The sequence below is a fragment of the Rattus norvegicus genome, chromosome 1 (assembly GCF_036323735.1).
Source record: "Rattus norvegicus strain BN/NHsdMcwi chromosome 1, GRCr8, whole genome shotgun sequence".
Taxonomy (NCBI): domain Eukaryota; kingdom Metazoa; phylum Chordata; class Mammalia; order Rodentia; family Muridae; genus Rattus; species Rattus norvegicus.
Window position 1 is genome coordinate 262,506,757 of NC_086019.1, and position 62,442 is coordinate 262,569,198.

Here is a 62,442-nt window from a genome sequence, read left to right on the forward strand (position 1 = left end):
ATCAAGTGTTCCCTGCATTTGGCATATACATCCTGTTGTTGTTTAAATCTCGGTCCTGCCCGGATAAAGCAATTCCTGATACCAACACATCCCCCGTGGCTTTCCTCTTTGTCTTAGAGATATTACGGCCCCGGGGGAGAGAAATTGTTATTAAGAGCTGCAACAAAGCCCTGAATGACCTAACAGTGACAGAACTCTTAGCTATATGCCCAAGGCTCCATGTTATATCTTTAAAAAAGCCCTCCTCCCCTGTCCCAAAGCTCAGTGACAACTACACCGTGACATTGCTATGGAGACAACAGAGCTCGGTGACAAACACCTGGTTCTAGAACCTCCCTTCAGTAGGTCTTGGATTTGAAGCCGATTACTTTGTTTCTCCGTGCCTCTGTTTTTCACAAAATGGGACTATTGTTTGTTTCATGATGTTGTAAGGACTAAATGAATTAATACTTCAGAAGCAGACCAGCAGGATGGCTCAGAAAGTAAAGGCTGTAATCCTGACAGCCTGGGGTGGATCGCTGGAACCAATACAAAGACGGAAAGAGAAACTGCCTCTGTCAGAGGATCGGGTGACTTCTATAATTGTGTGGAGGCACATGTAAACTCCCCTTGCTCTGTCACTCCCTTGCTCTCTCTCACTCTCTCTTACACACACACACACACACACACTCAGACACACACACTCAGATATACACACTCAGACACACACACTCAGACATACACAGTCAGATACACACACACTCAGACACACACTAGACACACACATATACACTCAGACACACACACACACTCAGACACACAGTCAGACATACACACACACACTCAGACATACACATACACATTCAGACACACACTCAGATATACACACACACTCAGATACACACTCGGATATACACATTCAGATACACACACACTCACATGCACTCAGACACACACATATACATTCAGACACTCACATACACACTCAGACACACTCAGACATACACACACACTCAGACATTCACACTCAGATACACAGACACTCACACACACACTCAGACACACACACATACATATTCAGACACTCACATACACACTCAAACACACACCTTCAAAACATTTGAAAAGCATACATCGTAAGCATTTTATTTACCAAATACTCAGCAAATGCCAGCAATGTACCAATCACTGATATAGGATACTGGGATTATATTGGTTTAAAATTTTGACAAAAATACTTGCCCTTGTACTATTGGTGCTTTGGCTTACAGTCTAATGACAGCAGTTACTTTAAGCAGACTTTTGCTATATAAGTAATGTTAGCTGTTAGTGGTTTAAGATTGCAGTTGGCCAGCCTGAGTGTCAAAGACCCTATCTCAAAAAACAAAATGAACAAAACAAAACGAAACACATATGGTTGAAAATGACCAGTCATCACTTGCTAAGTCTTCTTCTTGTTCTAAAGGGGCACAAAGCAGGGAGTATTCATCTCGGAATTGATCCAAAAGATACCGTCTGCAGTTTCAGAGGTACAGTGACCTTCTTTTGATACGCACTGGGTTTAGGACCAGCAGTGGATGCTAGTGACAGCCGTGGGATGGCAGAATGGGAGAAAAACCTGGAAGAGACTAAGACAACGTGGACTGGAGTCTGGGTCATCCGTACACCCTACGAGAAGATGTCATTTCTGCGATCTGGTTCAGGGAAGAGGCTGGCCCTGGGTAAGCAGCTGAAGTTCATAAGGAGAAAGTATAGCACGGCCCTGCCCCTGGAGCTGCAGAAGGCAGGGGAGCCAGCCACAGACCCACGGCATCTTCACTTCCTATTTTGGGAGCTCCCACCAAGACTTAGTTAGCATCCTGCTCCAAGCTGTGGGACATACTAGTTCAAGAGCAGATAACTTCTGTTGTTTTAATTTGGTGTTTCGAGACAGGCTGTCCTGTAGCCCAGGCTGACCTCAAACTGATAGCTGAGGGTGACCCTGAACTCCTGGTCCTTCTGCCTTGACCTTTCCAGTATTAAGATTGCAGGTGTGCACCACCGTGCCCTATCGGGTCAGACAGAGGCCCTTGTGCGTATTAGGAGAGAATTCTACCTGCTAGTTACACCCAGAGCCCTGATTTTTGACTTGTCATTTGCTATGCTTCCTGCCTGCTGTAGGGAATTTGGGGAGACCCGGAAGCCCCAGAGGAAGGATGAAGCTGTTGTGATATTGAAGGGAATAGAGAAAGAAAGGCAGGGGTTCTGCCAGGAAGACTGGGAGGGCCCAAGAGCAATTGCTGGACTCTAATGTTCGCACTGCCCCATGTAAAAATAGTCACCTGCTGAATGTAAGTAAGGCCATGTGTCTAGCAGGGTCACCTTTCCCACAATGCGTCCAAGTTTAGGGTCTCCTGGTACTGATTTCAGGATGTTTAGTGTTAATCACTGGGATCCAGGAAGTCTCCCAGGGACCACTTGTATCCAGGGACACACATTTAACCTTTCGTTGTCTTTGGGTCAGGGTGAATTCTCATCCAGCCTCGTAAGAGTCATCTGCCTGGACTCTAGTGTCTGTGTCTGCCTCTTTCTTGGTGTGTATATTTATAAGTACCTGTCTGAATGTCTGCTGCATGTGAGTCACACATCTGCGTACAGATGAACGCGGCTTGTGTATCTGTTGGGGTGGGCATTGGGTGGGGCAAGTCAGAAAATGTGACGTCTCGGCAGGCTTCTTGCAGAGGGCTCTGTTTGCTCTGTGAACCCCGGCCTCAGAATCTTATGGGCAGGCTGTACTTGCCGATATCGGGCTCTGAAAGAGCTGGTTTCTTGGAGCCTCAGCCTGGAGTTGAGAGAGGATCTGGGACTCAGGGAGCCTCAGCAGGAGGCAACTCATGACTAGCTAATTGGTCCCTTTGCACTGCTCTGGGGCACCGTCACCTTGGCACTGTGGTGACTGTTCCTTGTCATGCCCTCTTGGCTTATGTTGCAATGGGTACAGGAGTGTTCTGTCAAATCTGAAGGCCACCCTGTCTACCAACAGCCCAGTCAGTGGAGCCACATGCAGCAGTGCAGAAGGTTCTGTGGTGCTGGGCTCAGTCTGTGCGGTCAGTGTGGGGGCCATGAGCCACATGCAGCTACAGCTCCATGAAGTGCAGCCGAGGTGACTCCAGGACTGGGCTTCTCCAGGCTGCACTGAGGACACTATCGATGACGTCATCGTCGAGAGGCACTCACGTGACACGCACAGCTGATGATAAAGCCTGTAGGTGTCCGTGGGTCACTGGAACATCATAGCGGCTCTTCCAGGACAGGGCGGGAAAGGACTCCTGCACGACACAGAGGCAGGCCATCCAGGGCCTCCCAGACAGCAGGAAGAGGAGCTGAGACTGCAACCCAGGTCTTGAGACTTAGAAGCTGGGCTTGACCCCCATCCCTTTGCTCTGCCCTGTAGCCAGGGAGTTCAGCAAAAAGCAATGACTGAAGCTTGGATTTTAGGTCTACACCGGGGTGAGTCATTCATCGGAGGCTAGAGCTGCTCGCTCTGTGGAAGAATGTTGTCATGGAAGGATACATGCATTCTGGGCAGTGTGCTGGGTTTTTCACGAATGGGATTCTACTCATCTTCCTAAGGGCTGGGTGCTATTCTTCGGTTTGCTTTCCCAGACAGGGTCCTAGTAAATATAGGTTGGCCTTCATACACTCACTATGTAGCCCAAGCTGCCTTCAAACATGCCATCCTCCTGCCTCAGCTTCCACAACTCAGAGTGGTGGCTTGAGTGTCCAGGGTCACACAGCCAACAAGTGGCAGAACCAGGGTTTGAACCAGGCACTTTGGCTATTAGGCTCCCCACCTCCACCTGGCTTGGGATAAAGGCTGAGATAGGCAGCTGCAGCACCTATCAAACTCTAGCAGAAGCTGCACAGCAGCAGATGGGACTCGGATTCCTCAGCCTCAGCCCCAGGGACTCTGCTACTAGGGCCCTGGAAATAGACACATGTGGCTGAGGGGCAGTGAGGTGACTCAGCATGTAAAGGTGCTTGACACACAAGCTCGGTGATCTGAGTTCAATTCCTGGGACCTGCATACAAGTGGAAGGAGAAAACCAGCTCCACAAAGCTGTTCTCTAGCCTCTAGGGACACACTCTGACACAGTCCCCTCCACGACATGCACACACACACACACACACACACACACACACACACACACACACACACACTAATTTGGAAGGGTAATGAGATGGGCAAGGGTGATCCAGAGAGACCCCTAGGAAGGCTACCTTGACAAACAGAAAAGCATTCAGGACTGTGGTCTCGGTCTCTCTCTCTCTCTCTCTCTCTCTCTCTCTCTCTCTCTCTCTCTCTCTCTCTCTGACTTATTAATTTATAAGTAAACTATAAGAGGGCATCAGATCCCATTGATGTAATTGGATTTTAGGTCTACATTACAGATGGTTGTGAGCCACCATGTGGTTGCTGGGAATTGAACTCAGGACCTCTGGAAGAGCAGTCAGTGCTCTTAACCACTGAGCCATCTCTCCAGCTCTCTTATAGATGCTTTCATTCACTGCACATCTCCAAAGCCACTCTCCCTCAGTAAAGCACTCCCAAAAGTGTGGCTTCAAGCAAGCAAATATGTGTTCATGCTTCTGTCACATGCACAGCAGGCTCACCCCTGCTTCCCGAGCTGTCACCTGGGTAGTCTTCCAACTTCCTTTTCCTGGGACTTTCAAGTGGCTGCATGTGGCTAGCTGACAGTCTAGCTTGGACCAGAGCTCAGCTGGAACACAGAATGGACAGGCTTCTGTTCCTTTCCACCAAGGCCACACACTCTGAACATGGCTGTTTTTTAGCTGAGGAACTGGATAGCCTACCTAGACATTCTAGGCTCCTCAAGGACAGTGCAAGGTCTTTATGCTGGATAGCAGGAGCAGCGGTGCTGACATCACGGGATGCTTGGAAGGACAAAGCATGGATGGATGTATCTCTCAGGATCCAGCCATCCCTATGACCTCCTGCTAACCCCTCAGGCTACTGTATCTGAGACACCAGCCCTTGCTTCCCCTACCTGCAGTCTTAGCTTCTAGAGCTCTCTCCTTCCCGTATGAGGCTTCTTAGCCTCTAGAGCTCTCTCCTTCCCGTATGAGGCTTCTTAGCCTCTCTGAACTGGCTCCCAGACCCAGCTCATGCCTCTATGCCTTAGTCCCTTATCCAGAATGTCCTTCCTATGGACATTATAGCCAACATCTTCCACTTTCCCGACTCTCTCCCAGAGCTGATTTTCTCTGCCTTGCTCCTCAGCTCAACACACACTGACATGCATGGTGCAAGGAGACAGGACCCCAACCTGACAGGGTCTTTCTTGGAGTGAATAACATAGGAAGGATGTGTGACTATGACCATGGCAGGGGTACCTGTGTCCACACACAAGGGCTCTGGAAACAAGCTTTATGATTCCAACTCTATTTATGGCCTTACTTTTGGGCACCATGTTTTCTCTGCTGTAAGTTGCATGTTGTGAGCATCTTATGATAATATTACTTATAAAGCAACTGGTCACATTCATGCTCTTGCTGTCTCTTTGTGTTCCTAGTTGGGGATATAAGCCAGTGGTGGAGTATTTGCCTAGTGTATCGCAGCCCTAGATTCCATCTCCAGCACTGTCCTAGCACATGATCTTTATAAACTGAACCTATGGACATCTGATCCCTCTATCTGATGGTTTGGCAGGTGGGAGCCAGGGCAAGTACACCATGACCTTTAGCCCACACTTTTCTCCTGTTTCAGCTCTGTGCTCCAGCAGCCTCCAGGTCTCCACATGTTCCAGAGCATGTTGAAGAGCATGAAAGGCTGGAGGTGCAGAGGTGGTACCAAGGTCAGCCAGTAAGAAGAGGCTGGCCTGAGCCTTGCCTCAACCTCAACTCTAGCTTAATGCTCTCTCTCTCTCTCTCTCTCTCTCTCTCTCTCTCTCTCTCTCTCTCCCTCTCTCTCTCTCTGGGCTAGGAAATCTCACATTAATAAAGTGGAGCCAACAAGCCCTTTTCAAAGTCTACCGTGACCTCCCATGGAGCTCTGAAGACATGGCTGGTTTAGAGAGGCTAATCCTCCCTTACAGGGTAGACCAGATGTCCTTTTGGCTGTTCATGGCAAGCTAGCCATTTTAGTTAGGGTTTTAGGCTAACTAAGGTTTTAGTTAGACTGTGAAGAGACACCGAGACCAAAGCAACTCATAAAAGCAAATGTTTAGTTGGGGTTGGCTTACAGTTTCAGAGATTTAGTCCATTATCCTCATGGTAGGAAGCATGGCATCATGCAGGCAGACTTGGAGCTGGCGGAGCCAAGAGTTCTAAATCTGGATCTGAGGGCAGCCAGGGAGATTATGTCTTCTGTAGGCAACTAGGAGGAGACTCTCTTTCTATAGAGACCTCAAAGCTCATCTTCACAGTGACACACTGCCTCCAACAAGGCCACATCTACTCCAACAAGGCCATATCCCCTAATAGTGCCACTCCCTATAGGGCAAGAATTCAAACACATGAGTTTATTCAAACCACCATACTGACTCTCTGAACCTCAGTATGCTTATCTGCCAAGGGGGAGTGAAGTTGGAAGAGCCAAGAGATGGTACCTAAAAGGCCCAGTGTTATAGCTGATATTTGCCACCATGTTACAGATGACCTTCGTCCACTCTGGGCCATCTCTGCTGTCCCCTTTACACCCACCTGATCCAGCTGACATCTGATTCCTCTTTTTGACTTTGTAGGGCTGCACTTAGCTTTGCCAGCAATAGCCAGGCTGCCTTCTAGACCCAGAAAATGCTGAAGACCTTCACTATGACCGCATGCCCCAATGCTGGGGTCACACGAGTGCTGAGACCAGAGACAAAAGTGGAGGAGGGAGGGTAATCAGGCCTATATATCATCAGGGACCTGTCCAAGCCAGGGACAGATGGAATTAGTCTTGAAGTCTGGACTGCAAGCCAACACCATGGGTGAGGAATTCATGTGATGCTGTCATTTCCAGTTAGGGAACTCTGTCCTCTCCTTTCTACAGCTGGAAAAGGACAAGTGGCAAGTCACTCTGAGGAACAGCTATTGGCAGGGAGTTCTGTGGCATCTGTATAGAGCTGGCAGCCCCTCCCTCATGTGCAGGGTGAGGGCAGGAATCTGAGCGTCAGGGCTGAAGTGTAGGCAGCTCTTTTCATGTCCATGTTGCTGAACCTCTAAAGAGGACGATCTTTACAACAAAAAAACCTGAGGCTCAGAAGGAGGTAAGGAAGCTTACTACTGAGTCCCAGCTACTCCAGGGCATCAGATAGACCCAGAAAGAAGTGGGTTCCTCCTACCATTGTCAGCAAGTTTTGTCATGACAGTTCAAAAAGGTGTAAAGATGTGTTATCAGCACACAGAGCGATGGTCTGGAAGAGCCTTTTAAGGGTAGGAAGTGCTCATACATTTATAATGCTGACAAATGCATTAAGTATTTTCTGGAGAGCACTGTATAGGAGCCCTGAACAGAAGGGACCTGAAGAGGCTCAGGAGAGGAAGCAATGAGAGAGGCTTGCTTCCCATCATGCTCCTCCCATACACTTGAACTGTCTTCCTGATGCATTTGAGAAATGAAAATGGGGGCCTACCTGGTTGGGCCGTTTTATTTCTCTTCTTGAGATTACCAGCACAGCACATGGATGTCTCACGGAACCTGCTGCTCAACCATAGAGCTAGGCTGGGATGGCAGATATCAGCTACATACCTAGCTTTTACGTGGGTGTCGGAGATCCAAACTCAGGTCCCCACGCTTGACTGGTAAGAGATTTATCAACAAGCCAGATCCCAGTCCTAAAAGAAATGTATTTAAAAGAAAAACGACAAACCCTCTGAGGGACTGAGGAGCTGATTCAATCAGGAAGACGCTTGGGACACAGTGAGAAGACCTGAGTTGAATCCCCAGGGTCCCTGTAAAAGAGGTGTGATGCTCTGTCACCCCAGTACTGGGGAGATGGAGGCAGGAGAAACCCTGGACCACGCAACTAAGCCTAGTCTACCTAGCGAGCTCCAGGTCCCATTGAGGCACTGTCTCAAAACACAGGGTCAATGGCAGTTTAAGAAATGGTAGCTAAGCCTGGCTTCTAACCAATCACACATGCATACACATGCACATACAAGCACGTGTACACACATTTACACATGCACTTACATAAACACGCACATGTACATACATGTACATGCATGCACACACATGAGCACACATGTATGCAATGCACCCCCACATGTATACACATTTACATGCATGCATCCACAAGCACATGCATGAACATGCACACCCCCACACATGTACACATGTACATGCATGCACATGCATGCACATGTGCACACATGCACATGTATACCCACACACATGTACACACATTTACACATGCACTTACATGAACATGCACACCCCCAACATGTACGCGTATGTACATGCATGTACATGCATGAGCACACATGCACAAGCACCTACAAGAACTTGCACACACACACACACACACACACAAGTTTTGAGAAGATGATGAATGCTGTGGACCAATCCCAATAACTTTTCAGAAATACATTTACATAATTATAAATTATAATTTATATTATAAAACAAGAGATGCATGGCTGGCAGCAGGAGATAGCTCTGATACCTATATTGAGATGATGTTATCAATAATTTAAAAGAGAAAATGAAAACCTAGGTTAGTAAGGTTTCTGGAAGGGAGTATTTAATTTGGCTTTGAGCTCTGTGCCCTATATGGAGCCTTGATGACAGTAAATGCTCAAAATGGCCCCTGTGATAATGGACAATTTGGTTTCCTCAGTGGATCCTGAAGCAGGTGCCTGTCCACACTCAGTAACGGAAACCAGCAACCAAATGGTACTATCGCTAAACACCAGCTGCGAGTACAGGAAAGGGCGGGGACTGTTCGGTGAGACTGAGGTCCCCTGTCCTCCACAACAGAGTGAGAGTGACTGAGGACAACTGGCCATCGCTGCTGAGGGTCTGGAAGCAGCTACCACGGGGAGGGGCTTCCTCTCCTGCTTGCAGAGGGTGCAACTCTCTCCACCTGGCCTTCCTGCCCTCCTTAGGTACAGAAGCAAGCCGAGCCAGGGATGAAACTGTTCCAAACATCTCTTTAGGAGCCAGAGTTCACTCCCAGAGGATTTATTCCCTTAAACTCAGGATGTGAGACACCACCCAGAATATCAAGGGCACGTGCATGCCTGTGTGCGTGCAAGTGTGCATGTGTGTGTGTGCGCGCACACACACACACACACACACACACACACACACCATGATTTTCAATTATACTCGGTTCTTGCTCAATCTCACTATCCTCTCCCCTCTTGTTAGTCCTCTTTCTCCTCAGTAGTCCCCCTTCTCTTTTTATGACACATAAATTCATCTAACCTCACTTGCCCACCTCTCCAGGCCTTTTTCTTTCTTTTCGTTATCTTCCATGTTCTACACACACACTCATACATACACACATGTACATATATATATATACACACACACACACACATGTACACATACACATGTACACACACATCATCTGTCTTTCTGAATGGTTTATTTGCTGAACATAATGATCTCCAGTTCCATCCATTTTCCTCAACACTCCATTTATTTCTTCCTTTACTGAATAAAAGTCCATTGTGTCTATGTTCCGTGTTTTCTTTATCCATCCCTGTGTGACTCTATATCTCAGTTGATATTAAACATGCCCAGGCAGGTATGCTGACCCAGAATCCTCCCGGCTATGCAGGAGTGGGATAGCTGGGCCAAATAGTTCTATTGTTATTTTTATTTATTTTTTGAGGACATCCCATACGGACGGCACCAATTCCCGTTAGTGATGCACACTGCTGTCTCTCAGCAGAGTTTGATGTCTCATTCCAGTAATCTAAGCACTTAGGAGACTGAGGCAGGAGGATTTCTATGAGTTTTAGGGCATCTTAGTCTACAGAATTAGACCGTGTCTTAAACAAACAAAGACACAAACAAAAAAACTGTGTGGTGAGGACCCTGCTCTCCCCCACATCCTCGCCAGCCTTTGTTGCTCTCTGATTTCTTTTTTTTTTTTTTCCTCATGGCTCTCTGATTTCTTAATGACATCCGCTCTGACGGGATGGGATAGTCTCTCTCCCCCGTAGCTTGGTTTGCGTTTCCCTAATGGCTAAAGGTGCTGAACACTCACTCAAATATTTGAGTGGTGTTCACTTCATTAGCCCTTTCCTTCCTGTGTGGTACGAAACATCTGAGAGCTTCCTGCTGCCTTCAGCATGGGGTTTTGCATGCTCACCAGTGTCCTAATCTAATAATACCACAATCACAGTAACACAGCCCTGTAATCCTAGCACTTAGAAGTTGAGGTAGGAAGATCAGAAGTTCAAGGCCAGCATAGGCTATGAGAGACCTTATCTCAATGAATAGAAGACAGAGAAACAGGCAAATAGATGATAGATAGATAGATAGATAGATAGATAGATAGATAGATAGATAGTAGATGGATAGATGATACATGAATGGATGGATGGATAGATAGATGATAGATAGATGATGGATGGATGGATGGGTGGATGGATGGATGGACAGATAGATGGTTGTAGACAGACGGTACCTGGATAGACAGACAGACAGGGAGACAGGGAGACAGACAGACAGAAAGTTAGCACCTCCTACATTTGTCCAAGCATCTCCTCATTGCTGGTTCGAGTGAAAATCTGGAATGGGATTGGGGATTGTTCCCTGGTCCCTTCCAGCCCGTGAGTTCCTGTGACCTACAGAATGCCACCCCGGTTTGTTTTCTCTTGCTAATCCCCAGCCATTGCCAAGGCTCGATTCCTCTCATCTGCCTGTGCAGTTCACCTGCTCCTGTCTGCACTGTCCAACACTGCACGAAGACTCTCTTCCCTCAAGCCAAAGAAAGAGCAGCCGTGATTCCTTTCTCTCCCCCAGTGGCCAGTGACAGAGGGAACAAGAGGGTCTGATAAGAAGAGCTCACCCCAAGAGGGGACACAGTCAATTAGCTAGGGTAGGGTTTGGGTTTCCTGGGGCAGGACCAGCAGGGGCCTGGAGAGGAAGTCAATGTGACCTCAGGAAGCTGCTGGATGTGTTTGTTCCAGGGTACCACAGCCAGATGCTCACTCTTGGTCAGGGCTGGAGTCACTTTCTCTTTGAGGCCTTCCCTGACCATGGCCTTCCTTCCTCTCCTGAGATTTGCTTCCCACCTTAGGTGCATATCGGTCCCTAAAGTCCCTGTGGTGCTTGTCCTTCTCAGGGTTACCATTGCTGTGATGAAGCACCATGATCAAGGAGACTGGGGGAAGAAAGGGTTGATTCAGTTTATGCTTCTACATCACGGTTCATCACTGAGGGAAGTCGGAGCAGAAACTCAAGCAGGGCAGGAACCTGAGAGAAGAAGCTGATGCAGAAGCCATGGAGGGATGTTGCTTACTGGTTTGTTCCTCATGGCTTGCTCAACCTGCTTTCTTATTGAACCCAGGACCACCAGCCCAGGGTGGCAGCATCCACAATGGGTTGGGCCCTCCACCATCAATCACTAACTGAGAGAATGACCTATGGACTTACCTGCAGCCCGGTGTTACCAAACATTTCCATTTCTCCTCCTCTCTGACGACTCTAGCTTATGTTGACCTAAAGCTAGCCAATACAGAATCTATTCTTACTTTGTTTTCTGTTGGCTTACCACTCAGAATGCAAGTTTTGTAAGAAGTGACTCTTTAGTTCTCCTTGAATCTGGGTTCTGAACATTGAATTAAGATAAAAATCCTCCGGCATGGGAGGCTTGCACTCTACTGAGCAAAAGACAGATCCTACGGCTGAGTCCCTTCAGACTGAGGAGGTTGGGATCCCATCCTCTTAGGGAGAGGGGATGCTGGAGAGTGGGAGGGCCGTGACAGTTACCGCAGGCCTTTCTGCCTTTGCTATTGCTGTTCAGTAAGTATCCCCTGCTGCTAACTGTATGCCAGGGACCAGGCCAGGGGCCAGGGACACCAGTTTGTTAATTAGTCCCTGTTCATAGTTTCTCCCTGTCTCCCTCTAAGAACCACAAGACTTGGAGGCAGGACCAAGGAGCTGAGGGACTGGTGAGATCTTCTCCACTTTCCCTCCTCCAGCCCAACACAACAGTGCTGCTTCTTATTCTGATGAAGATGGGAACTTCGGCTGGTCTCAGTCCAGGATGAGCAGAGTTCAAGTCCCAGACACGTCAACAACTAGACAGGAAGTTAGGCCCCTTGGCCCACCAAGCCCTTGAGTTAGTTGGCATAGCCCTCAGGTCCCTTCTAATTGAGCCAATCTCAGTTGCCCACTGTATTCTAATACACCTCTCTTGCCTACCACTAAAGAGGGCAAACCCCGCTTCTTGTCCAGACGGTTCCCAAAGACGTTCCTCTCCTTAACTGTATATAGCAGGAGAGAGGGTGTGCTTCTGTTCCCATTTATGTCCCTGCTCTGATTCCAGGAGACCTCGGAAGCTGGTAAAGAACTCTTACCTAGAGCAAGGCACACGATGGGCCCTTGACCCCATAGGACTAATGTCCTTACTTTTAAAAAAAGAGAAACTGCTGGACTAGTATGCTGGCTCAGTGGGCAAAGCTGCTTGCTTCCAAAACAGAAGACCTGAATTCCATCCATGGAACCTGCATTGTGGACGGAGAGAACCGACCATACCAGGTTGTCCTCTGACCTCCACACACAGGCTACCCCTGCATGTATATCCTCTCTGCACACACTAGACAGACAGGCAGGCGGACGGATGGACAGATGGACAGGTGGACGGACAGATGGGCAGATGGACAGACGATGGACTGACACAGACATACATGCATACAGACAGACAGACAGACAGACAGACAGATGTAGTAAAAAGAAAAGGAGTTGCTGAGGGATAACGGAAGCGGAGGTTTGGCGTGACTAGATTTCCAAGCAAGGAAACACGAATTTCTGGCAGCTACCAGAAATCAATGTCGTGCGGTGAAACTCTTCCTGGGCCTTCCAAAGGAACCCAAGATGCCCCTTGGTTTAAAGGCTGGCCTTCAGAATTGGGAGATTATTTCTATGCCACCTAACTTGTGGCAGATTGATACTGTAGTATGCCACAGAAAGTCCCCTGAGCGGCCGGGTCCCAGCCACTGAAAAGGCTGGGCCTCTTTGGGTCGGAGTTCCTACTGTGTCCTGTGATCCATGCTCCTTGGAGACTGTGCTCACTCAGGTGTGCAGGCAGCTCTCAGCCAGAAAGACTTCCCCTCGTGAGTAGCCAAATCAAACATGCGCCCCTCCAAGCCCTCGAGCCACTTGCCACTTGGCAGTAAGAGGGCGTCAGCCCAGTTCCTGGCTGGCAGCAATGACAGGCGCCCATCTGCTCCGGAAGAGCGTGGCCTGGATAAACAGAGCTAGGTTCTGCCTCCCACAGACGACCCAGCCTGGCGGGCGGAAGCTCCGGGGCTAGGGCTGCAGGCTCCGTGTTCTTTCCATTACTTTCCACTCTAATCCCCAGCCAGGCTGGTGGCTGAAGCAGTGACGAGCTTCCTTGGTAGAGGCGTGGAACAGGGGAAGGGAGGAGGGGGCTGTAGTTGGACTGGGCATACCTCCCAGGTCACCTCTTTGAATCCCTGCTGGGTCCAAGGCCACTGCTCCCTCCATCTGCCTCCCGTAACCCCGCGCGGACCCCCACCCCCACCCCATGCCCTCGTAGAGCCATCTGTCACTCTCACCCTCTGGCAGGCGCTGTGGTCTTATGACTCAGCACCCAGCCTGAGCTGTTCTGTGGTCACTCTGGAACAGCACGGGAGGGAAGGCTGGGAAGGGGCTTGAGCTGGGAGTGGGCCAAGGGAGAAGGCACCTGCAGACCCCAGATGGCCTTCGCCAGAACACCAGGCCCTGACAGTACTGCCTTCGTCCAGTTCTAAAGTCGATCAGCTCTGCGACAGAGGTGTAGCCTCAAATGACAGAGCATAATGAAGTACACCCGGTTCTTACCTCTCTAACCCAGCCAGCCTCTGCCAGGCCCAGCCTCCAGCCTAGATGGCGTGTTTCTCCCTTCCTTCCATTCCCGTTCCTTCCTGGGTCTGGTTCAGCTCCTGGGGTTTACTCACCCGCTTTTTTGGAGGGAGTGGGGGAAAGGCTCACTGTGTTAGCTCTGGCTGGCCTCCAACTTACAGAGAGATCTGCTTGCCTCTGCCTACCAAGGGCTGGGGTTAAAGGTGTACACCGAAACATCCGGAACACCCACACATGTTTTGAGTAGGTCATAGGGACTCCACATGGCCTCTCTGCAGATTCTAGGGAGAAGCTTCGCCGCCACTGCCGCCGCCACCGCCATGGCCACCACCACCACCACCACCACCATCACCACCGTCAATACCACCACCCCAGTGGCAGAGCAGGAGTCTGGTCCCCCAACCTGGCATCCTGGGGAAGTGGCTCTAAGTCTGTCCTGAGTCAGATGCATCCTGTGCCTGTTGCTTTCTCCCAGGGTGTTTGGCTTTCCAGGAAAATCCCGCAGGCTGGGATTGTCCTCCAACAGGGAAGCTGGGAGTTGAGGGTAGGCCCAAGACCCAGGATGAGGACAGTCCGTGCCAAGCAGGGCTCCATTCAGTTCCTGCTAAGTCCTTCTCTAGAGCCAAGTCCTCACAAGTCGGTAGAGACCCAGTCATGCCACAGCCTGGCTAACAGTGCAGTTTGTGATCTGGCCTGGTTCTCTCCCTTCCTGGGTGGTCTTTATAGGGTCCTCCTAGATTCCGTCACAGACCTTAGTGGTCCTATTTCCTCCTAACCCCATTGTCCCCAAACCAACCACGACATCATTTCTTCTTCATGTAACTTTATTTCTGGTAACCGCAAGGAAGCAAGGCAGAGATAACCAAAGTAATAAATCCTGGGAAGGTCGTAGAAGCCTCAAAACTTGTGGTGCAAAAATCGCACTATGCATCTGAGCCCTGGAGCTGACAGTGAGACCTCGGCAGGATTCCTTCCTGTACCCAGGTTTCCTCGACCAGAAGAACGTGCCAAGAGTAGTTGCCCAAGCTGGCACACACCTATAGCCTCAGCTAGTTGGGAAGATAAGGGGAGAGATTGCTTGAGCCCAAGAGTTCAAGACCATCTTGGTAACATAGCTAGACCTTGTCACAGGCATGGAGTAGGGGGAGGTGGGGGCATGGAATTAGCCTGAGGGGTTGTATTGGAAGATAAATAAGGCAGAGAATGCTGCCTGAGGTAGTCTGGACACAGCCCATTCAGCCCCTCTATGCTGTGATCCTGGTAAGAATCCACTTATGTTCTCTGGGTGCACACGGTGAGCTTGGGCACAGCGGTGACGATTCCGCCTGTCACAGCCTCCCCGATGTCCATCTTCTCTGGTCCAGTCTTATGTCTTCTCTTAGAGACAGGTCATTTCTCCCCAAAACATTCCTTCCCCTCCCCTCTGTCTCTCCCCTCCTGTTGGTTTCTCCCCTCCCCCTTCCCAGGCACTAGCTATTTTCCTGGCCAACCCTCTCTCTAGGGAGAGTCTCTCCCAGGAACTCGAGTTGCTTCCCAGAACAGGAAGGTGGGCAGGAGACGGCCCCCGCTGGATGTGCTTCTGCACAACTTTGGAACAACAGACTTATAGCAAAGTTGCTATTGCTACCCACAGCCTGCCCTGCTCCCAGCTGCAGAACTCAAGGCTTCTGCATACAAGTAAACAAGAGAGAGTCTGCCAGCCTGGAGCACCTGTGAGTGCTCCACACGGTTACCACTCCCAGCAGTGGCATCCCTCTCCAGACACAGGTCTGGGCACAGGAGAGATTAACATCAGCAATGCCCCCGTGCCTCCAGCATTGATGGTCTATGGGAAACAATCAGAACCCAAGTCAGTCAAGCAACTATTGAAGCTGACAGCTACCATGAAGAAAATAAGTCTGGGTAGGGGGGCGGGGCAGAGTGGCAGCTGGATTTAGGGGAGGGGCATCCTCTGTGCCAGTGTAGCCAGGGAGGTCTCTCTGAAAAGGTGACATTTGACTGGGAACTGGTGAGGTACAATTATGAGAAGAACCAGGAAGAGGCATTCCGACTACTGAGAACAAGGAATGCAGAGACCCGGGGGCAGGAACAGGGAAAAGGTGGTTGGAGCAGAGAAGTGATAGGCAGTGGGGAGTGATAACAGAGAAGAGGATCAGGGCCGCCATGCATCTTTGTCATGGTGCTGAGTTTGTGTTTTATTCTAAAAGCAATGATCTACAAGGTAAACTTAACTTTCCTTTTCCTTCCTTCCCTCCTTCCTTTTTTTCTTCCTTCCTTCTTTATTTTCCTTCTTTCCTTTTTTCCTTCCTCCCTCCCTCCCTTCTCCCTCCCTCCTTCCCCCACCTCCTCCCTCCCCCACCTCCTCCCTCCCCCACTTCCTCCCTCCTTCCTTCCTTCCTTCCTCCCTTCCTTCCTTCCGTCCTTTCAAATAGTTGCTCACGCAGCCCAGGTTGTCTTCTGACTCCCTAAGTGACCGAAGATGACTTAGATTCCTGATCCTTCTGTCTCACCTCCCAAGCAAGTCCTGGTATTACAGTTATCCCCCACCTGAATTGCCTTTCTCATGTAGCCCAGGCTAGCCTTAGACCTGAAGATGACCCTGCCTCCATCTCTCCAGCATAGGATCCTAGGTAGATGCTCTTATGCCCAGCTTGGTCAGGAACTAAGCACTGAACCTTACTGTTTACTACTTAGCTAGTTCACCCTGACAGCTGTACAAAGGATGGACAGAAGGGGACAAACGTTTGTCAGGTTGCTCCTGTGACCTGGCTACTATACTGTCTGTGGAGAAGGAGGAAGGCAAAGGCAGAGATGGTGTGTGAAAACACCTCAGACCCAGCATGGGCCTGAAGAGACAGTCAACACGCTTGGGAGTCTGAAGAGGGCTGCTGGAGGCCACATGTGGCCATAACAGGGTTTGGGTGACTGGTTTCCCTTGCCTTAAAGCCACATGGAACTTTTGGAGGCACACTCACAGGCAAGATCTGTGGACACACATCCTTCTTTGGTTCCCAAAAGTGTGTGGCTGATTTCCATTCTTTACAGGTCACGGACAGAGCCGATATCTGTATCACACGAATGTTCTAGAAATACACAGGGAGTGGTCAGGACAGAAATAACTTATCTGCTCCCCCTCCATTTTTAAAAATATTGGTTTGTTTGTGAGACAGATTTTCCACAACATAGCACAAGCTGGCCTTGAACTCTCTATCCTCAGTCCTCTGCCTCATGGGTGTTGATATTACAGGCATACTCTAGCCCACCCGGCCTGCTTACTCCCTTTTTCTATTTCTAAATTTTGTTAACACTGCATATATCCGCGTGATAAACATTAGTGTACTAGGGCACACCATTTAAAACCCTCTCTCCACCTCTGTGTCGTCCACCCCCACCCCGCACCCACCCTCCCAGAAAACAATCTCTGCTCTCTGCTTGGTTTTTAGTTGGGTCCAGAAATAGTCTATGTTTTAAAGGAGCATTTCGTAGTAATGTGTCATGAGTTTCTCACTGTTAACACCTATGCCTGACACACAACACACACACACACACACACACACACACACACACACACACACCATGCATATATGTTCCCTAAAAAAAAAAAAAAAAAAAAATCACTTGCCATCAATCCACAATTATCTAGCAGATCACTCCAGAGAGCTATGCTCACCCCTGGGGCAGCAGTCACCCACCCTGTCAGAGGATGAGTATGTAGACAGTTTCTAGTTTCTGCTACATCGTACACACTGTTGCAACAAAGGCGTGTGGATTTTTGTTCTTCTGTTTGGCCAACTTCCTAGAAGCGGGATTCCTCGCTCAGGATAATTACATCTGTGTTTTCTGTTTTGATAAGTGCTGACCCAGAGCCTGTCCTCTGCCCTCTCCATGCTGACAGAGGCCCTCGCTGTGTCAGTAGGAGCCCTGAACAGATGTTTCATCCACGTGTGTCACTCCCAAAACCTTACAATGTGCACGTTTTAGTGTGAGGTCACCAGCATTGATGCCGTAAGCATTATCACCTCAATTCTGCAACTGGGAAAGCTGGGGACACAAGAGCAGCACCCGGCAGTTCTTTAAATGACACAGAGAAGGCAAAAGCCACAAGCTGGAGGACCACAGGGCAAAATGGGACGGAAAAACAATGCTGGAAGAAATGGGCTTTCTCGGAAGACTCTCAGACCTTAGCCGGCCAAAAGAGCAAAGGACGCACAAGTGAGAGTCAGGGCGGGCCTGTAAAAGCACCCCACCAAGAGCACCCACAAGGTGCTAAATGCTTGCTTACACTCCTGCCTGGGCCAGCCAGAGCTCTGAATGTGGGTGTCTAAAAGTCAGATGGAGCTGCCGCCGGAAGTAGGTCACACCCCGCAGGAGAGAGAGGAGCAGAGATAAGAACCTGTGCCGAAGTTAGCACTGAAAGCCAAGTTTCCTCTCACTATAAACAGATTGGAGCTGGCAAAGCAAGAGAATGCAGGAGCCATTAAGGGAGAGGGGGGGCGCGGCGGGGGGGGGTGTCGATAAATAAACCACGGTGGCTCGATGAGCCCGGGTTCAGCGGCATTCTGAGTCCGTTTGGAAGTCTCCTGACTGCCCGTGCTTCTAATGGGCTCCATTTCCGCACACTCAAAGGTAATGGGATGAGAATCAGCAAAAAGAATGTTCTAAATAAAGACACTCAGTCAAAGCTACTGACCTTCCACAGAAAGCCTTGGAGAGAGGGAGAGAGAGAGAGAGAGAGAGAGAGAGAGACAGAGACAGAGACAGAGACAGAGACAGAGACAGACAGAGACAGACAGAGACAGACACAGAGAAGACATATGCTTATTCTCCATCCTCCAGTGTGCATGTATCCGTGCCTGCGTGCATGCGTGCATGTGTGTGTGTGTGTGTGCATGCATGCATGTGTGCATGTATGTTCAAGGGTGTGTGAGTGTATGTGTGCATGTGTGTGCGTGTATGTCTGTGCAAGTATGTGTGTGTGTATGTGTGTGCATGCCTGTGCATGTGTGCTTGTGTCTGTGAGTATGTGCATGTGTGCTTGTGTGTCGCTGTGTATGCGTGTGTCCATGTGACTGTGTGTATGTGTGTGTGTGTGTGTGTGTGTGTTAACAGTGAGTGAGTAACACCATGTTACTAAGAGATGCTCATTATAACACAGCTTCTAGGAAGGTTTGTCATCATATATGAATATTCATAGCACCCAGGAAGCTGAGGCTGGAGGGTCAAGAGTTGGAAGCCAGCCTGGACAAGTTAGAGAGGGGTGGGGACAAGTTAATCAGGACAGTTTCTAAGAAAATCATGGTTTTAAAACTTTTTACAGGGGTTGGGGATTTAGCTCAGCGGTAGAGCACTTGCCTAGCAAGCGCAAGGCCCTGGGTTCGGTCCCCAGCTCCGAAAAAAAGAAAAAAAAAAACTTTTTACAGCAAGAAATAATGTGCAACACCAGTGATAATTCGGTGCATTCTAGATCTTGGGCCACAAACTGAGCTAAAGGACTGACCCCCACCCCCACCTCAGACCGGGTCTTACTTTGTAGCTGAGGCTGGCCCCAAATTTCAGCAATTCTCCAGCCTTCACCGTCCAACTGCTGAAATGACAGGTGTGGACAACCATGCCAGAATTTTCTTCTTTTTTATTTTTCTATATTCCTTCATAGCCAAGAGCACACTTTCTGAGTACAGTGGCACACACCTGTAATACCCATGCTTAGGAGGGAAAGATGGGAGGGGCTTCGAAGTAAGGTCCGCCTCAACACAAACAACAACAACAACAACAACAAAAGGAAATGTAAAATAGACCTGGAAACACAAGGACAAAAGAATGATTGGCCAGGCTGGGAGGGAGGCCGGGCAAACAAAATGGCAGATGTGTACCCTAGTAGTTCCAACAGCTCGGAGAGTCAGGCAGAGACTCTTAGGAAGAGAAGCTCTTAACAGTGAGGTTGAAGGAGAACTTGGAACCTTTGGGGATGAAGGAAGGAGGCCCTGCCAGAGCCTGGAGGCAGAGACTGCAATGCAGGGATGGCTCTGGGGTACCTCAGGGGAGCCATTTTTAATTGTTCTGTGGGCTGCTTGGCTCCTGGGTGTAAAAAAAAAAAAAAAAAAAAAAAACCCTGATGGGAGGAATTCCCTGGGAATGGAAAATAGGTATGCAGAAGGCAGAACACAGGATGTTGCCGAAGACCAGAGGACGCCCCCACGCAGGCCTTGGGCTGACTCAAGCGGAAGTCTGGGGCTGTGGAGGGGGCAGATTGGAGGCAGGATGGGAACAGAACGCAGCTCTGGGCCAGGAACTCTTCCTTCTAGGACAAATTGCCCAGCTGAGCTGCGGCGGCTCACCACCCCCAAGCCATGGCCCTCAACAGTTCACACTCAGCAGATATTCTAGTGCAGGTGGCCTTCTCTGTGAGAACCATCAGCCAGAGGCCTGGCTGTCATTCCCATGGCCTAAGGGCAGTCTGCAACCTCCAGGTCCCTCAGTTCCTGCTTCAGAGAAAAGTAACACTGGGAGATGGGCGAGAGGCGGCAAAATATATCAAACCGACCAAATCTTGGGTCTACCGAATTGAGGTGAGAGTTTCCCCTGGACTCACATCCATGTTCTGCCACTTGATAGGCAAGAGGCCCAGACAATTTGCTTAATTCGGAGTCTCAGGCTGCCTGTCAGTAAAATTCTGTGAGGATTAATCTTTACCGTCAATCTGACAAGAGTTAGAATCACCTAAGAGGCAAACCTCTGGGGTGTCTGCGAGGGTGTTTCCAGACAGGCTTAACCGAGGTGGGAAGGGTATCCTGATGTGAACAGCACTGACCTGTGGCTGGGGTTCCAGACTGAATAAAAGGGAGAAAGTATGTGGGGGGAGGGGGCTCGGGGGTTGTCAGTCAACTGGCACAGTGCATGCCAGGCATGCACAAGGCAGTGGGTTGGATCCCCAGCACCACCCACACTGCACATGTCAGTAACACCAACGCTTAAGTAACTGGCTGGAGGCTTCTTGTCCACACAACCATAGAAAGTTTGGGGCTAGCCTGGACTACATCTTGAAGAAGAAGAAGAAGAAGAAGAAGAAGAAGAAGAAGAAGAAGAAGAAGAAGAAGAAGAAGAAGAAGAAGAAGAAGAAGAGGAGGAGGAGGGGGAGGAGGAGGAGGAGGAGGAGGAGGAGGAGGAGGAGGGGGGGAGGAGGAGGAGGAGGGAGGAGGAAGAAGGAGAGGAATAAAGAAGAGGAAGGGGAAGAAGAAGAGAAAAAACAAAAGAGAAGAAAAAACCCTGTAAGGCTCAAGTGAGATGGACTTATATTGGCATGTGGTTCTCCACTGCTGTCTGCCACAGCCAAGATACTATTTCATGATTACAGAGTCCCGGAAATTATAACTGTGAGTCCTCAGATGATGCAGGCAGATGCCCAGGGACACGATTACCTCTTGGGTAGGAGTATCTTCCTGCTTCGGCTCCTCTAGCGCTGGATCCTCAGACTCAGGTTTAGCATGAAGAGACGAAAGTGGAAAGACAAGAAAGTAGACGAGTTATACGGGGACGAGAAGGGACCCAGGGGATGGAAATGGGAAGGGTGATTTCATCAGAGTACGTTTTAAACACGTGAGATGGACACAGGCGTGTCAAGGCCCTCGATTTCATATGGGTAATATATGCTAATAACATACTGGGCAAGGCCTGTGTACTCAGGGTGAAAGGGAAGGTTGGAAGATTGGAGTTATCTTTAGCCCCACAGTGAGTTCAAAGCAAATCTGGGATGTGTGAGACATTGTCTCAAAAGAAAAGAAAGAACACCCATATAAGTCATCAGTGAAATAAACTCAAATAAACATTATTTAAGAAGAAAAAAATATCTAGAGCCAGGTGTGGAAACTCACACCTTCAATCCCAGCACTTGGGAAGCAGAAGCAGGTGGATCTCTGTGAGTTCGAGGCCAGCCTGGTCTACTCAATGAGTAGACTTAGTGAGTTTCAAGACAGTCAGTATTATATCGAAAGACCTTGTCTTGAAAAGAACAAAAATAAATAAAAATGAAAGGAATCTTGGCTCAGTGGTCCTTACTAAAAAGGAACTCCCTGCCCTCTGCCCTGTTACTCACTGATATTTTTCCCTCACCTCTAATATTAATTCTGTATTTTGTCTTATTGTCGAACCTCCCCAAATACATATATCTCTTACTGGCCAATGGTATGTGATTAAATATTCTCTTCGTTTGTTTGTTCTACATAAAGTTTTATTGGTATACAGCACAAATTCAAGTAACTATGATCCTGTAACCACAAAGCCGAAACTCTTCCAGACTGGGTAAATAGCAAAACGACCCGTAAGGGGCAGGCCTTGCACTCTAAGGCAGGAGAGGGGAAATCTGTCCAGACTGTAGAACTCCCACCCCACCCGGACTCCCATCTCCCCTGGCCTTGTTTGCATCTGAATCCTGCAGGCTCCTGGCTCTGAAGTCCTTTGAGAGCCACTTTCTAGACCCCCATACTACCCCAGTCCTCTGGGTTTACCTGCACCATTTAGATCTTTTCTATAGAGTTGGGACAAAATTCCCCTGTCTCTCATTGTATTTATTACAGGGAGCCTCCTGCAGGTTCATCTCAGGCCTAAAGATGAAGAGAGGGTGCATGACATCTGTCATTGGAGAATATTTGGTGTGACCTGGTGGAGACATGGCCTGTAGGACGCCATCCTGGACCATGCTACGTCTTCTCCACAACACTTTAGAGCTGCTTAATGTTTCAGTTTCTAACTTCCTGAGGTTAGAATGAGACTGCTTCCCATAGACTCATCCATTTGAAGGCTTGGTCCCTGGCTGGTAGAACTGTTTGGGAAGGATTAGGAGGTGTGGCCTTGTTAGAAGAGGTGTGTCATAGGGAGCGGACTTGTAGGTTTCAAAAGTTTATGCCATTTCCAGTTAGCGCTCGCTCTCTCTCCTCTCTCTCTCTCTCTCTCTCTCTCTCTCTCTCTCTCTCTCTCTCTCTCTCTCTTCCCCCCCTCTGCCTAATGGCTGTTATCTCAAAATGTAAGCTCTCAGCTACTGCTTCAGCACCCTGCCTGCCTGCCTGCCTGCCTGACTGTCTGTCTGTCTGCTGTCATGCCCCCTTACCATGATAGTCAAGGACTCTTCTACCCTCTGGAACCATGAGCCCCGAATTAAATGCTTACTTGTATAGGTTGGGCATGGTGTTTTGTCACAGCGATAGGAAAGTAACTGAGACTCCTCCAATAACAACTTCTGATTTCACAGGCACTGTGATAATCCAGTTTGCTGATCCGCAGGTCTCCCTGGTGGCCACTGTTTCTCAACGCATGGTCCATAGACCTCCTGCAAGTCACTCTAAAACACTTGTAAAAAGTGCACATTCTTATCGAGTCCAGACATGCCAGGTCAGAAACTTGGCCCTTAGCAGATACTAAATAAACATTTCCCCCTCTCTGGTATTTCACCTTCCCCAGTGGGACAACTAAGATTACATGGGGTCTCCTAGCACAAAGAACGACACTAACTAGACATTTCTCTCGTACTTTTTGCCCTGGTACCAGACCCTGAAAAGGGCCAATCAACTCAGCCCCCACTCTAGTCCCCTAAGCTGAGGGTTCTCCCTTTAGAAACCTTAGGCTTTCCTTGACTGGCAACCCCTGTCAAGAAAACTCCCATCGTGTGCTGGTGATTCTAGAGTTCACCCTCACCCTGTCCCCTGGGCTCACATAGATACAGTTTCCTACTGCTGTTGTAATAAGGCTATGAACTTAATGGCCTAAAACAACACAAACACATTATCTTACAGTCCGGGAGGTCATAAATCCAGATGGGTTTTATTGGGCTCAAAAGCAAGGGGCCAGAAGGAATATCCTTCTTCAGGTTCCAGGAAGGAAAGTGTTCTTGCCAGCTCCTATATGTCCCAGCCTTAAGGTTCCTTTCCTCCATCCTTGCTTTCAAACACGGGCCACCAAGCTCAAACTGTGGATCCTCCCCCCCAAAATGGCCTGGGTGCTGAGAGTACACGCTCCACCACACCTGGCTTTCCTCCCTCTCTATCTTAAGTAAACTCACAGTGGAGCCAAGGGCGATCCTTCCCTCGTGGGATCTCTCTGACTCTGTCCCTCCCTCTTAGGTTTTTAGAGTCCCTTGTGTTTGCAGTGACTCACCGAGATAATCCAAGATAACTTCCTGTTCTCCCAATTTGCGACTTAATCACATCTGCGAAGTCCCTTTCTCTAAGTAAGGTCACGAGTTCTTGAGAGCCACCACTGGGCCATTACTCAGCCTGCCACTGACGGCAGGCACACACTGGAACTCCTGGTTTCCCGCCACCCCTCATTCTGCACTTGTTTTGTTTTCTCTGTTCAGAAGGAGTATCCATCCCCTGAGTCTTGGGGATCTGGTCCCTTCCCTAGTGCCTCTGCCTTCACTGCTGTATCTGACCGGCTCAGCCTGCCTCTCTCAAGTTCCTCCCTCACACTTGTCCAAGTCACCACTGGTCACCCAGCGGCCTCCTAACTGCTCTCTGCTTCCACACTATCCTGTCTATTGTCTATATCCCAAGCGACTCTTGGGCTTCCATCTTCTCTCTTTGGCTTGCTTGGTTGGGTAGCTTGGGTTTGTCTTCGTGTGGCCCAAGCTGGCCTCAAACTCTCTATACGGCCAAGAGAATGACCTCAGACTCGTTCCTCCCTTACTCCCCAAGTGCTGGCTTATGAACCTGTACGGCCATGCCAGTCTCATGCCACACTGAGATTGACCCGTGGCCTTCAGACATGCTAGGCAAGTGTTTACTAACTGGACAGCATCCTTAGCCTATCGGTCTGCCTTTTAAACCTATCTGATGGCTTCCTACCTGGGTCAGAATCAATTCTCATCTCTTTATTGTGACCCGCAAGGAAGACCCTATATGATGCACCCTGCCTAACATCTCCTGGTCCATGCTCCCCATCCCTTACCGCCCACTGAGATGCAGCCATATTAGCATCCGTGAGTTCTAAATAGGCCACGCTGGCCTAGGCCTCAGGACCCGCTAGCTCATCCGTCAATCCACGGCCATCCGGAAGCTCACTCCTCAGAAAGCTCTCCATGGCCTCTGGTTCTAATGACCCTCCTTCCACAGACCCAGACCCAGCGTCTGGCTTGGCTGAGTGTGCTCCTCCTGTGTTTCCCACCGCTCAGAAGCTCCGTGACACTGGGAAACTCAGATGCCTTGTTTATTCCTGAATCTCTAGCACCCGAGCCCCGTACCCAGTTGGACTCAATAATAAATTAAATGCAAATGAATGTGAGTCAGAGCGAAAGAATCACACAGAACCCTTGGTCTACGGTCGAAGATGTCTGGGGTCTCTTTGCAGGGAGGTTATACGGGTGTTTGCAAAAGTCTGCGCATATGCACGCCTGTGCGGAAGTCAGAGGTCTAGTCAGCAACTGCTCCCCGCCTTAAGGTGTCCCTTTCTGAACCTGGAGCTCGCAGATTTGACTGGCCTGGCTGGTATGCTCAAAGACTCTGCTTGGTCCCTCAGGACTGGGATCACAGTCACGGGTCACCACGCCTGACTTTTTATGTGGGATCCGAGCTCTGATCCCAGGTCTGTGCAGAGAGCCACCACTCTAGCTTCTAAAGGCTTAATATTTATCAACCAGTTCCCTTGAGCCTACTGCATGCTGCTCTGGGAGAGGCGGCTGTAGGAAGCAGGCCTCACTATTCCTTCAAAAGGAAGGGAGAACTGCGTGTTCACATGCAAGGACCTTCTGGAAAGTTCCACAGAAGCTCCGAGGGGGCAGAGGGCATAGGACCTGGGGCCTCAGTCCAGTACTCTTTCTGGGAGGCCATCCCAGCTCCTTCAAGAGACATTGATCTGAAAGAAATCCAGCCATGAACCCAACTTTTGCCAAAGCGGTTTGCAATATAATGTCAAGGACAAGCAACAGATGGTCCCTCAGAGGGTCCAATAAATAGTTTGTCGGGAGCAAAGCAACTCGGGCAACTGCCAGAGAGGGTGGGTCTGGGGTCAGGTAAACCTACGTCTCTCCTCACTACGCTGGCCCAATTTCCCTAGAGGAATTTTAATTTCTTCATCAGCCTGTTCTGAAGCTTAGAAACAACAAACGTAAACTTACTGACCCGGCATGACAGCTATTATGCTAAGACAAATAGATGAGACACTAGGCCGAACACCTTTGAAATTCTAGGGCCTAGGGGCTAGTGCAGTGTGGCCAAAGGTGGATGTCTTCATCCAAGACTACCAGAAGGCCCAGTGCGGTCCACCGCACAGCAACCTCCCAACCCCCAGCACAGCATCCCCCGCCCCCATCCAGGAGTCTGTGAGTGGAAGGAGAGTGGTGGGATTCAGACGAGCACGCGTATGCGTGCGTGCATGCGTGTGTGAAGAGGCTCTCCCAGTCACGCCTGAGTCACACATGTATCGGTCTCTTCTCGGCTTCGACTTTCAGCACTGGGAGTTCTTTCTCTTGGAAGCACCGTGCAAGGCTGGGTCGGTGACCCCATCTGCCATCTCCTGGGTTTGGGCTTTGAGATGTGAGCCCCTGCTTTGCAAGTCCCGAGGCTGTGTAAAATGCCATGGCAGCACTAGATCTAGGCCTTCCAGATAAGCCTAACCATTTTCTAACAAAACAGTTCTTGTTTGTTTGTTTATTTGTTTGAGGCAAGGTCTCCTGCCTGTAGTCCAAGATGGCTCTGAACTTATAATGGAGACAAGGATGACCTCAAATTTCTGGTCCTCTGCCTTCAGAAACCTCCCAAGCCTTGGGATTACAGGCATGCGCGCCCAGCTTACATGGGGCTGAGACTCGGCAGGCACCCAGTACACTATCCCTGGATGACTGGATAAATGAGACAGCTCCTCCTCCCTCACTACTCCGGGGAAAGAGAGAAGCCAAATCTTCAGTTTTCCCAAAGGCTAATCCACATCGGGAGTCAGGACTGTCTGCTGGGTCTGCCTGTGCTCCAACATCCATGTTTTCCTGAATTGTCTTTCTGGAGAACAGAATGGAACTTCATGTGGTGACGGCCTTCACAGCTGGCATTCACAAGCATCCCTCCACTCCCCCTTCTCCTTCCCAGGGCTTTCTTTTCTCCATCTCTTCCGTGTAGTACAATGGAGCAGAGATAGGAACCTTGGGCACGCTGGGCAGCTGCTCTGCGGCCAGACTGCATCACCACCCCTTGTCTGTTTTTCTGTGTGTGCGCTGTATGACGGAGGGAGGAAACACACACACTGTGCATGGGTGCCTGTGGAGGTCAGAGGTTGACGAAGGCTGCCTTTCTTGACTACTCTCTGCCTTATTTTTCAAGACAGATTCTCACTGAACCTAGAGATCACTGATTTGTTCAAGCTGGCTGGGTGCATGTGTGCTGGTCTCAGTCGCTGTTCTATTGTTGTGAGGTGACTCCACGATTAACCATGGCAACTCTTTTAAAAGAATTGGGGTCTTGATTACGGTTTTAGAGGACTAGTCTATGATTGTCACTGCAGGAAGCAGATGGACATGGAGCTGGAGCTGAGAGTTTTACATCCTGCTTCTCAGGTAGAAGGGAGAGAGAGAGAGAGAGAGAGAGAGAGAGAGAGAGAGAGAGAGAGAGAGATATTCTGGGCTTGGTATACACATTTAAAACCTTAAAGCCCACCACCAGTAACACACCTTCTCCAACAAGGCCACACCCACTCTAGCAAGGCCACACCTTCTCCAACAAGGCCACACCCACTCTAGCAAGGCCACACCTCCTAATCCTTCCCCAACAGTTCCACTATCTGGGGACCAAGCATTCAAACATCAGCCTATTGGGATCATTCTCATTCAAACCAATACACACACACACACACACACACACACACACTTACATTTGTATGTGTGTGCAAGTATGAATTCATGTTACCACATGTATGAACACAGGTTTGCACATGCCAGAAGTCAATGCCTGGTGTCTTCTTCAATTGCTCTCCACCTCAGGTACTGAGCTAGAGTCTCTCAATGAACCCATAGCTCACTGTTTATGCTACTCTAGCTGGCCAGATGGCCTTGGGGATACCTACTCTGTCTCCTGGATGTTAGGATTACAGGCAGACGCGCTACTCAGCATCTCCTTGGTGCTGGGAGCCTCACTTCCTTACATAGCAGGCACTTTGCTCATTAGGCCGTCTCCCTAGTCCTGTGGGTTTTGTGTTTTTGAAATCTGGTCTCACTGTGTAATCTATTTATCCTCCCGTCTCCACCTTCTACATGCTAGGATTACGGCCACATGCTACCATGTAAGTATATGTATGTATGTGTATATATACATGTAATGTGTATCTATTTACACTTATATATTATAGATATACACGTTGTCCATATCTATCTACCTGGATATCTATAGACATAGACATAGGTTATTCTTCTTTTTGACGGTACAATGCCCAGCCCATTCCTGAGTGTTTACTGAATGGCACAGGTTGCGCTAGGTGTACAGAGCTCCTCCTTTAGCCTGACTGACAACCTCCTGAGGCCGGTTTTATCACTGCTGTCCTCCTACTTTGTTCTGTACAGGTCTGGGAATGGCCTATGACAGTTATACTGTAGGTCAGGAATGTGTGAATTTATTAAGTACACAACAAGCCAAAGTAAAGAGTAAAGAGCAAGGGATGGATGGATGGATGGATGGACAGCAAAACATCATCAAAGCGGACCCTCCAAACACCCAGCAGAAGTCGAATGGGAAAGCCTCTATAAGGTTGCCTGCAGGAATCCCCTACAGGGCAGAGGGAATTGTCCACTGGTGAGGTCTCCGAGTATGAGTGGAAAGGGTGCATAGAGATGACATCATCGGCTTGGGTACTCCCAACACCCAGCAGGAACCAACAGGGGGAGTTGAGTCAATCTGCTGGACTTCCCAAACGAGTTTGCTCTCCATGGCTCAGCCGCCTGTGGCAGAACTTCTGTCTTCTTCCCTTATCTTTCTCGTTACAGGTATTTTTATATCATGGGATAAACAAAACATATCTGCTGGGGGAAAAATTTATCTCCTAGCTGTTTTTCTTTTTCAAGAATGCAATAGAGTTTTAAGTTTCTTTTTTGTTGTTGTTGTTGTTGTTGTTGCTGTTAAAGATGAACTTTTATTTTAATTATGTGTATGTGCATGAATAGTGGTCTGAACACATGAGTACAGATGCCCTCAGAGGCCAGAGGCATCAGATTCCCTGAAACTGGAGTTACAGGTAGCTGTGAGCTGCCGGGTAGGTACTGGGAATTGAACCTGGGTCCTCCAAAGAGCCACCAATGCTCTTACCCAGTGAGCCGTCTCTCCAGCCCCTCATTATTGTTTTTAAGATAAACTTTCGGGGCTGGGGATTTAGCTCAGTGGTAGAGTGCTTACCTAGGAAGCGCAAGGCCCTGGGTTCGGTCCCTAGCTCCGAAAAAAAGAACCAAAAAAAAAAAAAAAAAAAAGATAAACTTTCAATAAACTCAGCTAGCCTTGAACTCCAGGTGATCTTCCTGCCTCAACCCTCCACACAGGTGTAGGCCGCTACCCCGACAACCAGTTTTCAACGTCTAATTACGCATTTTGAACGCAAGTCTTTAAAGTTCACTGAGTTGACGTCTCTCCTCTTACAGCACAGGCTGACACTGTGGCCGCTGATGCTAAGAGGAAGAGATCTGATGGAGATAAAAGTGAAAGAAGACCGGACACAGATGGGACACGGTGTGCTGGCCCGAAGAGCAGCAGGACAGGTTTGATTTGGAGCTGCAACTGGAAAGTGTTTGCTTCTGGTCGATTTGGCTTAGGTGGCTTCAAGCAACCGTCTCATCGGCTGAGAAACAAATAGGTTTTCCATCCTGGACTGCAGGTTCTCAAGCAAAGCTCTCAGGGGAGAAGCAGGAAGGCCTCCTCCCTTCCTAGGATCCTGGTGAATCGGACCTACAACTCATTGTTTGTTCTCCACATGTGCTGGCTGCTGAACTCCCCACACACAACCGTATCAGGTGACCGTCTCCATGACCCCTACTTATAGATGAGGAACTGACTTTGCCCAAGATCACACAGCCAATGAAGGGCGGGACAATGCATTCTTTACAGGGTCTAAGGAATGGTAGCCAAAGGCCTAAATTGTCTCAAACCTTATAACTCCAGCCCTTTTCCTTCACATAACTGAAACAGCCTCACAGGGCCCCCAACAGAGCTGGCTGCAGGCCACACAGCAGGTGTAAGGAATTGGCTGAGGTTCCCAGATTTTCGAATGACATTTGCTTTTGAAACACCTCCAGGGAGAGTGGAAGAGAATGGAGTTGAATCACAAGTGCATCCTGGTGCCCCATGGGCAGCAGAGTAACTGTCTTTCTGAAGAGGATTTGTCCAAAGAATCAAGCTGCTTGGCCAAGCACAAAGGTACAAACCAGAAATCCCAGCACTGGGGAGGCTGGGGAGGATTGCCAGGCGTTTCAGCCAGCTTGGGCTGAGGATGCAGTATCAGGGCTTTAAGGGTGGAACGCCTAGACTCTCCATCGGATCTCTCCCTCTTAGCATCAACAGCCAGAGCTTCAGTCTACACTGTAAGAGGAGAGCCGTCAATTCAGTGAACGTTAAAGACTTGTGTTCAAAATGTTGAGGCAGGAAGGGGAATAAAAGGGCTGGAAATGTAGCTTAGGGGTAGTGTGTCTACCACGCACAAGGTTGTCTGATGCCTGGTGTGACCATAGACACACATGCATGTGCCCTAGAGTGCGCACACACACACACACACACACACACACACACACACACACACATACACACACACACACACCAGAACCACATCTAATATTTGTCGAGGGGTGGCTGGTAAGGCTGGGAAGGGGAGATCTAATCTATAATTTCCCTCAAAGAGAGAAACCTCCAGATCTGCCCCGGTGAGTTTCCCTGTAGGAATGCTCTGAGGGGAATGGTAAGGGCTGTTGCATGGAGGTAAATTTTTCCCCAGCAGAGAAAAGTTTTGTTTATCCCATGATATAAAATACCTTCCAGAGGTCCTGAGTTCAATTCCCAGCAACTACATGGTGGCTCACAACCATCTGTAATGGGCATCTGATGTCCTCTTCTCGTGTGTCTGAAGACAGCATACTCACATACATAAAATCTTTAGAAAAAGAAAGAGAGAAAGAAAATGAAAATGAAAAATGGAGGTGACTAGGAAACCGCTCCTCCTGGTACCTCCTGTAGCTAGACAGAACCTTTGTTCTAGTTAAGGCTTTTCTCTGGGCTCCTTGCTGCCTGAGGTCCTACCGTAGAAGGTAATGCTCAAAGGTTGGTTGTTCAGGCTCAAATCTCACTGCACACATCCCCCACCTGGGTGAGCCTCAGTCTCTAAATCTGTTACAGACGGATGACCCCACCCTCTCAGGCTGTGCCGTGAATGTCACGATGTGTGGAAAGCCCGAACCGGTTAAGTAGGCAAGATCCAACATCACGCCACAGAGGACAGCTGTTGTTATCATAAACTGTCAGTTCCCTGAAGGTGTTACCGTAATTGACTGGGAGTGTTATCGAGTTTTTTGAGTGTCACATTTAATGGCTGCCGAGCGTTCTATTTTCTTTGACATTCTTCTAAATGTGTTGGCCGCTTCCAGTTTTACCATCTTATAAATAGCTATGCGATAAACACTGTCGAGGGTCTACTTTCGCCTCCCTCGTATTTAGATTTTTAAGATTGCTTCCCAGAAGCGGAATTACTAGGTGAAGGGAAATAAACATTTTTAGACTTTGGGCGCACAATGCCTGGTGGCACGCAGCAGGTGTTCTTTCTTCTATCGTCCCCACCTCCCCTCCTCAAGACACACACCTTCTCGGCATTTTAGAGCATCCCTGCCCCCACCAAGAAGGCTTCATCCTCCCAGGAAATGACACAGGCCTTCTTCCTTCCTCCCACTCCCCGTGGGATAGTCTCTTTCAGTTATCCTCTTTCCCCTCTCTGTGCAGCAGCAAATCCTCCCTGGGTTTCTACCTTTCTTCCAGGCCTCCCTGGTAGGACCTAGTCACCACAATTCCCTAACAGGAGAGAGAGGGTCACTTAATTTGAAGGCGTTGGTTTGCGGGATGTACCCGTTGCACGCCTCCTGTACAGTGAGCAAGTCGGCATGTTTCTGAGAAAACGAACCACTTTGCAAACAGTGGACTTCATTGTCATTCGGTTCTAAGATCCAGGGGCCTAGACTGCAGGGCCTCGACAGGGAGGGAAAGCAGACACCATAAATAGACAAAGTAAAGATTAAACAAGGGGCAACAGAGACCCGAGAGCAATCCAGATCTTTGGTTCTTAGTGCAATTCCTGTTCCTTCTAACACTGAAGTCAAGCGTCAGGTCCGGATCTGCCGGTGTGAAGAAGCCGTACCTTAAAAACAAAACAAAGGCACTGAGAGATGGCTCAGGGGATAGAGGTGCTTGCCACCAACCCTGAGGACCTGAGTTCAATCCCCAAGAGCCACATGGTAGGAGAGAATTCCACAGGCATGTTGTCCCCCACCAGTAGATAAACGAATGTCATAAAAAGTTGAAAACAAAACCCCGCACATTTTACCTCATTGGCGAGCACGCACTGCTCTTACAAGGAGAAAGAAAGAACTGAATTAACTGAGGGCCAAGGCAAATTCATCTTCCCAGAACTGGGGCTCATGGAGGCCCTGGGCTCACCCCCAGGATTGCTCTGGGCTCTGACCTGTGGACACACCTTTTAAACCATTTCCACCATCTGCCAGGCCCACCTAGGGATGTGAGCTGTTTTCTAAAGAGAGACCCACGACGTTGTCAAAGGCCTTCCAAGTCCAGGACACTGAGGTACACAGAACGAGGCTCCAACAAAGGCCGGAAACCCTCAGAAAATAGGAGCTCACTCTGAAGACAGCTGGCTCAGGGAAGAAAATAACAAAGGGGACAGGATCCGGCCTCGTGGACACATCATAGTAAACTCTTTTGCCTTCAGTACACCGTCACATTTCAGTGCAGCGGGGGACGGTCTTGGTTTTTATGCCACTAGACCTGTCCTCTCCTTCGGCTGAGACCTGTGAGTGTGGGCTACGGATCCTCCATCTTTCCTCCTTCCCGATGTCTCCGGCTTTGGTTTTTGTTGCTTGCTCTCTGAGTGCCTTAGGGCCAGCTGCTTCATATCTCTCAGCAAGCCCTGACTGACAGGCACTCTGTGAGGGAGGCATCAGATAGGCTCTGTGGCAGGAGCCGTAAGAATCTGGGGAAGCGGGCGAGCTGAGCTATGTTCTCTTAAAGGCGCTGCAGCGGTTGGAGCTGTGCAGAGGTGACGGATTCTTACTCGGGGACAGGAGAAAGGCGGTCAGATGGCACTGGATCTGTTACTTGTTGGAGGCAGGTTCTCCCTTTGAAGCTCTGACTGGCCTGGAATTCCCTCTATAGCCCAGATTCCTCCCAAACTCACAGAGACCTGTCTGCCACTCCCCGAGTACTGGGATTAAAGGTGTGTACCACCATGCCCAGTGGAATTTGGATTTTTTTTTTTTTTATCTGCAGGCCATCAGAGGTTTTTGAGACAAGCAGGCAGGCCCTCTGTTCAAATTCATTCTTAAAACTAGGCCGCAGAGGATAAGGAATCCATAAGACTTGGAAACGGGAACACGAAATGCTAGTCTTGTGGGGTCTGGGAAGGGCAGCAGATCTCTTTCATTCCAGCTGTGAGCAGCATCGGCTACATGATGGATGGGACCAGACTGCAAATTAAAAGTTCAGGGTCTTAACCGTTTCCAGACGAGCGCGTAGGATTGAAACTCTGGAGCGTGCTTCCAAATACAAGGCTGTATGGAGCAACAAGCTATGCTGGCGAAGCCAGCCCTTGTTCCATGATGAAGAGTGAAAGTCAGAAGACAGACCGACACAGCAGCCTTGGGCCCTGGGAAGACAAGAAACAATGTACCTTTGTGCCTTGCTTTGCAAGACCTTTGTGCCTTGGTTCCTGGGCTACCCTACTGTTTACCGGATGCCCTTCAAAGAAGCTACCACAAGCTCTAACTTGATAGTGTGTCTACACCTCATCTCCCTCCTTCCCTTCAGTCCCTAACTCTGTTGCTATAGGGTCTGTCGTAGCACTACCATTCACTCAGGCATTGATTAACAACTTTGATGTCACCTCCCATGAGGTCCTGCTCCCCTTGTGTCTCCATCACAACCCTGTGTCTCCACCACATCCCTCTGTGTTCATCACAACCCTGTGTCTCCACCACATCCCTGTGTCTCCACCACATCCCTGTGTGTCCATCACACCCCTGTGTCCATCACACCCCTGTGTATCCATCACATCCCTGTGTCCATCACATCCTTGTGTCTCCATCACACTCGTGTCTCCATCCCGTCCCTGTGTCCATCACACCCCTGTGTGTCCATCACACCCCTGTGTGTCCATCACACCCCTGTGTGTCCATCACACCCCTGTGTGTCCACCACACCCCTGTGTCTCCACCACATCCCCTTGGACCTTTACTTTCTAAATCTCCTCCCATTCGTGTGGCGTTTTCTCAGCTATGACCACTGACTGCCAAGTTCAAGCAAGTCTTTACCAGCTCAGGCTGTATTAGCTACACAAACCCACTGTCCCTCTCCCTGACCTCAGTCTGGATCCCACCCCCACTCTCAGATAAATCCTCCATCCTCCACAGACCCTCTTCACTGATGACCCCATACCGCAGTCCAGTCACTATGACCCAGTGCCTAAGATCCAAACGTCTTAAGTCCTCTTTAGTCTTTAAGAATGGGACAAGTTTTCTTTGGCTACTGTGGGAAGAGGCAAACGGCTGGGCAGTATAGAGTAGCATATGCAATTGGAGACAATGGGCCTCGTGGGGCAAGGTGACAGGATATTTCCTTTGTTGTACCTTCCAGCTATATAATTCATGCTTCTTGAAGGAGGGCAGTCCAGATTGACCGCTGTGCGACTCTAGGGCCTTACTGTGAGCCACCGAGAACTGAACTTCCAGTTGAGCGATCTCTGCTGTGTAGATCAGGGAAGTCTGGTCCTAAGTGAGGGTCTCAGGGTGCTAGGCTGTGTACCTATGTGGTACCATTCCAATCTGACCTGGCCTCCATGATGATTTCAGGCAGCCTGCAAGCTCTCTAGGAAGAAAACTCCACCCAAAAATATGTTTCCATGGGCGGTGGGGATGGTGGCTGAAGGCTCAGAACCTGAGTTTGATCTCCAGGTCCCGCATGGTGGAAGGCAAGAAAGGGTCCCTTGTAAGCTGTCCTCCAACCTCCACACAGGCACCCCAACGTACAAGCAAACAAAGTAAGTAACATTAACATTCGTTCGAACAAAACCGTGGATTTACGGACGTCTTCATTTCTCTCTACTGAGCAGGAGTCTTTCAAACACCTCCGGTACTGAACAGACTGGGTTGTTTGTTTCCTTCACAGCAAGTGGTTTCTACCCATTCTTGGAAGTTTGTCTCAGCTCTCGCCGAGAAACTTTCTCTAGCCTCCACTTCCACCGCAGCCCACACACCATGGGTGTGCAGACACAGACACTTAGAGAGGCCCCAGACTGGATCAGGCCTCCTCCCTGGGCTGATGGAGTAGAGTCCTGCTTACAGTGGTGTCACCAAGCACCTAACACAAGACTGGCCCCTGTGGGTGCTAAGCATTATCTGTGAGGCCCCAGAATGAAACTGGCGAGGGTGGAGACTGCTAGCAACATCTTTGCATGGCTTGGTTTTTTTTTTAAGACAGGATCTATATTGCTTAGATTGGCCTCAGTTTTGTGATGCTTTTTTTCCCACTCAGTCTCGAAAATGTTGAAAATGCTAGAATTACAGAGTCTATAATGATTGAATTGACTGCTTGAATGAAGAAATGACCCAGAAGCAATGCCAGCCATTACTGCTGTTGGGAATGATTGATTTGATCTCAGAAATTAGATTTCTGCTTTCTCCTAAAGGTCTCATCCCCTGTAGAGTTGTAAATGGATGCAAGGGTTTTCTTCATGAAGAGATAACAGTGAAATAGTTGGCAAAGGGCTTGGAGGCAGCAATGCATTTGCATCCCACGTGCCCTGACAGCTAGCAGAGCCCTCAATAAATACTCGCAGAGCAGACGAATCCGGGAATGGGGGCGGGCAGCACGAAGCTCCAGAGAGAATGGTGGGGGCAGACAGCCTGGGATTACACTTTATCCACCATAATCCCACAAATCCAGAAGCCACCTGGACAACAGTTTACTGGACTGAGCCTCACAGTTGCCCACAGGCTTCCCAGAACCACAGAGTCCCGGAGTCAGTGCATTGCTCCTGTGTGTGTGTGTGTGTGTGTGTGTGTGTGTGTGTGTGTGTGTGTGTGTGTGTGTGTGTTTTGCTCTGAGGCAGCATTCACTATGAAGCTCTGGTGGTATACTGTCCCTATCTTTGGAGAGAGACAAAAGGGGGCCGTCAATCCATCCGAGGCAGAATCCACTTGAAGTCTCTGTCTCACCCATTCACAACTCCTCCTTTTTACTCTCAGGAACTTTTATCACGGAAAATTAAAAGATAGCAAAAGCGGGGGTAGCATGTTAGAAGCCTCCAGCATCAAGATGACCAAGCCACGCCGCATCTCGGCTCATCTCAGATGCTATCTCCTTACAAGTTCAGACACAACAGCGAGCGACCGGAATCCGGGATTCACCCGGAGGCCCAAGGGGCTCCACGGCGCGGCCCCGGTCAGGTTCTAACCGAATTTGCTTCCTCCTCTTCCCGCATGGCGTGGGTCACCTCGCCCTGGTGGCGTTCCTGACACCCCACCGGTAGTCCCGGGTGATGTGTCAGTGAGTCTCTCTCCGCGCGGGGCCCCCGAGAGAGACAGCGGGCGCCCGCCACTTCCTTTTTCTCGCTCTGACTAAGACGCCCTCGCTCGAGCCTGCTCCCCGGGTGGAGGCGGGTGCCCGCACGCCCCGCCCAGGGGCGTGGCCAGGGCAGAGGGGCGGGGAAACACCCATATTTGGCCTTATATGGGCACTCACGTCACAGGACGCGCACTCATTCACATAAAACGCAGCGCTGCCGGCGGAATCCCCAGCTTTCCGGGGCAGCGAGTGGCGGGGCCGGGTGCTGAGCGAGCGGGGCGTGGAGAGCGTCGCGCGGCCCCTCGCGCCGGGCTCCGTTTGCAGGCCACAGCCCCCGCGAGGTGGCCCGCCGGCCCTGGGCCGCCCGTCCTCTGGCAGCTGTGGTGAGCGCAGCGTCGGGCCGGCATGAAGGTCACGTCGCTCGACGGGCGCCGGCTGCGCAAGATGCTCCGCAAGGAGGCGGAGGCGCGCTGCGTGGTGCTCGATTGCCGGCCCTACCTGGCCTTCGCCGCGTCGAGCGTGCGCGGCTCGCTCAACGTCAACCTCAACTCCGTGGTGCTGCGGCGGGCCCGGGGCGGCGCGGTGTCTGCGCGCTACGTGCTGCCCGACGAGGCGGCCCGCGCTCGGCTGCTGCAGGAGGGCGGCGGCGGCGTGGCGGCGGTGGTCGTGCTGGACCAGGGCAGCCGCCACTGGCAGAAGCTGCGGGAGGAGAGTGCCGCGCGCGTCGTCCTCACCTCGCTGCTGGCCTGTCTGCCCGCCGGCCCGCGGGTCTACTTCCTTAAAGGTGAGCTTGTTCGGGAGCAGGCTGCCCCTTGCCACCCTGTGCAGGGACACCGGGGCCCCAGGGTTACCTTCCTGCCTAGGAACTCTGCACCGGAGAAAGTCACCACTTGCGGGAGTGTGCACCCGGGGTTTGACGTGCGCTTGGGAGGTCTTTGCAAACGTCAGCTCCCAGGGCTTCCTTCTCCCCACCCGCCTTTCCTCGAAAGCTCTGGCATCCTCTCTGTCCTCTGGTCTGGGTGGGCTGAGAAGGTGCTGCGGGCGATGCTCCCTAGCCGTTCCGGGGGCCCAGAGCTCATGCTGGTCTCTGGCGCCGTTTGCAGACCGCGGGAGTGTGGGGGGCGGGTCGGAACCTTTCTGTACAGATCTGGCGTGATCAAACAGGTCGAGACCCTCACCCAGGAGAGTGGCGCCGCGGCGTCCCCTTTATTCCCGCCTAGACAATTAGAGTGCGTTAGGCTGTGTCTTGGTGGGCCTCTTGCCTTTTTGACCCTGGCAAGTCCCTCCCCTTCCTCTCCCTTTATTGCTTTTTATTGTTAGCCTCCAGCCTCCTCCTCCTCCCCCATCTAGGCCGTTCTCAAGCTTAATTTGGGAGCTGACTGCTTTCCCTCTCCTTTCATCCCCCTCTTCCCCAGCAGGGGATTATCCCTGGGGCTGCCTCCGAGAGACTACCAAGACTACCAACAGGCCAGCCTAGTTAGGAGAGGTGCCACGGGGGCTGTAAGATACGAGGAGATTCTGTGGCCTTTGATTTTAGGCCTTCAAGAGCCGCCTCCAGGCCCAACTATTTCACCTGCTGGGGAGATAACTTTGGCTTCCGGTTGTGGGTGTGTGATTACTCTCAAACCCCACATCATTGATTTCTGGGTCATTTCCTGTGACTACTCCTGCCTTCTAACCTCAAAAGTATGGGAACCCTGGCCTGGGTGCAGAGGAGAAAGCTGACGCCGGTTAGGGCCCCAGAACTCTGATATGGTTCAGAATTCAGGTGCAGTGAGCTGAGCCCGGTGTCAAAGCCATGCAAGTTGGAATTTTCACACTGTAGGCCAGGAAGATTCGAAGGCCAGTGGGTAGCTTCCCAGCTATTAACACCTCTTGCTAACTGTCCCTTGTTGATCCCATTGGGAGATAACAGGTGGATGTTGCTGCAATCCCAGCTGAGCTAGGTGGAAGGGTGGGTGGCCTTCTCTAAGCTCTGCAGAGGTCTCTCTCACGGTTAAAAATGAAGTAATGTGTGTATCCAGAAGGCAATCTGAATAGGGCCGAGGGTGTTTAAGGAAATAGTGTCTTTTTCACACCCTAAAACCTAGTTCCTCTCCAGAAACAGCAACAGGGATTTCTTGTTGGATAATTTCTCTGGTAGTATTCAAAAACAAATTAAATCCATATCCTTCCAGACCCTGCCCCTTTTCACCCGAGTGGATTTTGGAGACATCCACACTATGTGGTAGTGTCTGGTGATAACCACTAGGTTGCTCCCAGCCTGGCCGTGTGAAAAGCGGTTAAGGGGAGGGTAGATGTATGTCCTTGTCATGTGCTCTGGTATTGTGCAGTCTTGTCCTCCTTTCAGACCGTGGAAGCTGAAAGATCAAAAGTGATATGCATTTGGTATTCGGTAAATGTTGCTGCCCAAACTGTTGCAAAGGAGGATCCCTTTCTCTTCAACAGAGCACTCCAGATGTGCATTCCACTTTGACCTGGTGGCAGTTCCCTCGACCACTGACACGAGATGCTCAAGACCAATTGGGTGGCTGGCCCTTGTTTACATATAAGTGCCGGTGTGCTGCCTCTGTTCCTTTGGCAACACAGGGATGACTGCAAGTAGACTCATTCTGAAGAAGGTTGAGGCGGCCTTAGGAATTGCTAGCACTCTTGCAATCCGAGTGAGGCACAAGTGAGACAGCAGAGAGGAATGTTCTGTCTCCACACCTCCGATGGGAGTGGGCAGAAGACAGAGACCTAATCTCCTGACCCCAGCCTGAAGAGGCAAACCCTGTCTGTCTGTCCTTCAGCTAATCTGAGATACCCTGCCTGTCTCATCTTAGGTTGTCAGCAACACCTCTTTCTGCCCCTCTTGCCCGCCAGCTCTAAATGGTCTAAATAAAGCCTAGGGGTGAGGTAGCCCTAAGGCCTCTCTTCCTCAGGTTTGGGAATGCTTGGGCTGATCTTTCTCAAACCCACAAACCTTTTATTTTGTTTCCTCGAACCCAAACTGTTAGACCCAGGCCTAACCCTATGATTTATTCACTAGAAAGCACTGCCCTCAAGGATATGCAGATTAGCATCATTCTGTAAGGGGCTGCATGGGGGAAACTAAGCCACTAACACCTTCACCTCTACTCCCTGATCCCTTCTAGCAGGCACCCTGTCTTCATGACAGAGAATGTGACCATTTGTGGGAGACCAGAAACTTCTCCAGGGAGCTGTTTGTCTAGTGACCACAGGGGAGATTTGGGGAGAACTAAATGGGGACAGGGGTGGCAGAAGCTGAGAGGAAGCCAGAATGACAAGGTGACTCATCCTGGGAACTGGCTGCAGCTCTGGGGAGGGAGTTGGAGGCCTCATGTAATCCATTAACCATTTGCTGCCTGCAGGAGTAAGCCCTCTACTATTGGGCTGTCTAGTACCAGAAGACAGAAATGAAAAACAAAAAAAAAAAAAAAAAAAAGTAAGGACGTTGTCTCGGGATTCGTACTTAACTGGTGGCATGACACCAAGCGAATCCTTGAGGCCAGCGAAAGACAAGCAAGTTTTCTGGAGGCTCTCTGAAGTACCTCAGGGTGATGTCTGTCAGAACAGAAGGTTCCTAGGCAAGAATGCCCTGCCTACCTAGAAGCCCTTGGCTTTCTAAGGTTCTTGAGTTATTGGCTTTTCCCTGCTGGTCCTGAGTCTAATGTGGATACATTTCTGTTACCTTGTTTTTCTTTTTCTTGTTTGGAAACAGTCTTCAACAGCTCCTGTTCCTCTCCCTCCTCTTCCTCTTCCTCCTTTTCTTCCTCTTCCTCTCCCTCCTTTTCTTCCTCCTCTTCCCCTCCCTCCTTTTCTTCCTCTTCCTCTTCCTCCTTTTCTTCCTCTCCCTCCTCCTTTTCTTCCTCTTCCTCTCCCTCTTTTTCTTCCTCCTCTTCCTCCTTCTCTTCTGCCTCCCCCTTCCTCCCCTTCCTCTTCCTCCTCCTCCACTGTTAAGATTATAGGCATGTGTTCCCATGCTCAGCTTTAGAGACTCCCCTTAACCCTCAAGTGAGCCTTCTGGGGGAGTTGAAATATAACACGGACATCCTCACATGTCCAGATGTCTGCATTTCCCCTTTGGTTTAGAATGCGTTAACTTGATTTACGACTACATTGGCGCTGGAGAGGAGCTTGTCAGTGACTTCAGGACCGTTCAAGTGAGAAAGGGCACGTTCCCTCATGACCAGGAGAGGGTACAGCTGCAGTTTTACTTAGAGCAAACAGGCTAGGGGGAAAGCCAGTTTAGGAGTCTTAGAAAAGCAAAGAAATTTTGCATAATCACACCTTTGTTTTACATAAACAAGAGAAAAAATAGCTTTTTGTTTTTTGAAAGGATATGGCTAATATTTACCAGATGCCAGATAAGCCACTTCTGATAGATACAAGATGTTAATCGTTGCCTGTCTTTGAGAGACCTCTAAAAACTTATTTATTTATGTATTTATGTGTTTATTTATTTATGGGGGGTATGTGCACCATGTATGTATGGGAAACCAAGAGGGTCAGAATAGGTGTTGAACACACACACACACACACACACACACACACACACACACACACACCAGCTTGAGTTACAAGTGTTGTGAAATGCCACCATGTAGGTGCTATGAACTGAACCTAGCCAGGTCCTCTGCAAGAGCAGTTAAGTGCGTGCTCTTAACAACTGAACCGTCTCTCTAGCCCCAAACGACAGACTTTTAGAAGCATGTGGTGGGGTGTGTGTGTAAAAGTCTGATTTTTATTCTAAAAGTAGTGGTTTTGCTCAGCGTTTACCTACTGCCTGTGCATGTGTCGTAGGTAACCTGCAGCATTGACCTCTCCTCCCTCATGTGATTCTCAGGGGGAATCAGGTCGACAGGCTTTGTGCTTTACCCACTGAGCCATCTCACCTGCCCTGACTCAGTTTTCTTATATAACTAGAAGTCGTATTCTTACCTTAGGGTCATTGTTTTAGCTCTCTTGTACTGGGGTGGGGGTGGGGGTGTTCTTCTGACAGCTTGAAAACCCAGTGCTTCTGCCTGGCTCACGTCTAGCTTGTCCCTTTATTTCTGAAGGTGGGTACGAGACCTTCTACTCACAGTATCCTGAGTGCTGTGTGGATGCGAAGCCCATTTCACAAGAGAAGCTCGAAGGTGAGAGAGGCCTCCTCAGCCAGTGCGGAAAGCCCATTCTCAGCGTCGCCTACAGACCAGCTTATGACCAGGTATGTGCTTCTCAACTGCTGCCTGCCTCTGCTCCTTCCTCACATCCCATTCGGTCGGGCTCTGTGTGATAAGGAAGCTAAGTGTTCTTTAGTGTGCTGCTGTAGCTTGCCTGCAGGGGCTCCCATCCGAGAGTAAGTCGGCATTCTTCCAGCAGCCCAACACAGCTAACTAAAGTCCCTGGGCCGCAGGATGCTGGGTAGCTTCTGGAGTAAAGGGGAAGTAAGAGATAACATTATTATTATTAGCTGGCTTGGGAGGTTCGGGGAAACTTGGAAATGCTGCTTTGGGTTTCCCTGAAGACATCGAGAGCTGACTTTCAGGCTTCCTGTGGTGTTTGGTTTTTTTTTTTTTTTGGTTCTTTTTTTTCGGAGCTGGGGACCGAACCCAGGGCCTTGCGCTTCCTAGGTAAGCGCTCTACCACTGAGCTAAATCCCCAGCCCCTGGTGTTTGGTTTTTTAAGATTATTTTACGTGTATGAGTATTTCGCCTGTGTGTATGTACGTGCATCTCGTGCCTGCCTGCAGAGGTTAGAATCCGGAGTTAGAGAGGGTTGTGAGTCACCACATGATACCGGGAATCCAACCCAGGTCCAGGTCCCCTGCAAGAACAATTGCTCTTAGCTGCCATCCCTCCAGCCCCATTCTCAATTTTATTTGTGTAGGGGTGGGGGGCTAGGGATAGGCTTGCTTCATAGATCCTCCTCCCGAAGGCTGGGGTTGTAGACTTGGGCCACCATACCTGGCTGTCTCCTCTAGGATTCTCTGGTACCAGAGGAAGTGGAGATACTAGAGGCCTGGATGTCTCTGTAAGCATATGAGGTCTTTTGGTTTTTACTCTACAATAGACTACTTTGTACAACTCACTGACCGTTAGGAGAATGGACACCTGCAGAACGATGGGGGAAAGCTGGTGAGCGCCCAGGCCTGGCAGAAACCAGACTCAGACCCTTATTGGTTATCAGTTAGTGGGATGACTGTCAGTGTAAGGCCAGTTTACAAAGACTCCAGCTGCTGGTTCAAGGCCGCCCTGGGCTTATGGCTGTTCTTCAAGTCTGTCTGATTCCTTTCCCGTTAGCTGAGACACCTGACTTGGAAGGAGGTTTTCAGACTTTCCCCCCCCAAAACTAAGAGCATACCTACTAAAGAGCCTTCTAGATGTGGCTGAAACCGTCAGCCCCCTGCCATGGGTAGAGCTCAGCCCCTGGACAGAGTTCTAAATAGGTGGCCTTGTTTCTATGGGATCCTTGGCCATTGGAAGTTTCTTACCCTGGCCAATGCTAGGGTCATGGGTTCTGTTTGTTTTCTTTCATGGAAAACCAGCTTGAGGGATGAGCCTGCGGCCACAGCATCCATCTAAGCTGGAGGCCTGTTTGGTTGGTTGTTTTGTTTGTTTTTAATTTGGGCTGTGTTTTGCCCCTTTCTCAGAAACTGGAAGAGTGGTAGCAGGTTGTGAGAGCTCTGTAGACCTCTGGCCCACTGACGGTGGGATGCTGTGATATGCCTTCAGCCCTCACCATGGGGAACCCCGGACATCGAGAGAGGCCCAGGCGAAGCTGTCATATCCTCCGGGTTTTCTGACAGTCTTCGGTGTCTTCCTCTCGAGTTAAACAGAAGACTCAGAAAAGGAAAGAAATAGAATTTCACAAGTGTGATGGGCCAAGCGGCAGGGGGAAGTTGGAAGGTGTCCCAGGCTGGTGTATCAGCATTTTCCAGGCACTCAAAGGAGTGTCCAGTCTGCTTCTTTGAAGGTGTGGCCGTGGGGCCATGGTGGTGGGTGTCTGCTGGGGCTGTAGCTGATCAAAGGCAGAGCCGAGTCTTGGACTTGAGTCTCTGTCTTCTTTTCCAAGAAGGAAACCATTTTTCCAGTTTCTAAGCAGTGGGGAGCTTGGGCTAGACTAGGTTGAACTGGACCAGGCAGGCCCAGGGAGGAGTCTGCCCTCAGGCCAAGACCAGACCTGTGGGGGTTACTGAACTCCAGTATCTGCCCTGTGTCCTTCTTCCCCAGGAGGGATGCTGTATCCTACTTACTTATTCATTCTTCACCTGAATGAACATAGCAGCAGCTGGATAATATGCACGCTAACAGTGCATTGGTTATCTCTTATGTCTTACCCGTCACCCCGAGACATAGACATTGCTCCCAGTTTTTTGTTTAGGGGCCATCAAAGCTGCCCAAGCCCCTATTGGCTGAGAAGCTAGGAACTCACCGAGAACTCTTCTCTCTCAGATGTTGGTTCCTAACCTCCGAAAGGCTGCCCTGTGTGTGGCAAAGGGGAAGGGTGCAAGTGGAAAGACAAGAAAAAAGTATTTTCTTCCTGTTTTTGCTGACAGACTGGATAGGTGAGCCTGGCACACACCCATAATCCCAGCTGTAAATTCAGAGACAGCCTGAGCTACACAGTGAGTTCCGGGCCAGCCAGGCTCCACACCGAGCACATGTTTCAGGAAGGAGGAAAACAGAGGCAGCCCTTGTTTCCTCATCCTGAGCTGTACAGACAGTCACTCAGCTAGGACCTGCCATTCCTGCTGAGCAGTCAGAGTTGGGGTTCAGTCCCAGCTCCCCCCTCTCACTGCCTCTGACATGGGTACCTTGTTCAATCCCATCTGAGCCTCAAGTAACTGTAAAATGGCATTTTTACCTACCCTGTATATCTGCTGTAAGATTAGGAGCTGTAGAGTTCATGGGAAGGCTGGTTGTCCGTCTGTAACTCAGTTGGTAGACTGCTTGACCACCACACACGGAACCTCTGGGTTCAGCCTCCAGTACCATGGGAACTGGGCATGGAGGTACGCGCTTCAATCCCAGCATCTGGGAGATGGGAGCAGGACTGTCAGACTGCATCCTGCACTCAGCCCAGCTTAGAGTGCGAGGTCTGTCTGAGGTACATGAGAACCCATTTCAAAACATACGTGCGCGTCTGTGCGCGTCTGTGTGCGTCTGTGTGCGTGTTCCCGTGCAAGTTATCATTAGCTTTGCATAAATTCTCTGTTACTTTTGTGTGTGTGGTTAAATTTGCTTTTGCTCAAACACCTCGAGTGCTAGATAGGTTACGACCTGCCTGCTGCTGACCCCCCGCCCCCTCACTTGATCCCTTACCTATCCCTTACTACTGGTCTGGCTAAGAATTTCCACTCCGTTCTTTTTCAGGGGGCAGGAAATAGGGGGCTCTAACAGTCACTGGCCTCCTCTTGGCACCTTAGAACACTTAGATATGCAGATTACCAAGTCTCTCTAGCCGGGTGCTCCAATCAGTCTCACCTCAGGGGTAGACGGTCTTAGGCTCTGCATCTGCAGCTCCAGACACCTGGGTGCGGGTGATGACCTCAGCCCTAACTCCTACACTCCGTGTGAAGGTGGGGGTGTGGGGAAGCCCCTCTGCCTGTGACCTAACAGCTTCTCTGAGTCTGAATTCTGAGTAGGTCGTGGTTATTTTCAGTTCTGAGAAACATTCTTTTTGTGGGGGGAAGAGTAATGATATAAAGGGCTGTGATCGAGGACCCCCATCCCGTCCAAGCATTTCCCTCCGTTTGACCGATGGATTACCTAGGAAGCTGCCCTCAGGTGCATTGGCTTGCGCTGATTCTTTCTCTCTGTGGAATATGAGCCTAAACGAGGGCCCTTTCGGTCCCCACCTCTTCCCATCCCTGCTAGCATCAGAAGGCTGCTAGGAATTCTAACCTCCTCTGTGTGTGTGCAAAAAAAAAAAAAAAAAGATGAAAGGAACTCTGGTCCCTGTGAGTTTTGCTGTCACTGAGTCACGAGAGTGGAGAGTTTGCCAGGATGGAGGCACCACCCACACTCTTGGCTGGATTGCCCCGGCCCTGAACTCTCTCTACCTGGAAACCAGAAAGGGAACCTCCCATCTTAAGACACAAATAGGTCAGGGTTGTTGTTTTTCTTCTTCCAAGTGAGCAAACTAACCCGATATTTCCTGGTTGTCCTTTGTCCCTGCACCAGGGTGGCCCAGTTGAAATCCTTCCCTTCCTCTACCTTGGAAGTGCCTACCATGCATCCAAGTGCGAGTTCCTCGCCAACCTGCACATCACAGCCCTGCTGAATGTTTCCCGCCGGACCTCTGAGGCCTGCACCACCCACCTACACTACAAGTGGATCCCTGTGGAGGACAGCCACACCGCCGACATTAGCTCCCACTTTCAAGAAGCAATAGATTTTATTGGTAGGTTCAGTCCCCCCCTCCATCGTTTTGGGAGCCTCCTTGGAGTAGAATATATATTTTTACCTTTCGGTATCTTGGTTTGGTTACCTTCTTTTCTTGGAAAGGAACGAGTCTGTTTTTTGGTGGGCAGCAACTTCTGTAGCCCTAGGTAGCCTCAAATTTGCTCTAGGATCAAGAATGACTTTGAGCCCCCAATCTTCTGCCACCTCCCAAGCAGGGGAACCGGGAGTCTGCCCCCGTGCCTGGCTTAAGGAATGTCTTGTATATGCAGCCTGTAGAGTTGGAGCCTCCTTCTACGTAGGCTAGGCTATTTTTAAAGCAGGCGGAAGGATGGAGGGAACATTCCTTATGCACCAGTCCTCGAGGGCCCAGCAGCTTTGCATGGTTCTGGAAAGCGGCTCTGGAGGTGGTTGGTTTTGTATTTCCAGCTAACTATGGATTAAAGACGGCCCTGAGTCAAGCCCAGTGGCTGGTACAGGGAAAATCTGGCGCCTTTTGCATGACTCCTCTGTTCCTATGAGGCAGTTGTCATCTGCTCCATTGTACAAGCCTGAGGCCTTGGCCTCTAGTTGGACAGAGCGTGGGCTGCCAGTGCTACCTAGTGTTGCCGTCTTTGCTCTCACACACCAGATCTCCTTCCCCCGTTGTGGCTAGCTTGATCTCTGCCTCAGATGTGGAGATAACACTCCTCAGCTGTATGGCCTCACCTCCTTCTCTCCCAACACGCGTACTTGCTAGGATTGAGACATCATTTTCCTAGAGCTGGTTAAAGGCAGGTGTGAGGCACAAGGGTAATTACTTAGCACAGGTAGCAATTAAAGGGCCCCATTCAGCCACGTGGAAGGAAGGGCCTGCGCTCACCACACACACGATGTCATAAGAAGTGTTGACAAACTCACCAGAGGCACAGGCCGAGGCTCTCCCTGTCAGCTGAGTCTCTGGGCTCAGAAGCAGCCGAGATGCTGGGTTGTAGGTGGGAACTCTTGACTTTCCTTCATGCCCTGGGGAGGGCTCTGCCCTCCTCAGTCTGTTATTTAATTACCTGGATGGCTACTGAATGAAGTCATGCAACCTGCGCCCGTCCAGTTCTGAGAAACCTCCCTCTGCATCCTGTGTGTTGCGTCTGTTTGTGGACACAGTCACACAGACCCAGTGTTTCATAAGCGCCCAGTATGTGTTTTAAACCCAGACACATGCCCTGCCAATGGAAGGAGGAGCCTCCCCAGTGGCCTTGTACTCAGATTAGCACTGGTCCCTTCTAAGGAAGCTGGAGACTGAGGGTGGCAGGGGCCTAAGGTTTAGAAAGGTCCAGAAGCAATGCCTTAAGATTCCTTTCTTCTGTTCTTGAAGGAGACAGTGACCCACTACGTGCTCACAGCCAGTAGAGGAGGAGGTGGAGGAGGAGACAAGATTCTGTAATTACCTCAACCCCATACTACCAGGGACTGGGCTCTCCTCTGAGCTCACAGTCCTTGTTGGGGTTTATTATTCCTTCTGGATTGAGGGGCTGCCTCCAGGAGCTCCCACGGGCTTGCTCTGGGGTTTTGTTGCTCAGATTGGAAATCTTAGAGGCTCCTCCCTGACCCCTTAGATATTTAATCTTTCAGATCTATATCCATTTTCAAACTTTTTGAACTTGTTAAGCTCTCGGGTCCCCACCCACGTGGTAAGAGGGCATTTCCCTCTTGTCTGTCTGTTTGTTTTTAGTACTATGGTCTTAAGCAGTAGCACTTACGGGTACATCTAACTTCCTGTGAGGAATTATTTCCTCCCTCTCTACAGAGGGGATTGGGGAGGCTTTTTGTATGGTTTTGACTTGATACAAACTCACCTTTAACCTTTCCTATTTTTAGCAGTTTTACTTGGAAGGGTAGGACAGTAGCAGGGGACCCTTCTCTCTCTCTCTCTCTCTCTCTCTCTCTCTCTCTCACACACACACACACACACACACACACACACACACACACACACACTCTTTGTCATAGTGATCGAAAGAATGCTAACTGATGGTGACTTGAGCAATGACTCCCACTGTTGAGCAAGATGGAGTTTGCAAAAGCCATTAATATTCTCCATCTAGTAAGCGTCACTTAAGCAGAACTATAATTAGTGGCCGGGCACTGCTTGTTATATGTTTGGTGGTGAGAACCCTGAAACCTCACCAAACATCCTGCCCTGGCCAAGCAAGACAGGGTGCCCAGGGAATGCAGAAGACTTCTTCCGGGATGGGGCCTGTGTCATCACCATTAGACGAGAACTGGAGAGACTAAGTTGTTTTTCCAGGTTGGTCTTTGAGCCTAGGACACTCTCAGAAAAATTACACACGTGCCCAATAATGAAACCCGCCTGTGGTTTCGAGGATTTTCCCAATGCCTTTGAACCCGATCCTGGAACACAGGGTAAGGTGGCTGTCCCCAGGGAGGATGTTTCCAGGGCTGGCACATGCAGTGAAAGGATCTGTGCAGGTGTCCTCGGAAACAGCTCCGAGGATTATAAATACACTCTGTTGGGACATGTGTCACTGGGATTCAAAAGCACTGCTGCAGTGTCTTGTTACGAGCCCAAGCTTGCCCTGAGCCTATGGTCCCCCCATCTATGGCGCAGATACTGGTTTTACAGACCATGGGATGTACCCCTGTGCAGCTGAGGACCAGGGCCCTTACACTGGCACAGTGAAGGACGGCCAGTTTGCACAGGTTGTGCTCTGTGTGCCCTGCCTCAGACTCTACACTGACTTCCTCTCTGCTTCATTACAGACTGTGTCAGGGAAGAGGGAGGCAAGGTCCTGGTTCACTGTGAAGCCGGGGTCTCCCGGTCGCCCACCATCTGCATGGCTTACCTCATGAAGACCAAGCAGTTCCGCCTGAAGGAGGCCTTCGAGTATATCAAGCAGAGGAGGAGCGTGGTCTCTCCCAACTTTGGCTTCATGGGACAGCTCCTGCAGTATGAGTCTGAGATCCTGCCCTCCACACCCACCCCCCAACCTCCCTCCTGCCAAGGGGAGGCAGCCAGCTCCACCTTTATAGGCCACTTACAGACACTGAGCCCTGATATGCAGGGTGCCTACTGCACATTCCCTACCTCAGTGCTGGCACCGGTGCCCACCCACGCCACCGTCGCAGAGCTCCACAGGAGCCCCGTGGCCACAGCCACATCCTGCTGAGACCGGTGGGCTACCAGCGCATCCCCAAGAGCAACTGTGACCTTTGGATTTTTTAAACTTGTGGACATTTCATACCCGTGCAATACTGAAGACCTCTCTCTGTCCCGCTGCCCCGGTGAGATGGTGAGGGGTCAGCAGGCTTGCAGATGCACTTCAGGCTAACCCGGAGGATGGTTTCTCGCGATTGTAGGAAGGCCAAGCCATGCCCCCCTAGCACAGCGGCGTGCTAACTACTGTACTTCCAGAAGCCCCGCCCACTCAGGACCGCCTCATCCTTGCACCTCAGAAGTCCCGGCTTCTCATTTCAAGTGTAAGGCAATACACAGTCGCAGCAAAGTAGGAGCAAGCTGTGCTGGACCAGGAGGGGAGGAGTCCGCCCGTCTGGGAGGAAGCACAAGTTTCACTGTTAATTTGAATTTCGGCCAACTTTGTCTGTCTCTGTCCTCTGTCACTTCAGGGAAGAGAGCTGGTCACCGCTCAGTCAGAAAAGTTAACCCCGCTGGATTTGTCAAGACAAAAGGACCTGCCCGTCTGAACCCAGTGTTTCTGAGGTTCTGTCTAGGATCCCATGGAAGCTGTTGGTGTAAGGAGAAGCTCCTGACTCATTGGAGTTTCTTGCTCACCGAGGGCTCCTTGGTGACCTTGGACTTTGGCATGGTTTTTACAAATACTTGAACCTGTCCCATTGTATCTCTCCCTAAAGCACCTCTGGTGTCATTCAGAAAGTTGTCAGACCCTAGACCAAAAACCACCCCTTTGAGGGGGTAGCAGGAACTGCCTGCGTTCTGGGTCAGTGGTGGTGACTGACATACTTTTTCAGTTTAGTGTCCTGTGTGCTTTTTTTGTCATCCATTGTGACAATGTTTCCCTCCCTACCCTGGGGAGTCGTTTTCAAACTACTGATTCTGGGGTCTACATCGTTTGCAATGTGGTACTACTATGTCCTTCGTAGATTGTTTTTCCAAGGGGGGAAAGGCAATAAGTCACCCCCAAACCCATGTGAATGTGAAGAAAAGCAGTGTTGATGTTTTTATATATATATATATATATACATGTAGTACAAAATTAAAAAAATGTCAAAAAATAAAAAGTGCTTGTTCTTGTGAGTGGTGGCTTGGGATAGTCAGGCTTGCTTTTGGGCGAGGACTGAAGTCTGCCTTGCTGTTCTTCTGTGTGGCCTGTAAGTATACCTGGGTGTCACACGCACACCTGGTATCTGCAGAGGCCAGAGGACGTCGCGTCCCCTGAGCTAGAGTTACAGATAACTGTCAGCTGCTGTGTGGAAGCCAGGAGTCAAACTCGGGTCCTCTGGAAGAGTGCTCCTAACTACTGAGCATCTCTCCAAATGTAGGGTAGAGTGAGAATGCCAGATGGGAAGCTCTCCGCGTTTCCTCAAGTCTGGTTCTGACAAGGACACAGAATGCTCCTAGAGAAGTCCTGGTGCAAGCCAGACCTCCTACCCAGGCTCCCCCCTTAACAGCCTGCTTTGACTTTTGGTTCATCACTCCCGACGTGGATCAAAAGGAGCCAGAGGTCCTGCAAAGTTCCTGGAAATCCAAAACCCTTCCTTCCCAAAAGCCCAGGTGCCAGGCTTGTGGCCAGCCTCCCTCTGCCCTGCCTGGCGTATGGTAGACCGAGGAAAGGCTGGCTAGAGATAGTTGAGGGGAAGAGGTTCCTCTTGATGGCCTACCCAACTCTTTACCTTGTATCTAATTCTCACAGATAAAGCCCTCCGGAGTTCCTCACATACACCTCACACATACTCACACACACATACATACACATACACATTCACATATACCTCACACACACACTCACATACACCTCACACACATACACACACATACATACACATACACACACATACACATTCACATATACCTCATACACATACACACACACACATCCCTCAGTGAGTGGGTTTCGATCCAAGTGACACTCACTTGCCCTCTGAGTAATGTCTTCTATGCTGGTCGAGGAAGGAAGAAGCAGAATCAACTGCTTGCCTGCTACAGACCAGGCAGGGTTGTGACTGAGGGTTCCACTCAGTGAGGCTTCCAGCCTAACTAACCTCTCACTTCAGCAGGACCCAGAGGGCTCCGGCTACCCTGGTGCATGCTTTGCAAGGTAACAGCAGAGTAGCTGTTTCCTCTGAACATCACCCTAAGACTGCGTGAGACAGTCTTGTTATCTTCCTTTCTGAAAACTGAGCTCAGGTGCCTGGAAAGGTCACCCGGGTCAAGAAGACCTAGTCACATCCAGCCCTACCTCCCTTGCTACATCCAAGCCTTCCTCGGGGTAGAGCAATGGACAGGAGGAAGAGGCCTCACTGACCCCTAACTCCTGTGCTTTAGACTTCAGGGCTCGGCTTACCTGACTCATGACCCCTCCGAGTTCCACATCCCTAAAGCCTCTAATCAGCCCTGGAAACCTACTGTGCAGGTTTGCCTAGAGGACAGTGTAGGGAGAGCGGGAGAGTAGGAAACCAGCTGCAGGCTGGACTGGTGGGCCGAGCAGCAGCCACCCTTGGTCGTCATTGCTTTAGTGCATCAGAGTCTGTCTCTAATGGGTGAGTAAGTCCTCCAAATCAGGCATGAGGATTGCTCATATGAGCCTTGTGAGTGAGTCACGGTGGGGCCGAGGGGGCAGACCCAGTGAAGCCCCACAGCCGGGGATGGCTCTGGGACTCTCACTCCACTTGCCGGTCTCTGTCAATCACACCTTCACGTCTGCTGGCACTCAACTTCACACGGGTGTGAGCGTTGAAGCCAGCGCTGCTGTTGGTTAGAATCCTCTGGGGCTGGTCTCCAGGGCTGTGAAACTGCATCTGAGTCTGAGAGAAGACCATGCTCATTTCTGAACTACTTGGATGTTCAAACCTCTTGGGTTTATCCTAACTTCTGAGCTGGGCCTGATGGGCGGGATACACACACACACACACACACACACACACACACACACACACACTCACATACACACATACACCTCACACACACACCACACACATACACACACCTCACACACACACATACATATTCACATATACCTCACACACACACATAGACACACACATATACCTCACACACACACTCTCACATACACACATACACCTCACACACACACACACTCACATACACACATACACCTCACACACACACCACACACTCACATACACACACCTCACACACATACTCACACACACATACATACACATACACATTCACATATACCTCACACACATACACACACACATACACCTCACACACACACACTCTCACATACACACATACACACCTCACACACACACTCACATACACCTCACACACATACACACACATACATACACATATACATTCACATATACCTCACACACATACACACACACATACACACACACATACACCTCACACACACACTCTCACATACACATTCACATATACCTCTCTCACACACACATACACACACACACATACACTCACATACACATTCACATATACCTCTCACACACACACATACACTCACATACACATTCACATATACCTCACACACATACACACACACACATACACCTCACACACACACACTCTCACATACACATTCACATATACCTCTCTCACACACACATACACACTCACACACATACACTCATACACATTCACATATACCTCTCTCACACACACACATACACTCACATACACATTCACATATACCTCACACACACACACTCTCTCTCTCTCTCTCACACACACACACACACACACACACACACACACACACACACACACACACAGTGTGTGTGTGTGTTAGGAGCCCTGTGTACTCATGTGAAGGCCCCTAAGGAAATGTCTCCCCAACTTCCAGCAGCCTGAACAGGTACCTCTCTGAACTCCTGGTGATTTATCTTCAAAACCTCCTGAGGCTCAGGACTGCCTGTCTCCCTCTCGGCATCAGGCTGTGTGGCAGCGCAGACAGAAACTTTTAACCCACCTCTGGCAGTTTCACAGGAGTTGAAGGCACACTTTGCCTCATGTTTTATTTTTGTTTTGTGACAGGATCTTGCCCTGTAGCCCACACTGGCCTCAGACCCAGTCCACTGCCTGGGCCTTCTGAGTGCGAAGATGAGGGAACCACCACCAGGCCCAACACGGAGGAGGTGCTGTCATCCATGCCGCCTTGTTTCCACGAAGGACTCCCAATTTCCTTTTCCCTTACTTCCGTTTTCTCAGAGACTTCAAGCCACCACAAGACCTTCAAACTCCATTTAAAGACTAAATATACCACTTACGAAGTGAGGTATGGAATAAATAAATACCTAAAGTGTCACCTTTGTCGACTGAGCCTGGTGCCCCGCCCGCCATGGGATCCTGTTTCAAATGCATATTCTGGAGATGGTGGATATGCTTAAGGAGGCCTGAGCCTTTGGAAGGTGGGGTCTAATTGGCTGAAATAGATCCCGGGGGTGGGCTTTTAGCCTTACTGGCCTCTGATTGCTGTCCTCTGCGTCCTGGTCCTCCCTACGTCTCCACCACCTTCTAGCAAGGCCTTCTGCCACGAAGGACTGAAACGCGAGGCAAAGTGAGCCTTTCCTCCCTTAAGGTGTCTGTCAGGAACTGAGGTTTCAGAAGGCAGAAGTAACTGATGCTCTGTTCTCTCTCTCTCTCTCTCTCTCTCTCTCTCTCTCTCTCTCTCTCTCTCTCTCTCTCCCCCTCTCTGTCAAGGATTCATTGTTGTGACGTGATGGGGTTTCTCGTTGATTTGGCCAAGCTCTTGGTTGTATCAGACAAGGCTCTCTAGGGGCGTGAGATCAAAACAATACGAATGTCTTATTTAAAAGGCACTTGTCAGACGGACTTGTGTGACTTGGCTAAGTAGTTCAACAGCGGCTCTCTTGGGGTTTCTATCAGCGCGATGACACACCCCATCACTGAGGGAAGTCAGAACAGGAAGTCAAGCAGGGCAGGAACCTGGAGGCAGGAGCTGATGCGCAGGCCATGGAGGGGTGCTGCTTACTGGCTTGCTCATCATGACTTGCTCAGAACCCACTGACCAAGCAGGATGCCTGCCTAAGTTTGGTCCCCAGTCCCCAGTGGGCGGAAGGAGAGAAGAGACTCCTGCCAATTGTTCTCTGACCTACGTATGAACCCCACCACATACACGAAAACAGATGTGATTGTTTTATTATTTTAAATGAGTATGTGTGTGTGTGTGCGCGCGCACACACACACGCACGCATGAGTGTGTAGCAGTTGCCCATGGAGGCTGGAGGTTTCAGATCTCCCTGGAGCTAGAGTTACTGATGCTTTTGACCCACCTGATGTTCATACTGGAAATCAAATTTGGCTTCTCTGGAAGAGTCGTGCCCTGTGCTCGAAATGTGGCACCGTCTTTCCAGCCCAGTAAATTTAATTTTAAATTTTAAATAAATAAATAAATAAAATAATTGGAGAGCATTTTTTTCCTTGCCCAGTTTCTGTAAGCAGTTGCAAAGCCTTACTATTATTTCTCCCTTAAATGTCTAGTAGAATCTGCCAGGCAGTCCTGTGGGCCTGACATCATCATCATCATCATCATCATCATCATCACCACCACCACCACCATCATCATCATCATCATTTTGGTAAGTTTGAAAGCCGTGCAGTTCTTTTCCTTAGTGAAGAGGGAGCTGTTCCATGGCTCGGTTATTCTTGAGTGACTTGTAGTAGATTGGCATTTTTCAAAGAATTTGGTCACTAAAATTGTTTAGGGCCTTTTGGAGGTTGCCTTTGTCCCCAAGAGTTGCCGTTGTTTTTACCTTCTTGAGAGCAGGTACCTTTTTGGGCAGGGCGGTCCTCTGAGCCAAAAACCTGCAGTCTTGGCCATTCAGCTGTGTCTGATTGCAAACGCTCATCCCAGCTTTTGACTGTTCACGTCCTGTGTGTGTGTGTGTGTGTGTGTGTGTGTGTGTGTGTGTGTGTGTGTGTGTGTGGTGGGGGGGGGGGGTCACAGACCTCACCAGGCTTGAGTGATTTTAAAGATTTATGGGGCTGGGGATTTAGCTCAGTGGTAGAGCGCTTACCTAGGAAGCGCAAGGCCCTGGGTTCGGTCCCCAGCTCCAAAAAAAAAAGAACCAAAAAAAAAAAAAAAGATTTTTGTATTTAGTGTGTATGTAGGGTGTTTGTGCACCTGAAGGTCAGAGGACAACTTTTGGGAGTCTGTTCTTTCCTTTCCATTGTAGGTTCTGTGGACTGAATTCATGCCTTCGTGTTTGCACGCAGAGCATTTTTACCCACTGAATCATCTCTCCAGCCCTAACTCGACTCATTTCAACCGGAGGGTTTTCCAGGTGCCATTTCATTACCGGTTTCTAGTTTAATCCCGTGGTGGCTAAAGAAAAATACACTTTGTCTGATCTTAAGTCCCGTAAATTTATTGAGATTTGTTTGATGACCCCAAATGTGGTCTATCTTGGTGGCTACTGTATGCACATGATACAAGTCAATTAGGTTCAGTCGATTGGCAATTTGGCTTCATTCTTCCTCCTCATCCTTTTTCTTCTCTTCCTCCCTCCTCTTCCTCTTCTCTTCCTCCCTCCTCTTCCTCTGCCTCCTCCTCTTCACTTTATGTAGCAGCCCTGGTTGATCTGACCTCTCTATGTAGATCAGGCTGGCCTTGAACTCACAAGTGCTGAGATTAAGTTCTGTACCACCATACCTAGCCTGCTCATATATAATATAATACGAATCATAACAATATAAGTTTAGCCGAGACTTACAATACACTCCTTAACTTACCATTACTTTCAAACAATGCCATCCCTGTACTCTGTACAATGAAAGACATAGCAATTCACCATGTGACTCCCTTCTTTAAAAGTGCATGGTGATTGCTGTAATTAGTTTTAGCACACCCGCTTTGATACATTGCAAACCCATAGTAACTTATTATCATTGCTATAAACCGCTGATTGTAATTAAAATGGATCTTTAATGTAGAAAAAGAAGACTTCCTCGACCTTTAATTGGCTAAGTGGCTGGTCCAGGGAATACGGGTATGACCTTACTGCTACATTTTGGGGTGGGGGTACCTCTATTGAAAGTCCTCCAGGGGTTGGGGATTTAGCTCAGTGGTAGAGCGCTTGCCTAGCAAGCGCAAGGCCCTGGGTTCGGTCCCCAACTCCGAAAAAAAGAAAGAAAAAAAAAAAAAAAAAAGAAAGTCCTCCAATCCCGAGAGCCCACAGCTTCACCAGGCTTTGTCTTTGTTAAAACACTCTGTTGGTCACTGCCCATCGAGTGGACAGGGCTGGCCTAGCACCCCCAATGGCTTTCTTCTCAGCCTTCCCTTAAGGATGCCTGCATTGACCTCAAGCTCCTCTTAAAGGTCACTGGGCAGGGCCTTTCTGTCAAAGCATGGATAAGCACAGTAGCTCCTGCTTCCTCTGGTCTTTCCACATGCAGACACATGGTCGCAGCTTCTGTGTGCTTTCTCTTAATTCTCTCTGCGCCCCACAAGGGAGATGCAGCTGCCCTCCCTTTCTCAGAGAACAGCCCGCGTGTCCCTCTGCTCTGGGCTGCATGCCAGCTTGCTGTGACTAGAGCACTGTCAGTCAGGGCAGTCGGGCTCCAGAGCATAGGCTGGGGTCAGTGGCTTGGCTTCCCAGTCCTGCTCTTCAGATGCCTTCCCCTTATTTTTATTTCTAATTATGTGTATGTGTGGCTATGTGCACTTACGTGAGTGTAGATGCCTGTGGTGGCCAGAGACGTCAGAGCCCCTTAGAGTTGGAGTTATATCCAATTGTGAGCCTTCTGACATGGGTGATGGGAACTGAACTCAGGTCCTCTAGAAGAGCCTTGTGTGCTCTGAGCCACCTATCCAGCACCCGTTTCTTCCTCCCTTTCCTTATTTTATCTTTTGTTTTTCTTTCTTCTTTTCCTTTCTCTCTTCCTCTACCTCCTCTTCCTCTCCCTCTTCCTTTCCCTCCCCTCCCCTTCTCCTTTTCGCTTCCTCCTCCCCCATTCCTATTGCTTTTTCTCCTCCTCCTCTTCCTCCTCCTCCTCTTCTTCCTCCTCTTCCTCCTCCTCTTCTTCCCCTCCTCCTCCTCTTCCCCTCCTCCTCCTCTTCCTCCTCCTCCTCTTCTTCTTCCCCTCCTCCTCTTCTTCCCCTCCTCCTCCTCTTCTTCCTCCTCCTCTTCCCCTCCTCCTCCTCCTCTTCCCCTCCTCCTCCTCTTCCTCCTCCTCCTCTCTTCTCTCTTCCCCTCCTCCTCCTCTTCTTCCTCCTCTTCTTCTTCCTCCTCCTCTTCCCCTCCTCCTCCTCCTCTTCCCCTCCTCCTCCTCTTCTTCCTCCTTCTTCCTCCTCCTCTTCCCCTCCTCCTTCTCCTCTTCCCCTCCTCCTCTCCTTCTTCCTCCTCCTCTTCCCCTCCTCCTCCTCCTCTTCCTCCTCCTCTTCCTCCCACTCTTCCTTCTGTTTTTAGTCCTGAGGGTTGAATCCAGAGCCTGGCACTTCCTAGGCAAATGCTATCACTGTACTATACCCCCAACCTTCCTTTTGCTTCCTTCTGAGACAGGGTCTCGCTGAATACCCCAGCTGGCCTTGAACTTGCTCTGTAGCCTATGCAGGCCCTGAGTTTGTGAATCTCCAGCTGCAGCCTTGTGAGTAGCTGGGACAGCAGGTTGTCAGGCCAGTGCTGCCACTCCTGCAGCACCTCCTCAGGTAGGCTCTGTAATGGCTTTGGCCTAGTAGCTTCTTGGCCGGAAAGTAAGGGGGTTGAATTCGATGACCTCAGAGGCTCCATCAAACACCAGTCTTCCAGGGCCCTGCATTAGTGGCCTTGCTTGCAGCTAATGAGCACCTACAGTGGCAGCGCAGGGCGAGATTTATTTACTTTAATAATATCAAAACCACGGAACTCGCCTCACACTCATATATCATCCCTGCCTTCCTGTTTATCCCAAAGGTTATCTTTGCAAACGGCCCTTTGGGTTTATAAAAGCACCTCTGTGCTCACCACATATGATTAAGTGAGGGAAAAGCAAGTTATGAAATTATGACTCCCGTCTCACTAACAGTGCATACACATTTCTCTCTCTCTCTCTCTCTCTCTCTCTCTCTCTCTCTCTCTCTCTCTCTCTGTGTGTGTGTGTGTGTGTGTGTGTGTTTAATTTAGATCATGTATAAGTATTTGGAATATTTTAAGTATTTTCGCACGGATGCAGTTTATAAACAGAGGTATTTATAATTATGTTTATGCAATCTGAGAGGTTCTACACACTAATAGTACAATATTACTAAGTAGCCTTCCCTTTCCTTTTGAGACAGTCTTATGTAAGGGACACCGTAGCACACAGACAGAGCAATCTGATTAATCCCTGGGAAGTCAACCTCAACTTCCAGCTGTCCTCACATCCCTCATGTAGCCCAGGTTAGCCTCACACTTACTATGTAGCCAAGGATAACCCTGAGCTCGGGGTCCTCTTGCCTCTTCTCCTGAGTACTGGGATTACAGGTGACTACCATCTCTCTTGCTTCAGGGGGTGCTGGAGTTGGAACCCAGGACTTCATGCATGCTAGGCAAACACCCTGCCAACTGAACTGGAGCCCTAAATCTGAGCGGTGAAATAGCTGCTTATTCCCCTTCACACCCCAACTACCCTGTGTACTGGGGATTGATCCTAGGGCCTCATGTACTCTGGCTAAGCACTGTGTCATGGAGATATGTTCCCTAGTCCATTTTGTTTGTTTGTTTGAGACAGGGTTTCACTAAGTTGCCCAAGCTGGCCTTGAATTCACTCAGTAGCCTAGGACCCAGGCAGGCTTTGAACTTGTGATCATCCTTCCTCTGCCCCTCTGCCTCTCTTGCCCCTCTTGCCCCTGCCAAGGAGTTGGGATTATGGGCCTGTGGCACCAGCCCAGCATGTTTTTTGTTGTTCGTTTGAAATAGTCTCAATGTATTGCCAAGGTTGAACTTAAAAGTTGTATTCTATTATTAGTGCGCATGTGTGAGTATGTTCTCATGAGTGCCGTGTCCTTAGAGGCCAGAGGGTTCCCCATCTAGAGTTGCAGATGTGAATTTATAGGTAGTTGTAAGCCCAGATGGATTCTGGGGCTGGAACTGGGATCCTCTGCAGAATCAGAACTTGTGCCTAACTGTTGGGCCATTTGAACTCAATTAAGATGACCTACCCATCTCAGCCTCCTGTGTAGCTGGGATTGAAGTTAACCATCATACCCAGCTTTTTATATATATAGTGTGTGTGTCCCTTTTATGATAATTTTTGCTCAGGGAACTATTTATCTTCTTAGAAATAGTAAAGTCACATAAACCAATAAATATTATCTCCATTGGAACCAGAACCTTGGTGACCCATCAACTTTGTCCCTGATGCCTTTTCTCAGGTTCCTATGTGCTTTGGAAGAGGTTCCACATAGCCCAGGACAGAGCAGTCTCCTCCCTGGACCATCATGAGCCTCAGCTGTCCAGCCACCCTCCCTCCCCTCATTTCTGTTCCTGTGCCATCCTGTGTCTTTGTCTTCTGGGTTCAGTGAAGACCCTTCCCCCTCCAGTTTCTCTCCTGTAGTCAATCTTGTACACCGGCATTCGTCTATTTATCCTAGAGATTGGGTCAGTGGGAAGTGTCATGGCCAAGGTTCCAGGGTCCCGTGGGGAAACCACAAACAGCCTCTACCCAAGGAGCTTGTAGTTGTTGGGGAGGTAGAAGCTATATGGACAGGGGAAGGGCTGGGAGGGTAACAGAATCAACACATCTAGACAAAGAGATGGCTAGGTTCTACACAGGAGGATGAGTCAAGCATCACCATGGGGCCTAGGGGCCTAGGACAGAAATAGTGGTACCATGATTCCATTTATCCATCTATCTATTCATTCCACAAATACACTTGGAGCATCTGCCTTGCGCCCGTCACAGTTGCCAGAGAGGCTATAGGGAAGGAGACAAGATAACGATCCCCTACCCACCCTATTTTGTTTATGTTCTGTGAGACCTAAGGAAGGAAGTAAGCAAGTGCATAAATGATCGTTGCTGAGGGGGTTAAGTACCATGGAAATAAAACTGGCTAGTGTGTCAGAGAGCACCAGGGGAGGTGACATCAGTGCTGGCGTGTCATTAACGAAAATAGAAGTCAGGGGCTGGTCTGAGAGCGAAGGCAGTCAACTCCCCTCCTGGAATATCACACCTTCCTCTCAAGCTTGCCTCATATCCTCCCATGGCTCAAACACTTTGCAGGGGCCTCTAGAGTCTTCTGGGCAGGATTCCAGATTTCTAACCCAGATTTTAACTGCGGGGTGCCTCCGTAGCCTTGCCCAGCCTGCCTGTACGCCGGCGCCACCCTCTCAGGAGCCTCTTCTTCTGACAGCCATGGGCTCTCTTCATGATGTCCACCTCAGCTGCATGCCTCTGTGCCTTGACACCCAGAGCCTGGGACAGTTTCCTGACTTCTCCAGCACAGGCCTGTCTCCACTGCCCACCGTCTGAGGTGGTTTAAAGACCTCAAGTGCAGGAGCCGAGGAAAACCCAATGGAGACTTCAGTCCTCTTGAGGGAGAAGCTGGAGCCTTCAAGATCCTCTCGTTTATGGAAGACCATGCCTGTAACTCCAGCACTCAGGAGGAAGAGCCAAGAGGATTGAAAGTTTAGGTCAGCCTGGGCTACAATACAAGACCCTGTCTAAAAAGGAAGAAAAGAAAAAAATGTAATTAAAAAACATTGTTTTAAAAAGTAAACAAAAAGTTGTGTGGTGGTGTAAATCCATAATCCCAGCACTTTGAGGTGGGGGCAAAGTCAGGAACTCTCAAAGCCAGTGTCAGCAACCAATCAAGTTCAAGGGTACTCTGGGGACCAAAACTAAAACAAAACTAAAACTTAAAGACAGCCAGGCATGGTGTTCAATGCCTTTAATCCCTTCACTGGAGAGGCAGAAGCAGGATCTTTGTGAGTTCAAAGCCAGCCTGGTGTAAAATCGAGTTTTTGGGCCAACCAGAGCTAGGCAATGAGACCCTGTCTAGATTAATAAACCAAAGACCTCTTCCCCCGTAGGACTGACTCCGTCTACCTGGCTGGGAATTTCACACGGGTTTACAGTTTATCTGCCATTTTGTATGAAACAAAGATAGAAAGGCAAGCTGAGAAGAGGCAAGGACGCCAGAGTTCTCCAGAAGACGGGAGTGAGCAGGACTCAGCAGTGGTCAAAGGTACTCAGGCGCAGTGAGCAGTCAATGCACTGGGCTGGAGGAAAAGGCACTGCAGTGAACTTCATCTGATGTCAGCAGCAGGAGCTAGCTGCTGCACTGACAGGGTGGGGCTAGACCATTCTGGAATTCCTCTGGTGCCTCAATTCTAAAAAGAGGTAAAGTTCAGGACCCTAGGACTATCTCAGAATGTCCCATAACCCCTCTCTCCAGGCCTCCCCTCAGTTCCCTAGACTTGCTACAGGCAGTCCCCTCCTGGGAGTTCCTCCTGGGACAAAGATTTAACTATCTGCAACCCAGGATGCCACCTGTCTCCTGTCCTTCTCCTCCTCCCTCCTCCCCCACTTTTGGTGCTGATTCAATTCTGAAGTTCAACTTCTGACACTTTGAGGCAGGATGTCCGGGCAGTGGGAAGCTAGGGGAGAGACATGTGATTGTCATGACGGATGTTTGGGATGAAAGTCAGTACCATAAACACATATTCATCATGAGTCTGCTTCTCCTGGGTCTTTCATCTGGGGAATCTCAAAGTTCCAGACAAATGGTAATTAATTTTCACAACAGCTTCCACAGGAGGATGGTACCAGCCGAGGGCCAGGAGGCATTTTCCAGCCTCCTTTCCCACTCCTTCTACCTACTACCAGTGGGCTGTCCGCCCTAAGGGGAAACATGGGTAGGAGGCTAGATCTTAGACTCCTACAGCCAAGAAGGCTCCAGGGCAGAATGAAGTCTTTTCCAGTTAGCTTCCTACTACTGCCCCCTGCCCTGATCTCCCAAAGGGTGACTCAGAATGACCCAGGCAAGAGTGGGAACATTTCTCGCCTCCACTGGCTAAACAATGAGTTAGCTGACTCAGCAGAAACGATCAGGCTCTAAAACTAAGACAGCCTGCCGCAGCTGTGCGCCCACCCTGGCTTCCCCCAACC

The 62,442-nt window shown here is 49.8% G+C and overlaps 1 protein-coding gene and 2 long non-coding RNA genes across 3 annotated transcripts; 1 reads left to right on the forward strand and 2 right to left on the reverse strand.

Annotated features, from left to right (window-relative positions):
- Nucleotides 1-21,237: 21,237 nt before the first annotated feature.
- Nucleotides 21,238-36,844, reverse strand: LOC134485250 (uncharacterized). The gene is made up of 3 exons (XR_010063299.1): nt 32,687-36,844; nt 32,250-32,350; nt 21,238-31,099 (listed from the first exon to the last, which is right to left on the reverse strand). It is a non-coding gene; the product is annotated as an uncharacterized LOC134485250 (long non-coding RNA).
- Nucleotides 36,845-37,017: 173 nt separating this feature from the next.
- Dusp5 (dual specificity phosphatase 5) lies at nt 37,018-50,445 on the forward strand. Its single transcript, NM_133578.2, has 4 exons — nt 37,018-37,570; nt 41,850-41,998; nt 45,957-46,176; nt 48,933-50,445. Exons 1-4 carry the CDS (start codon nt 37,192-37,194, stop codon nt 49,337-49,339), a joined length of 1,155 nt encoding a protein of 384 aa, NP_598262.2. The 5' UTR covers nt 37,018-37,191; the 3' UTR covers nt 49,340-50,445.
- Nucleotides 42,333-48,940, reverse strand: LOC134485251 (uncharacterized). The gene is made up of 2 exons (XR_010063300.1): nt 47,076-48,940; nt 42,333-44,807 (listed from the first exon to the last, which is right to left on the reverse strand). It is a non-coding gene; the product is annotated as an uncharacterized LOC134485251 (long non-coding RNA).
- Nucleotides 50,446-62,442: the final 11,997 nt, after the last annotated feature.

Coding starts and splice junctions, on each gene's coding strand:
- Dusp5 (NM_133578.2), top strand. CDS start 37,192: ATGAAGGTCACGTCGCTCGACGGGCGCCGGCTGCGCAAGATGCTCCGC. Junction 41,999..45,956: donor ACAGACCAGCTTATGACCAG/GTATGTGCTTCT, acceptor TCCCTGCACCAG/GGTGGCCCAGTTGAAATCCT. Junction 46,177..48,932: donor AGAAGCAATAGATTTTATTG/GTAGGTTCAGTC, acceptor GCTTCATTACAG/ACTGTGTCAGGGAAGAGGGA.